Source organism: Myotis daubentonii, chromosome 7 (assembly GCF_963259705.1).
Source record: "Myotis daubentonii chromosome 7, mMyoDau2.1, whole genome shotgun sequence".
In the NCBI taxonomy this organism is placed as follows: domain Eukaryota; kingdom Metazoa; phylum Chordata; class Mammalia; order Chiroptera; family Vespertilionidae; genus Myotis; species Myotis daubentonii.
Window position 1 is genome coordinate 92915638 of NC_081846.1, and position 72089 is coordinate 92987726.

General features: G+C 42.1%; 2 protein-coding genes across 2 annotated transcripts; one reads left to right on the plus strand and one right to left on the minus strand.

Moving 5' to 3' along the window:
• Positions 1-14906: 14906 nt before the first annotated feature.
• On the minus strand, positions 14907-15287 carry LOC132238890 (endogenous retrovirus group K member 25 Pro protein-like). The gene has a single exon (XM_059704893.1). The coding sequence runs from the start codon at positions 15285-15287 to the stop codon at positions 14907-14909; it is 381 nt and encodes a 126-aa protein (XP_059560876.1).
• A 5016-nt stretch (positions 15288-20303) lies between these two features.
• On the plus strand, positions 20304-23007 carry LOC132238733 (ZZ-type zinc finger-containing protein 3-like). Its single transcript, XM_059704747.1, is given in 1 exon segment — positions 20304-23007. A coding segment is annotated over 1 exon segment (1509 nt). The 5' UTR covers positions 20304-20793; the 3' UTR covers positions 22303-23007.
• Positions 23008-72089: the final 49082 nt, after the last annotated feature.

Sequence of the window (72089 nt, forward strand, 5' to 3'; positions counted from 1 at the left end):
TCTGAGAAGCATGACCTGCCTGCTGTAGGCATGATGAAGAGCTCTATATTATAAGGTTATCAAGATTATAAAGAGATTGGTCCATACCTGGCTTCTGCCGCAACTAGCCCTGGATATGGGTGAGTGACATTACTCCTCTCAGTTTCCTCATCTGTGAAGTGGAGAACAAGAAGACTGGCTCAGGGTTCTTGTGAGGATTGAATGCAGTTAAGTATAAAACATCTACTCGATGAATAGCTTCCATTTTTATAATTACAGTGTTGTTTTAATTTGCTCTCTTGGAACCATTACCCTCTGGGGTATCAGTGGTAGGCCAAATTGAATTTAAATTCATAATTCTCTTTGGTAAACTAAGTGAAACCATTGGTCCATCAGAAGGATAGCTTAAAAGGCCCATTAGATCACCAGAGTTCTCCTTACTTACTTTTCTTGGACCACTGAGATTTCAATTTTCAATGAAACAGAACCTATGACAATGTCAACCTAGGCCTCAGCAACATGTAGACCAAACTCTGTAACTCCAGCTGAGATTTATATGATACAGAGAGGTGTGCTATATACTAACAAACACCTGGTGACCTAGCTAAGTTATTCATAATGTGGACTCCTGGATTGCAGGTTCGTAGAGGATAGAGCAGGACCAATTTAAATGAACCAGTTAAAAGCAACAGCAGAACCCAGCAGCATTCTAAGAGAACTAAGCCTGAACTCATGAAGGCATCCATTGTATGGAATTCATAAAATCATCTCCTTGCATTTAGATTGTTACTACTTATATACCATCGTTAGAAGAACCAAGAAATTAGCCATTCCCATCATTGTCTGTGGTCTGTGGTTCACATAAGAGCCCCGGTTGAGAGGCTAATGTTAAACTAATGCTTCACTAATATACATGCAAACTGAAGCTACAGAGTATAGAGGATCGGCCCATTCTGCAGCAGATGGAAAAACTAAAGGTAGGAAATTTATTTGCTGAATAACTTAGTGTGTTATATAAACTTATCTCTAGGAACCATCTTAAAATAAATCCTTTAAATCTTTCCCCCTCTTTCCCTTTCCCTTCCCCTGTTTCTTTTCTTCTTCCTGTCATCCCCCATTCTCCCCCTCCTCCCTTCTTCCTTATCTCTCTAGACCAGTGATGGCGAACCTATGACACGCGTGTCAGAGGTGACATGCGAACTCATTTTTTTGGTTGATTTTTCTTTGTTAAATGGAGTTTAAATATATAAAATAAATATCAAAAATATAAGTCTTTGTTTTACTGTGGTTGCAAATATCAAAAAATGTCTATATGTGACATGGCACCAGAGTTAAGTTAGGGTTTTTCAAAATGCTGACACGCCGAGCTCAAAGGTTCGCCATCACTGCTCTAGACACATCACACACAGTAGAAGTGCTAAGTAAGGTACAAGATATTCAAGAGATTGCTGGAGCTATTCGGGGCTATAAAATTTTTGGAACAAATAAATTAACAAAATTTATTTGTTCTATATCTGTGAAATATCCATTGGTAATTTAATAGGGATTGCATTGAATCTATAGATTGTTTTCAGTAGTATGGATATTTTAATCATGTTAATTCTACCATCTATAAAAATGGTATATTCTTCCACGAGTTTATATCTTCCTCTATCTCTTTTTTCAGTGTCTCATAGTTTTCTGATTTTAGGTCATTTACCTCCTTGGTTAAGTTTATTCCTAAGTATCTTAATTTTTTGTTGCAACAGTAAATGAATTTTTTTGTTTTTTTAGTTTCTCTTCTGAGAGTTCATTATTGGTGTATAAAAATGCCATAGATTTCTGGGTGCTGATTTCATTTCCTGCTACTTTGCCAAATTCATTTATTACATCTAACACTTTTTTGGTGGAGTCTTTAAGGGTTCTATATACAATATCATGTTATCTGCAAATAAAGAGTTTTTCTTACTCCTTTACAATCTGGATGCTTTATATTTTTTTCTTCTGGTCTGATCACTGTGGCTAGGACTTCCAGGACTATATTGAACAAGAGTGGTGAAAGTGGGCATCTCTGTCTTGTTCCTGTTCTTAGGGGAAATGCTTTTAGTTTTTGTCCACTGAGGATGATATTTGCTGTAGATTTGTCATATATGCTTTTGATTATTTTTAGGTATGATCTCTCTATTCTCACTTTGCTGAAAGTATTTTTCAAAGGTGGGTTTTGGATTTTGTTGAACGCTTTTTCTGAATCTATTGGTATGATCATGTTATCTTTATATTTTTATTTGTTTATGCGCTGTATCACATTTATTGATTTGGGAATATTATACCAGCCTTGAACCCCTGAAATAAATTCCACTTGGTCATGGTGTATTATCTTTTTAATATATTGCTGGATCCAAAAAGACACCGAATAGCCACAGCAATATTAGGAAAGAAGAACAAAGTTGAAGGGATCACAATGCCAAATATAAAGTTTTACTACAAAGCCATTGGTACTAGCACAAGAACAAGCATATATATCAACTAGAGGCCAGGTTCATGAAATTTTTGCATGGGGGTGGTGGGTTGTCCCTCAGCCCAGCCTGCACCCTCTCCAATCTGGGACCCCTTTGGGGCTGAGTCTAACCCGGCAGTCGGACATCCCTCTCACAATCCAGGACTGCTGGCTCCCAACTGCTCACCTGCCTACCTGCCTGATTGCCCCCTAGCTCAGTGATGGCGAACCTATGACACACGTGTCAGAGGTGACACACGAACTCATTTTTTTAGGTTGATTTTTCTTTGCTAAATGGCATTTAAATATATACAATAAATATAAAAAATATAAGTCTTTGTTTTACTAAAGTTGCAAATATCAAAAAATTTCTATATGTGACATGTCACCAGAGTTACGTTAGGATTTTTCAAAATGCTGACACGCTGAGCTCAAAAGGTTCGCCATCACTGCCCTAGCTACTCCCCTGACAGTCTGATTGCGCAAACTGCCCTCCCCTGCAGGCCTGGTCACCCCTAACTGCCCTCCTCTGCTGGCCTGGTCACCCATAACTGCCCTACCCTGCTGGTCTGATTGCCCACAACTGCCCTCCCCTGCTGGTCTGATTGCTCACAACTGCCCTCCCCTGCTGGCCATCTTGTTGATGTGGGCGCCGCCATATTTGAGGGCATGGCAGTCAATTAGCATATTCCCTCCTTATTGGCTGTGGGCACCACCATCTTTGTGATGGTGTGAGTGTCAATTAGCATATTCCCTCTTTATTAGATAGGATGGAACAGAATAAAGAATCCAGAAATTGAGTCAACCCATTATCCTCAATTAATATTTGAAAAAGGAGGCAAGAGCATACAATGGAGTCAAGACAGTCACTTCAAGATCTTGGTTATTATAAATAACACTACTATGAACATAGGGGTGCATATATTCTTTCTGATTGGTGCTTCAAGTTTCTTAGGATATATCCCTAGAAGTGGAATCAGAGGGTCAAATGGCAGTTCTTTTTTTTATTTTTTTGAGGAAACTCCATACTGTTTTCCATAGTGGTTGTACCAGTCTGTATTCCCACCAACAGTGTGCTAGGGTCACTTTTTCTCCACATCCTCGCAAGCAATTGTTTTTAGTTGATTTATTGATGATAGCCATCTGGCAGGTGTGATGTTGAGCATTTTTTCATATGTCTCTCATCCATTTGTATGTCTTTTCTGGAGAAGTGTCTATTCAGGTCTTCTGCCCATTTTTCAATTGGAGTGTTTGTCTTCATTTTGGGGGGCTGTATGATCAGGATTATTTACAATACCTCAGATCTGGAAACAGCCCAAGTGCCCATCAGTAGATTAATGGATTAAAATACTGTGTTTCATATACACAATGGCATACTATGCAGCTATAAAATAAGGAAGATTTCTTACCCTTTGAAACAGCATGGAGGGGCCTGGAGAGTATTATGCTAAGTGAAATAAGCCAGTCAGAGAAAGACAAGTATCATACGATCTTACTTATATGTGGAATCTAATTAACAAAATAAACTGACTAACAAAATAAATCCAGAGACAAAAGCATGCAACAGACTGACATATTTCAGAGGGAAGGGGAGGAGGTGGAAAGAGATGAACCAAAGAACTAATATGCATATATGCATAACCCATGGACATGGACAATAATGTGGTGAAGGTTTGGGGAGGGGGAGAAATAGGGATGGGGGGGAACAACAGGGGGGGGAAGAGGGGTGTTTGCAATATTTTCAACAATAAAGGTAAATTTCTTAAAAAGACAGTTGCTTCAATAAATGGTGTTGGGAAAATTGGACAGATACATGCAAAAAAATCAAACTAGACCACCAACTTATACTATATTAAGAATACATTCTAACTGGATACACTACTTAAATGTAAGTCAGGAAACCATAAAAATTCTAGAAGAATTACATAGGCCAGAAAATCTCAGACATCTCTCATAGCAACATTTTTGCCATTACATCTCCTAGGGCAGTGATGGCGAACCTTTTGAGCTCAGCGTGTCAGCATTTTGAAAAACCCTAACTTAACTATGGTGCCGTGTCACATATAGAAATTTTTTGATATTTGCAACCATAGTAAAACAAAGACTTATATTTTTGATATTTACTTTATATATTTAAATGCCATTTAACAAAGAAAAATCAACCAAAAAAAATGAGTTCGCGTGTCACCTCTCACACGCATGTCATAGGTTTGCCATCACTGTCCTAGGGCAAGAAAAACAAAGGAGACAATAAACAAATGGGACTGCATCAAAATAAAAACCTGCACAGCTAAAGAAACCACCAACAAAATGAAAAGGGATCCACTGAATGGGAGAACATATTTGCCAGTGATATATCTGATAAGGGATTAAGTTTAAAAATATATGAAGTACTCATACAACTAAAAAAAAGAATGACAAGCCAATTAAAAATGGGCAAAGGACCTAAAGAGACACTTCTCCAAAGAGGACATACAAATGGCCAAGAGACATATGAAAAAAATCCTCAACCTCACTAATCATCAGAGAGATGCAAATTAAAATGATAATGAGGTATCACCTCATACCTGCCAGAATGGCTACCACTAATAAATCAACAAACAAGTGCTGGTGAGGATGTGGACAAAAAGGAAATCTAGTACACTGCTGGAGGGAATGCAGACTGGTGTAGCCAGTATTAAAAACAGTGTGGTTTCCTCAAAAAATTAAAAATGGAACTGCCATTTGACCCAGTGATCCCACTTCTAGGAATATATCCTAAGAATCCTGAAACACCAACCAAAAAGAATATATGTACCCCTATGTTCATCGCAGCACAACTTACAATACCTAAGATCTGGAAACAGTCCAAGTGCCCATCAGTAGATGAGTGGTAAGAAAAAACTGTGGTACTTTTACACAATGGAATATTATGCAGCTGTAAAAAAAGGAAGGACCTCTTACCCCTCGATACAGCATGGATGGATCTAGAAAATATTATGTTAAGCAAAATAAACCAATCAGAAAAAGACAAATATCACATGAGCTCATTTATATTTAGAATCTAATGAACAAAATAAACTGACAAATAAAATAAAACCAGTGATATGAAAACATGGAACAGACTAATGAATCTCAGAGAAAAGGGTAGGAGAGTAGGAACAGATTAATCAAATAAATTATATGTATGTACGCATAGCCCATGGACACAGACAATAGGGTGGTGAAGGTGGCAATGGGGGAGAAAAGGGGACATCTGTAATACTGTCAGCATTAAAGATTTTAAAAAAGATATTCAACAGAGAACAAAGAAGCTTGGGAGTATCCACACTAAACTTCCTCATTTATTGATGTCAGTGGTACCTCTACTCTGAGATTCCATAATGCTCACACTCTCCCGGAATTTATCCCACTGAACCACAATTGTCTGCTTTTATATTTATCTTCCCACTGAATCACGATAGCAGGGAAAGAAGTTTAATCTTTTCTAATCTCAGTCTCCTAGCACTGTCTGGCTCATAAAATATATCCATACAGAGGAAGTGAGTAAACAAATAAACCAACTAATGAAGCAGTTTCAGAAATTATAGCACAATGGGCTCAGGTGGTTTATCCAACATGGGAGATACCTACTGCCAAAGTGAATCAACTTATCAGTTCTTTACAATACTTTGATATTAGAAAATATCATAATTCATGTTTATTTACTCAATCAGAACCATATACATTTTCTTTTGGCATATCAAAAAATAATTTAAGTAGAATTTTACACCATTCAAATTAGTATTCAAACAATGTAACACAAAAGAAAACAATTTTCTTATCTTGAGAAATGTTTGTAGCTGAGCTACATTGGGTTGTATTGGAAGAAACCTCAAGTTGCAATAATTTATATGCTAAATAAATCTTGTAGACCAATGATTGGAAACTCAATTGACTATAAGGCTTATCTGGGTAATTTAAATCAATAAACTAGGCTGAGGTAGACTTTGACAAGCTGAAGGCTGAATGCAGGCCCTGTCTACATGGGATAGCTGCAGCTAAGCTCCAGCCTATTATTGGGCCAGTTTTTCAAAAGAAACCAGAAATATGGATGTACATGTCCAGTCCCCAACACTGTGTACAGCAAACAAATATGCTTGTTGCCTGGATTTAGCCTGAGGGCTTAAGAGTCTAAATGACCATATGGTAAAAAAACAAAATTTGAGAAGTCTGCAGCATCTACACATTGATCAAAGTGAGTCAACTAGAAGATATATGCTTCTATTTTTTTTAGTTCTTTGTTATGCCCCAGGCAATTAGTCTACATTTCTGAAAACAATGGGTGTTCCAGGTGCTGATTTTACTTACTAGAAGATTAATTTTTTTTTTTTTTTAAAGAGAGATCAGAGAGGGGAGAGAACCAGATCATAACATCACCTCCACAAAGGAATGCTAAAGTTCCAACAGAGGGCCAGCCTATGGTATTCGCATTGGCTTTTAACTTCCTTTTCCTTACTTTTTTAAATATATTTTTTATTGATTTCAGAGAAGAAGGGAGAGGGGGAGAGTGATAGAAGCATCAATAGTGAGAGAGATCATTGATCAGTTGCCTCCTGCACACCTCCTATTGTTGTTTGAGCCCACAAGTCAGGCATGTGCCCTGACGAGGAATTGATACAGGGCTTACTGGTTCATAGATCAATGCTCAATCACTGAGCCATGACAGCTAAAGATTACAATTTAGAACAAGCAAGTTATCTATAATAATAAAAGTGTAATATGCTAATTCGATCGGACAACCAAACAACCTTCCGGACGTCCTTCTGGATGACCTTCTGGACGAAACTGTGGTTGTGAGGACCAAGGCAGCCACTGCAGCTGAGAGGGCCAACCCCCTTGCACAAATTTTGTGCATTGGGCCTCTAGTCAATAAATAAGCAACATAGGAAAATTGACTATTTCTATTTTTGTGCTCAAATTGTGCATGTTTTTCTATCACAAGTCCATACAACTCTTTGTTTTCAGCTCATGAAATTTATAACTTTAATTTCTGAATTTTCAATTAAATGTCATTAGACCCAAAGATGAATAATATGTAGAAAATTGCCTAGCTATTCAGAAAGTGGTCAGTTGGCAAAGAAAGATGCCTTTGTTGGTCCCAGGCTGGAAAAAGTTTGGCAGAAAAGGAACTCAGAGTCTCACAAATGGGCATTTTAAACATTAAAATTGTACCATTCATTAACATTCTTCTATTTTATAGGTAAGATACAATCTACTTTAAACATTTTGTAAAATACAGAAACTACTACAAAGAATATTTTTAAAAAGCACCCAGGGTCCCAACACGCAGCCCCTTCACTCACGGACGCACTGCCCACGCCTCTCCCAGCCCGGCTGTGTGCAGCCCGCCTGGCCCCGCAGGCAGCAGCAGGGAGGCAGGGAGTGTCTGCTGTCTCAGGCGGGTTCTGGGAGCAGAGAGGCCCCGCCTCTGTGTGCCTCCCTGCGGTGGTGCAGTGGGAGCACACATCAGGGAGCTCCAGGGCTGGTTTTACCTTGTTGGGCAGGCGTGCCAGGATTAAGCACCATTCTGAGTGCCTGTGAGCATGCTTCTGAATGAGACTGGACTAACCTTGGAGTCCACAGGCTGAGTAGAGTAGACCGCCCTCCCTGGTGTGAGGAGGTTGGAAGGCTTGAACCAGAGGCTGAGAGAGGGACCCACACCTTTGCATGTCCTCAGGCTGCGGCCTTGGACTCAGAGGACGACTCACTGTCTGCTCTCCAGGTCTCAGACCTCCTGGCTGCAGATCCTGGGGCTTCTCAGCCTCCATAATCCTGTGAGTGAATTCTTATAGGAAATCCTCCATCCATCCTCTACCTATCATCCATCCATTTACCTATCCATCTATCATTTTTTTTTTACTTTCCAACAAGTATTATTATTATTATTATTATTATTATTATTATTTTTAGTAAATCGTTATTGTTCAGATTATTACATTTGTTCCTCTTTCCCCCCCCCCCATAGCTCCCCTCCACCCAGTTCCCACCCCACCCTCTGCCCTTAACCCCCCACTGTCCTCATCCCTAGGTGCACAATTTTTGTCCAGTCTCTTCCCGCATCTCCCACACCCCTTTCCCCACCAAGAATAGTGAGTCCATTCCCTTTCTATGTCCCTGATTCTATTATAACCACCAGTTCATTCTGTTCATCAGATTATTTATTCACTTGATTCTTAGATTTACTTGTTGATAGATGCATATTTGTTGTTCATAATTGGTATCTTTACCTTTTCTTCTTCTTCCTCTTCTTAAAGGATACCTTTCAGCATTTTATATAATACTGGTTTGGTGGTGATGAACTCCTTTAGCTTTTCCTTATCTGTGAAGCTCTTTATCTGACCTTCAATTCTGAACGATAGCTTTGCTGGATAAAGTAATCTTGGTTGTAGGTTCTTGGCATTCATCACATTGAATATTTCTTGCCACTCCCTTCTGGCCTGCAAAGTTTCTGTTGAGAAATCAGCTGACAGTCGTATGGGTATTCCCTTGTAGGTAAGTGAGTTTCTTTCTCTTGCTGCTTTTAGGATTCTCTCTTTGTCTTTTGCTCTTGGCATTTTAATTATGATGTGTCTTGGTGTGGTCCTCTTTGGATTCCTTTTGTTTGGGGTTCTCTGTGCTTCCTGGACTTGTAAGTCTATTTCTTTCACCAGGTGGGGGAAGTTTTCTGTCATTATTTCTTCAAATAGGTTTTCAATATCTTGGTCTCTCTCATCTTCTGGCACCCCTATAATTCTGATGTTGGTACGCTTGAAGCTGTCCCAGAGGCTCCTTACACTATCTTTTTATTTTCGGATTCTTTTTTCATTTTGCTTTTCTGGTTGGGTGTTTTTTGCTTCTTCACATTTCAAATCTTTGCCTTGATTCTTGTGCTCCTCTGGTCCGCTGTTGGGAGTCTGCGTAATATTCGTTATTTCAGTCCGTGTATGCTTAATTTCTAGTTGGTTCTTTATCACAACATCGAGGGTCTCATTAGATTTCTTCAGGATCTCAATAACTTTATCGGCGGCTTCTAGACATTTCTTGAGAGACCTTAAAAGTGTGGTTCTGAACTCAGTATCCTCCATTGACAGTTTTGTCCTGTTTCTTTGTCTCCGCATTTTTTATGCTTTCTTGGTGCACCCCCTAGTGGTCTTTGTGTGCAATCTTGTGGTAGTTAAGCCTTGATTGTTGTAGTTAATAGTAGGGGGATTTGACCTCCCAGCCAACTGGCTGTGAGAATCAGCTGTGTCTGCAGTGGGAAAACTTCTGTCCTCTAGGGAGGTGCTAATCTAGCCTTTGCCTGAGGCTATCTGGCAAATGGCTCTGTGCAGGGCTTGGGCGGGGCGGGTTGCCCGGGATCAACAGAGCGGGTGGAGGGAGGAGTTATGGCTGCTCTCAGTCCTGTCCCCAGAGGTTCTGCCTCTCAGAGTCCCAGCAACTGCTGCAAACCTCGGAGAGAAAGCTGCCCTTGCGTTCTGACCAATGCCAGACAGTCCTGCTTCTCACGTTTGAGTCTGGGTCTCTAGAGACTCCCCCAGAACTGGAGCTCAGAATCTGAGACTCCCTCCCAATTGAAAACAACAACCGCTCCCTCAGCTACCAGCCCGCTCCGCACGTACCTCTGCACCTTTGTATTTTCCGCACTGCGCCTCCTCTGAGTCTCGTATGCTGTTCTCTTTCCTTCTAGTTGAAGAATTTCCCCTCAGCCAGTCTTCCTGTGGTTCTGGGTGATGTCCGTTCTGTATTTTAGTTGTATTTGTGAAGTGGTTGTTCGAGGCAGCTAACTCCGGTGTTTACCTATGCCGCCATCTTGGTTTTCTCCAGGATTCATTTTTTTACAGACAGGAAGGGAGAAGGATAGAGACTTAGAAACATCGATAAGAGAGAAACATCAGTCAGCTGCCTCCTGCACACCCCTTGTTGAGTGTGTTTCCTTCCAAGACCCGCGTGGAGTAGGGTTCGGTACCTGAAAGAGGAGCCGCACAACAAATGAGAGAAAAGACACGAGATAATTTTGCAATATCGGAGGTCCAGGCGGGCAAGTCCAACTCAAGGAGAGGGACTTCCACCCATGCTCAGGCTGCTCCAAGCTTTTATTGATCTGGAGTAGCCCTTAGGCAGGCGACCCCCCATTAACAGGCAGACTAGCCCATCAGCAAGGATTTACATAATAATAAATGGGGGAGTAGTTTCAGCTACCACTGTGTGGACAAACAGAGGTGGTACCTAGCTCCGAGCTTTGCTAGGGCTTCAAAGGCACCCAGCCTTCGGGGGGTTTCGGGGAGTGCTCTGTCTATGCTTATCAGATAGTGAAGGCAATAAACAGTTTCCCACATCTCCCCCTTATTTTTTTTGATTTAATTAGGAGGCTTCTTGGAAACTTTATAATACAGTCTAGATAGCTTCAAATATTAATTTTTTGCACAAAAATATTGAACCTGAACATGCTTTAGGTTCATAGCATGTTTACCATGAAATGAAAGTTTTTGTTAATACTTTTTGAATAATTACTTATTTCAAATTAATTTTAAAACTTGACTTTAATTAATTTGAAAACTACTTTGCTGTCAAATTTAATATGTTAACAATAATCTTAATTTACACTGTAAATATTAATTGAAAGGATCACTTTACATCCTTGTGAAGGCTCTGAGCATTCCTGTTGTTAGGCTAGATTTAGACATAGGGTCTGTTAGCCAAGCCTCCATTATTCTGGGTACTGATTTCAGCTGGACCAAATCTCTTCTATTTGGTTCCTGATCTGGGCTGGGCATGGGAAGCAAGAAGCAGCCATGGGGACAGGAGACCTTCCTCAGAAGGGCCGAGTGTTTAAGCCCTTGCACCGTTCAAGCCCGTGCATCATTCAAGCCCGTGCACCACTGGGGGGGGTGAGGATCTGTGCCCCACCTTTGTTGCACCCCAAGTTTTCTCCTACTGGCCCCCAGCTGTGCCTGTCTTAGGTCATCCCATCCTGTGGGATCTTACCCGTCGTTGACTACCAGCTATCTCTGGGCCAAGTAGGGTGATGTGAGGTTCAGTTCTGTCTCCTTGATAGCCTATGTCCCTCTGGCCTCCATGCCCAGCAACTGCCTTTGGATCCCCTCGCCTGCTGGCGGGGCCCCAGCATTGATCATAGGGAACCCAGGTTTCTTCTCCAGAGAGGGCCCAGCTTATGCCATTAGGCAAGAGACAGATCCATGATACCAGCTTTTCATGATCCCAGCTTGAACAGAGAGCTCAGATAACAGCTGTAGGCAATTGGTTTCCTCTTGGAAAAAACAGTCAAGAGAGGTCAATACAGAATGCTTAAGTGCCTTCCCCAGGAGGCCCTCCACACAGTGGAAAGGAATAAATCCCTTCATGTAAAGCATTCAAATTCATTTGTAAATTTGTTTGGGATAAATAAACAATATACTGTTATAAAGCATCAAAAATTACTAATAAAACTTTGTAGAATAATACCATGTAAGAATATTTTTTGCTCTACGTCATGACAACTTAATTTTAAACTCAAGGTTTGGAATGAGGAACCTAGTTTTCAAAAAAAGAGAGAAATTTACAGAAGCAGAGACAGTAGGCTATCTAAATTACAGTTCTGGGTCTCCAGAGCACTGAGTTGACACGCTAACTGGATCCTTATGACTCTGGAATAGCTGTGCTGTCCTTCCCAGGTAAAGGAAAAATGTGCCTTCTAAGACATATGAAACTTATAGTTTTTACCTGAATTAATTGTTACCATACTTCACTTTACCGTGCCCCAGGTGGTCTCTGGGCTGTTGGTTGTCTGGTTTGTCTTCCTCCTGTTCCTCATCTTCAGTGGACTGCTTGGAGTCGCTGCTCTCTGTGGCTGAGGTAGTTGATTGTTTACAGCTACATGTTATGGCTCCAGGCGCAAGATCTTCAGTCTGGCTAGATTCCTGATGCAGTTTAATATTTCTAGCAGGAATCCATACGGGTTTGGAAAAATTCTCTGGGAATATACAAGCGTACCCTCTGCCAAAGGTTAATAATGGGTCAGGTCCCTTCCATAAACCAGATTCGGGATCCTTCCATTTAACTAGACCATTTTCTTTTGTTTTATTCTGACACCAATGTAGCTCCATGGGTGTCTTTCCATCAGCATCACAAGTGAAAAAAATTAGAGTAATTAAGGCTTGATGCAGCCTACCCACAGGTTATTTCTCCATCATCCCCCCTTTTTGTTTTTCTAATTGAGATTTCAGTCTTTGGTGTTGGCGTTCAATAATGGCCTGTCCTTGGGAATTATATGGTATTCCCGTAATGTGCTGAATTTTCCACTTTTTACAAAATTCCTGGAATTGACAGCTTGTATAAGCAGGTCCATTATCAGTTTTAATAATCTTTGGAATTCCCATGACGGCAAAAGCAGCTAGACAATGATTAATAACCTCTTTTGCCGTCTCTCCTGAAGATACAGTGGCCCATAGGACCTTTGAAAAAGTATCTACAGAGACATGTAACGCCCCAAGAGGTCCAAAAGGAGTATAATGTGTTACATCCATTTGCCAGATATGGTCCCTTAGCAAACCTCTAGGGTTGACTCCTGTGTTAGGCCCTTGAGGTAGATGTAACATGCAACTGGGACATTCCTTGATAATCTGTTTTGCTTTCTGTCGAGAGATTGAGAATTGTTTGGACAACATTTTAGCAGGCTGATGTAAAAGCTGATGAGACTCTGAAGCCTCTTTTAATAAAGCAACCAATTGATCAGCATGTGCATTTCATTTAGCTAATGGGCCAGGTAATACACTGTGAGCCCTGATGTGAGTGATATAAAAAGGGTATTTTCTCTGCTGCACAATCTGCTGGACTTGTTGAAATAGTAAGAATAAACTTTGGTCACTAAGCCATTTCAACTGGGCAGTTTCAATTCTACTTACTAGGCCCAAAGCATAAGAGGAATCAGAAATTATGTTAACAGGCTGTTGGAAATCTTGCAATGCAGCCTTAAAGGCTTCTAATTCAATTCTTTGCACAGAAGTATGACTGGTCATTATGACTCAGTCAGAATTTATAGTATGATAGGCAGCTTTCCCATTTGATGACCCATCAGTAAAAACAGTTAAAGCTCCAGGAATTGGTTCCTGCCTAGTATTTTTTGGTATAATGATGGAGGTCTTATTTAAAAATTGTAAACGTTTATCTTTTAATAGGTGACAACTAAGTTCCCCTGAATATCCACTTAACCCAATTTGCCAATTTACGTCAGTTTGAAACAACATTTCTAATTGCTTTCCAGTGAGGGGAAGATAGATGCATTTAGGTTCTTCTCCTCTAAGCTGCCTGCAACGCTTCCTAAGCTGATATATTAATTGAGCCATCAGTTCTATATAAGTAATAGCAGTTTTAGAGGACTGATGGCCTAGGTGCACCCATTCAATAATAGCGGGAGAGTCTTTATTTTGGAAGATGACTCCAGTGGGACTATTTGCAGTATGGTTAATCTGTCCCAATAAAGGCAATTCAGGCTGTACCCGTGCTATTTGAGCTGAAGATATCGCCTGTTCAATTCTTAGCAACTCCTTTCTGCATCATCTGTTAGTGTTCTGGGTGAGGAAAGGTCAGAGTCACTCCTAAGTATATCAAATAAATTTGTCATTTCTCCCGTAGAGATTTTTAGGTAGGGTCTTAGCCAGTTAATGTCCCCTAATAATTTCTGAAAATCATTTAAAGTTTTAAGACAATCTTTTCTTAGTTCCACCTTTTGTGGCCTAATGCATTGGTTTTCAATAATGGTTCCCAGATATTTAAAAGGTGTTTGTTTTTGTACCTTTTCTGGAGCAATTTTTAAGCCCCATTTAGGGAGCTTCTTCTCTAATTGGAAAAATATTCCTAAAGTCTGCTCTTCCCGTGGACTTGCTAAGAGCAAGTCATCCATGTAATGGATAATGTAACATCGGGAATATCTGTCCCTTAAAGGTTGAACAGCTTGAGCCACATATTTTTGGCACAAGGTAGGGCTATTGGCCATTCCTTGAGGCAAAACTTTCCACTGATATCTTCTCATGGGTTCTATATTATTAATAGATGGCACTGAAAAGGCAAATCTTTCTTTATCTTGAGGTGCCAAGGGAATGGTGAAAAAACAATCCTTAAGATCTACTACTATGAGAGACCAATTTAAAGGGATTTGTGAAGGCGCTGGGAGTCCAGGTTGCAAAGCTCCCATGGTATGCATAGTAGCATTAATTGCTCTGAGATCATGTATCAAACACCATTTCCCTGCCACCTTCTTAGGTATAATAAATATAGGCGTATTCCAAGGGCTATTGGAAGGCTCTATATGACCAGCTTCTATTTGTTCCTGTATCAATCCATGAATATGACCTAATTTCTCCTTGGTTAATGGCCACTGATCCACCCATACAGGTTTATCATCTTTCCATTGTATAGGATCAGCATGGGGGCAAGGAGACTGAGCAGTGACCACTCAAAAAGGCTGATATCCTCGCCTTCCTGGGTTTTTTACACCTTGATCACTCTGATGTCCCATCTGAGTTACAAGCTGCCGACCTTTGCCGGTAATAATACAAGCTTGTAAACCTTCTAAGACATCCCGGCCCCATAAATTGACTGCAATTCCAGAGACAATGTAGGGCTGAAACCATCCTGTCTGTCCTTCCTCATCTTGCCATTTTAAGACTGCAGCACTACGTTGTGTGTTATCAGGAACTCCCACCCCTCTAATTGAGTCCATAGCTTCTACCATGGACCAACTAGGAGGCCAGAATTCTTTGCAGATAACGCTGACATCTGCCCCAGTGTCTACTAGGCCTTTAAACATTTTTCCTTCTATTCTCAAATTAATCATCCGACGAGTTTTGCAAATTTCCTGTATCCAATAGATGTCTGAGCTTTCAAGTCCTTGCATTCCTCTTTTCCTATTTATAGCCTTGCCTTGTTGAGCATAAGGTAGAAGTAGTAGTTGAGCAATTCTTTGTCCTGGAGTAATTTGCATAATATGATTGCATTCCAATATAACTTTAATCTCTCCCTCATAATTTGAATCTATGATTCCAGGCAAAACAGTTAATCCTTCCAGAGTGTTTCCACTTCTCCCTAAAATTAATCCTAAAGTTCCTGATGGCACAGGTCCCCAGATTCCTGTAGGAACAGCTTGCCGAGCCATATCAGGGGTCAAAGTGACTGCTATAGTACTGTTAAGATCTAGGCTTGCACTTCCTGGAGTGGCCCAAATCAGAGATTCCACTGTGGGCTTTGCAGGGCAGATCTCCCCTTTTATTGACGGGGCTGGGGGTTGCCCCATTGGCCGTTTCCCTGCGGTTGGCCATACCCTGTGTCTTGATTTAACGGCTGCCCATTTTTGTGGAATCTCGATTTACAATGGCCGGCCCAATGGTAGCCCTTCTGGCATCTAGGACACAGAGAGGTTGGATCTGTTTTGATCGGCTCACAAGGCGAAATGTTAGCACCTTTCCTTGGAGCACCTCCTTGTGTCTTTCTTGGTTGTCTACATTCTTTTCTAAAATGTCCTAAGTTTCCACAGTTATGACACCTTTTATTTAAAGTAGCAGCGGCAGTGAGTAAATTCATTTGAAAAGTGCCTGACCCCACATTCTGACATGCTCGAATCATTTCTGTAATGGCACTACCTTTTCTCAGAGGCATCAGGCATTTCTTACAATCATCATTGGCATTTTCATAAGCTAATTGTTGAATTAAAATGTCTCCCGCTGCCTCATGTTGAATCTGTCGTCTCACTGCTCGAGTGAGACGAGCCACAAAATCAGAAAATGATTCTAAAGGCCCCTGTAAACATTTACTAAAAGCTCCCTCAGAGTCCCCTTTTGCTGGTAAAGTCCACCACGCTTTCCTTCCACAAGCTCTAATTTGCTCATATGCCAGTTGCACATAATCTAACTGGGTTCGCACATCGTTGTATTGTCCCAGTCCTGCTAGCATTTCGTAAGTTATTTGAGCATTCAGCCCGCGGTTTATTTGGGCTTGCTCCTGGCATCTCTCCAAGAATTCTCCTTTCCATAGTAAATAATCTCCTCCATCCAGAGTTGCACGTGCTAGAGAATACCAATCATGAGGGATTAGGAAAGCTTCAGAAATACTATACATAATTTCTCCTGTAAAAGGAGCTGTTGGACCATTTTGGACTACACTTTCACGTAAGGCTTTTATCATTTTAAAGTCAATTTTTACATGCTGTCTGATTACCTGATTCGGTAACTGTGGATCAGGTACCTCTATGATAGGGAAAGCAAGCCTTTCTTCCGCCGGTATTTCCCTCAATCCTTCTCTGATGGCTTTTTGCACAGGTGATTCAAATGGCAGCGAATTAAGCATATCAGAATTAGGACGTGCATGCGGAGGTGGAGAGGACCGTGAAGGCCATTCCTCTGACGTGTCTTCCCACTCCTCACCAGGAGGAGCGGAGGGAACCAGTTGAGGAGACTCCTCCTCAGCCTCTGGAAAAGGCTTTGGCAAATGAGCCATTATGTTCCCCATGGAAAAAGTTTTTTGAAATGAGTTTTTTCTTGCCGCTAACCTTTTTTCAAGTTCTAACTAACTTTGTTGGCAACCTTTTAAGATCTAATGTACCTTCTTCAAGAAAAGCAAAGGTTATGTTCTATAATAACATGCAAAAACTTTAAAAGATTAACATGCAAATCAAAAGCACATAATACAGTTTCTTAGTTTTTAAAAGGCAAATATACCTTTTTTAAAGCCAAATCTACTTTTTTTTTTTTTTTAAAGCCAAATCCTGCCCCGTTTGTTAGCCTGGTTAAGAAAACGTTCCCAGTGTACTTACAGACCCGGGCTTCTGTAGTTGACCCTGGGCATTGCGTGCTGTAGACTTCCCCTCACCTTTTTTCGGTGAGTTTTCCACACCTTTTTCGGTGAAAACTTCCTTTTCTCCCTCCAGCGAGACCTGCACTTCCAGATTACCTGTCAGGCGCCAGATGTCGAGTGTGTTTCCTTCCAAGACCCGCGTGGAGTAGGGTTCGGTACCTGAAAGAGGAGCCGCACAACAAATGAGAGGAAAGACACGAGATAATTTTGCAATATCGGAGGTCCAGGCGGGCAAGTCCAACTCAAGGAGAGGGACTTCCACCCATGCTCAGGCTGCTCCAAGCTTTTATTGATCTGGAGTAGCCCTTAGGCAGGCGACCCCCCATTAACAGGCAGACTAGCCCATCAGCAAGGATTTACATAATAATAAATGGGGGAGTAGTTTCAGCTACCACTGTCTGGGCTTTGCTAGGGCTTCAAAGGCACCCAGCCTTGGGGGGGGGGGGGGTTTCGGGGAGTGCTCTGTCTATGCTTATCAGATAGTGAAGGCAATAAACAGTTTCCCACACCCCTCACTGGGGATATGCCTGCAACCAAGGTACATGCCCTTTAAGTCCGCAGGTCAATGCTCTATCCACTGAGCCAAACAGGTAAGGGCAATCCTATCTATTCTATTCCAAAGGTTAGGGAGTTTGTTATCTCCATTCCAAGGTCACTACTCTATTGTTTTGTTAAGCTACAAGGGAGTAACTGAAGGAGATTATCTTAAGTAAAGATTATGTAGCTTAAGCGTGATTGTTCCTAGTTAAAGTGATTAACTACCTGCCTGGCACTTAGTTAAGGGGTTTTACTGATTTATTCCCTTCCTTAGTCCTGTTAATCCCTAACTCCAGGGGAAAATCCCCACTTGGGAAAACAACCTTTCTCGGAGAGGTGATCTTGGTTAAAACACATAGCGCTAAGTAGGGGAACAAACATATTAAGAACAGTATGCCATATATGCCAGTTCCTTTGAAACATGCTTTGCAGATGTTTCTTCCCTGTAGTGACTGTGTCAAGCAGCAAGGATGGACTGGCTTCCAGCAGAGACCATCGTGGAAACTAAAACTGAATCCTTATATTTTTTGATAGAAATTTAACAGATTATAACTACAACTGAAAAATCAAGGTGGGACATTTAAGTCTGTTATTTGAAATATAAATGAAAATATTGAAGTAATTAACTGAAATCTATAGAAAATGATAGTCTGTGGGACCAAGAATTAGGGATAATAGGTGTGCTTTGCCCATGATTTTCAGCTGGCAAGAGCACTTGTGCGCAGGAGTAAATTTCCCTTGCTGATCCAGTTTCGAGTGTTTGTCTCATTCCTGTGATATTGTTGAGAGCATTTCTAACAATTGGGGGGTTCCTGTTAGGATTTAGCTGCTTGAGAGGGTCTTTTGGACCCCCTCCCTAGAAGAGGCACACCCCACCGTCTCATTACGGTGGCCTCTGGGAGAGGGAAACCTAGACACTCCAAGCTGGCAACAGACTCTGGATCTAAAGGTGATGGGCAATGCAGGGGAGAGGCCCATGAAACCGGGTGACCAGGCAACTCTATGCATAGACCAAGTTTCCAAAAACTTCGGAGGGACATTACAAGCCCTACTCACACTCTAGGAATACCACCCCAGCCAGACACCATCACCACCTCCTTCAGTGCCCATACAGAGAACAAGGATCTCTTGCCCCTGAGTGAAAATATAGACACTCTTCAGCAGGAAGCAGCTACAGAGAAGGCCTTGCCCCTTTCCCTGCAAGGATTCAGAGCCAAGACCCACAAGGGGGGAATACAGTAAGCAGTTAGACAGACCAGATCAGAGCCAGGATAGGGCAGGTACAGAAGGCTGCCAATGTGGAAAGCGTGGGTGTCTAGCAACAGGTCTGATGAAAAAGAAATGAACAGAAAGAGGCACATAGGCAGATGGGAAAATGAAGAACGATGGCTCTGATCATGAATGAAGAGGCCCAGGAGCTACTGATTTTTTAAGACCAATTATTATTTCCTCATAGGAGCCCCAGGTACAATGGACAGGCAACAATTTGATTGATTTTTCATTTGATGCTGGAGCCACTTATTTGGTTTTAAAGACAAGAATGACGAACAGAAGCCAGGAAACCAGTTCAGTAGTGGGACTTCGCAGACAGATGCAACAAAGGCCTTTCTCCAACCCCTGAGTATCAATTAGGAGATTTTAAATTATACATACCTAAACATGAACAATTACAGTCAATGAAACTGCTTCTTCACTTGCCAATCTGCAAAAACCATTAAGTTATCCAGCTAAAGTTCTCTTAGAAAACCAAACTTCCTTACTCTACCTGTTGGCAAAACAAGGAGATGTATAACATCAACACCGCAGAAAATAGAGACAAGCGCCCCTGAGATCAGAGAACAAGCTACCTGACTTCAGCAAACGTTAGACCATCACATGCCACTCTTTGGAGGAACCCGAGATTGGTGTGCGAGTCTGCTCTCACGGATAGCTCAAGGACTCAGGTCCATATTAGGAGGAATTTCAATTTAGGTTTAACCATTCTTTCTCTCTCTCTCTCTCTCTCTCTCTCTCTCTCTCTCTCTCTCTCTCTCCCCCTCTCTCTCTCTTAGAGGCCCAGTGCACAGATTTGTGCACATTGAAAGGAAATTAATTAGAAGGTGGCTGGCAGGGTGGGACTGGGGGAGATGGGGCAGACATGCCCTGGAGCCAACCTCCAGTAGTCCCTCCCAGGCGGGCCCCATCTGGGGCAATTCTGGGGCTCAAAGGGCATCTGTGGAGTGAGCAGGTTCCCTCTGGAAAGTGGGGTCCCTCAGCCTGGCCTGTAGGGATTGGGCCTAAACCAGCAGTCCAACATCCCCCGAGGGGTCCCAGAGTGCGAGAGGGCACTCCGAAAAGTTTCTGTCGCTCAGCAGTTCCTGCATTGAGTGCCTGCCCCCTAGTGGTCAGCACACACCATACCTACCAGCTGGTCAGCTGGTCAGCCGATCACTTACCCTTTTATATATAAATATATATTTTGAAGAGCGGGAGGTGGGGACCCACCTGGAAGCGCCGCGGCCCCGCCGTCCAGCTTCCTGCGGTGGCGGCCACCTGAGCAAGTGGTGTGGTGGGGGTGGAGAGCGGCCACGGCGGCGGCACCTCCCCGAGTGGCCCGCGGAGACCTGCTCCACGAGGAAGATATCAAGTTGTGCTAGTACAACCATATAAATAATTAATACCTGAAGTCTAAATGTAACATGGACATTAACAGTGATGACAGATAAATGCAGACGCTTGGGAATCATATACTAGGCGAAACACTTTCAAAAAGAAAGGAATTTAGGAGGTTCTAGTATTCTCCATGGCTGAAGCTGAGAGTCTGAAATCCTGATGCTTAAGCTCTATTCTAGATCATAGCTCCAACTCCTTCAGGATATAAGGAAAAGAGATAATATTTCCACAATGATAGATCTTTGGTTGTACAGGTTTCCCAATGAGTGGATCATGATGACCGTATTGTAGGGACTTGCCATAGTATGGCTGCTTCCCGATCTACTTGTGTTACAAGATCAACAGTGGGGTTAAACGGCTTGGATGAATCTTTTTGTGGTAGAACTTTAAGAAATCGTAGCATTGCTCACCCTGAAGAAATCTCTTCTCATTCTCAAGTATGATCAAGATCACCAAAGAAGAGACCAGAGCCTGTGCAAATTCAGAAGGGAAACAATAGTGGGAGAACTACTGATTTAAAACAGCAAAGTACTCGAGAGTCATGGGTAAGCCCTAGGAAAAGAAGACTTTCTTCAGAAAAAGATAATATAGAAAGGCAGTCTGTAGAAAATTGTGAGAAAAGGCAAACGGAACCTGTTTCACCAGTTTTAAAAAGAATTAAGCGTTGTCTTAGAGCTGAAGCACCAAACAGTTCAGAAGAAGATTCACCTATAAAATCAGACAAGGAGTCAGCAGAACAGAGAAGTACAGTAGTGGACAATGATGCAGATTTTCAAAGGACTAAACGAGCTTGTCGATGTCTTATACTGGATGATTGTGAGAAAAGGGAAATTAAAAAGGTGAATGTCAGTGAGGAGGGGCCACTTAATTCTGCAGTAGTTGAAGAAATCACAGGCTATTTGGCTGTCAATGGTGTTGATGACAGTGGTTCAGCTGGTGTAAACTCTGATGACTGTCAGCCTGATGGGAACACTAAACAAAACAGCACTGGTTCCTACCCATTGCAGGAAAAATCAGTAGCTGAAAATGGGGATTCAGACACCCACACTTCAGTGTTTCTTGATAGTAGGAAGGAGGACAGTTATATAGACCATAACGTGCCTTGCACGAATTCAGAAGTGCAGGTCAAGTTGGAGGACCACAAAAGAGTAACTGCCTGCCTACCCGTGGAGCATGTTAATCAGCTGACGACTGAGCCAGCTACAGGCCCATTTCCTGAAATTCAGTCTTTAAGGGATTCTGAGGAGGAAGTAGATGTGGTGGGAGATAGCAGTGCCTCAAAAGAGCAGTGTAATGAAAGTACCAACAACGCCCTGGACACAAGACTTGAGAGTATGCCAGACTCCGGAGAACTGGAACCATCTTCTATTCTAGACGGTGTGTCAGCTCAAACGATGTCTTTATCAGAACCTCAAGAACATCGATATACTCTGAGAACTTCACCACGAAGGGCAGCCCCTACCAGAAGTAGTCCCACGAAAAACAGTTCTCCTTGCAGAGAAAATGGACAATTGGAGGAGAATAATCTGAGTCCCAATGAAACAAATGTAACTGTTAGTGATAATATAAGTGAGTCTCCCACAAATCCTGATGAAGTTTCTCAGAATGATAAAAGGATATGTTGTGACTCTGAAAATTATGGGAGTGAAGGACAAAGTAAGCCACCCTCGGAGGCAAGACTCAATAGTGGAAATTTGCCATCTGCCAAAGAGAGTGCCAGTCCGCACATTACAGAAGAGGAAGATGATGATCCTGATGTTTATTACTTTGAATCAGATCATGTGGCACTGAAACACAACAAAGAGTATGTGTAAATATGGTAACCATGAATTCTGCTTTGTTTATTATTCCCCAAGTTTTCAGTATTCGTAAATGTCTATTCTTAGCATTTTTATTATAGCTAAAAACTAATGCTTTAGCTGAAGTTTTAAGTTTAACATAATTTTCTCATCTCATTAAAAAAAAAAATCTGCCAAAACAAGAAAGACTTTAAAACTCAACTTTTATTTTCTCAATGGCAATATGGTTTTCTAGTTTTGGTATTTCAACATGTCTCAATTAGAAGTGACATGTAGAAACTTGGTTGATGATGTTTTTGTTTTTAATAGTTTTATGTCATTTGACTTAATTTATAAAATGGGAAAAGAATCTGCTCAATAATTGACATAGAGCATTTGAGATTGCTTTTTCCTAATTCTAAGTTATAAGGGGAGACTGTATCTTAAAATAATATTAGTTCTTAACTTTTGTGATGAAGGTACTTTTTAAAATAAAGAATTCAGAGTCTAAATTTATCACAGTTGTCTTAAATTTCCTTTGAAGAATTGGAGCTAATAATCCTGAAAGGAACTATTAACAGTGTTTATCATAGATCAGCAATAGTAAAAGACATATATATGTTAATCATCTTTACTTTTACAGTGTAGGCTTTTGAATTAATATCACAATCAGATTATATAAGCTACGTAAAAATACTGATATGAGGAATCTTTGTAATGTTTTTTTGTTATGACAGTTGCCAGAGCATGGTATGTAACAGACCAAAGTATTAAATCTTGGTTGTGGAACATAAAAAAAATTATATATATATATAGTTGATTTCAGAGAAGAAGAGAGAGGGAGCGAGACATAGAAACATCAATGTGAGAATCATTGGTTGGCTGCCTCCTTCATGCCCCCTACTGGGAACTGAGACCTCAACCAGGCCATGTGCCCTTGACCCCAATCAAACCCAGGACCCTTTAGTCCACAGGCTGAGGCTCTACCCACTGAGCCAAACTGGCTAGGGTCCTTTCTCTTTTTAACGCTTGTCTATATTGTTCTAAACCTTCTTATGACTTGTTTTTTACCTGCAGGAAAAATTGCATCTGCCTGAAAGGCAAAGCTAAGAAATATATCTGCTTTTAACTCACAAGAGTTTACTTTACATCAGGCTCAAGTTTTTCATTCCCTTAGAAGATTCAGAAGACATCAAAAGCTCCATAGATATGAAGAAAGAATTGACAGTGGTGAATGTAACAGGGAATAAAAACTTTATACTACTTTATGAAAGGGAATTAGAATAAATGGTACTAATAAACTGATAAAAGGAACTCACATGCTGACAGTTTCCTTATAAGCATATTTCAGGCATTTAGCAGTTCCAGTTTCTGCTTGTACAAGATAGGGCCTTGACCATTACTTCAGTGGATGAGGATTGACCAACTGCAGGAATTTAGCTAGCAGTGAATGGTTCCAGTATGCCATTAAAGATCCATATCAGGACCAGCAAGGACACTGCCTGCATGTCCACAGCCTCTCCTCCTGATCTCTTTATTTTTCTTTCCCTCTCCCTCCATGTAAAAACCCCTGCCTGCACTGAGATGCTGAGATGGGCATTGCAACAAAAGTTCTCAGGTTACCATTACTTGAATAAACCTCTTTCCTTTTTCACCAGCATCTGTCCCACGAATTTGGCTTTCTTGGCACTAGGCAGCTGAACTTGGATTCTGGTTACATAACTTTGTAGTGTAATTTGAAGTCAAAGAGTGTGATGCCTCTGGCTCTGATCTTTTTTCTCAGGAATGCTTTGGCTTTTTTTTAAAAAAAAATATATTTTATTGATTTTTTACAGAGTGGAAGGGAGAGGGATAGAGAGTTAGAAACATCAATGAGAGAGAAACATCGATCGGCTGCCTCCTGCACACTCCCTACTGGGTGCGTGCCCACAACCAAGGTACATGCCCTTGACCAGAATCGAACCTGAACCTTGAGTCTGCAGGCCAATGCTCTATCCACTGAGCCAAAGGAATTGCTTTGGCTTTTCAGGATCTTTCATGGTTCCATACATATTTAATAATTTTTTGGTTCTATTTCTTTCAAAAATACCATTTGGATTTTGATATGGAATTCAATATATATATATATATATATATATATATATATATATATATATATATATATATATATATATTGCCTTGGGTAATTTAGCCATTTTAACTATGCTGATTCTCTCGATCCATATCATGGAATGTCCTTTTATTTCTTTTTGTCTTCTTAAATTTCTTTCAATAATGTCTTGTAGTTTTCAGTGTAAGTTTATTCCTCAGTATATATAACTTCTTTTCCATTCCTGACTTTGTTTATTTCAGTGTTTTATCTTTTTTTGAGTCAAGCCAAAGGATTGTCAATTTTATTTATCTTTTCAAAGTATCAGCTTTTTTGCATTATTTTTTTTCTATTGCCTATTTGTTCAATATTTTGTTTAATTCTTATTTTTTTAAACTTTCTTCTAATGATTTTGGGCTTCATTTCTTCTTCTTTTTCTAGTTTTTAAAATGTGAAATAGTAGATTATTTATATGAAAAATTTCTTATTTCTTTAGATAGGCCTGTAATGATAAAAACTTGCCTTTTAATACCACTTTTGCAGCATCCCTCAAATATTGGTATGGTGTATTATTAATCTCATTTGTCTCTATGTATCTTTTTTGCCAGTGTCCAGCCCTGGGGGTCCAAGGGTTCCCAAAGGTGTGGACGGAGTCGGCGAAGAATGTTTTACATGGAGACAGTGTTCAGAAGTCTTTAGCTTCTCTGGGTCCATTGTGGTGACGCTCATAATGCCCTGGTACCAAAATTGGCTGCACTGCTCCTTCTGGAAAGATACAAAACACAACCTCTTCCCCACATCATTACTAGATCTGGTAAAACTCTTGGCTGGTTTTTGTGTCCTGCGATCAGGCTAAACCAGCAGAGGCTATTATACAAGAGTCCTGATGCCTTTTGGCTGCTGTACAACCTTCTGCATTGTAATTTTAAAAAATTTAACATATAACATTCTTCTCCCCCTTTTTTGTTTTTATAGAAAAGGTTTATATTGATGGAATTCTGACCATATATAAACATACATACTCCTCTGTATTCATAACTTCCCACTTCAACCCAAAAAGCCGCAACTTCACATTTCTACCCTGAATTGGCTCCACCCCCGAGCCTCAGCACCTCAAAACAAAACCCCAATTTCGAGCCAAACTGTAAGTTTTTCCTTTTGTGTCAAGAGCTAACTTTGATATGTTAAAACTAAGTAAAATCCATTTACTCAATCCAAAACAAGCATTAAAAAGAAAAATCCCAAATGCTCTCTTGTATCCATTTGAAGAGTAGGATTGGCACTTTCCGCTATTACCTGAGTCCTGATCTATCACCCCAGAGAGAGCTTGCCAATCCTGCACTTTCCTGGAGTAGAAAGGCTGCAGTGAGTTAAGGATAAAGCTTCTCCCATGCCTCTACATTTACCTTTCCGGCACCTTTCCTTCCTCAGAAAAGCATGGACATACTTCTTATATAAAACATTCCATCTGACTGGGAGTAACCTTAACTCCTCTGCTAGCAAGCATGTGTTAAAAGATCAATACCGAGTCTTTTCCCTTTAAACTCAGTATGGCACATCTTCTCAATCTAAGTTCTGTACTATCTACCTTCTTACCCTACTTATCCTCTATAGGGGGGTCTGCAGTACCTTGGTGGAGTCCTATCTGTCCCGAGTGAGTGTGGGGGTTCTCAATGGGGGGGGCTTACCTAGGGGAATCCTGTTCAGGCACCAGATGCTGGGGTCCAGCACCGGCTGGCCAGGGGTTCCTAAAGGTGTGGACGGAGTCGGCGAAGAATGTTTTACACGGAGACAGCATTCAGACCTCTCTAGCTCTCTTTAGTCTCCATGGATCTTTCTGTGCCTGGCTGAGGCCACAGAGAAAGATCCGGAGGCAAACTGAGCCTTTATTTTATCGTCAGAGGTAAACAAGGTAGTGGTTGCCAAAGTTACACTGTTCTTGTGAGTTTCACTTGTTTTTGTTCTTGTGAGTTTCACTTGTTTTTGTTCTTGTTCTGCTGCACTTCCCTCAGCCCATTAGCTTCCCAGGTAAGATCTAGGGAGCATCATAAGGTCAAGCCTAATTATGCTTGAGAGGACTGTGCCCTCTAAGCTGGGACTTGTTTGTGACTTTGCCAACAGGTCAGTCTGAGATTTAACCCATAGCCGCTCCCCACACTTTTTATTACTGTTTTTGTTTCTTTTTTGACACAATCATTATTTAGTAGCATGTTTAATCTCCACATATTTGTGTTTTTTTCAGCTTTTTTAAAAAAATGTATATTTTTTTTTATTTTTTACAGAGAGGAAGGGAGAGGGATAGAGAGCCAAAAACATCGATGAGAGAGAAACATTGATCAGCTGCCTCCTGCACACCCCATACTGGGGATGTGCTCGCAACCAAGGTACATGCCCTTGACCAGAATCAAACCTGGAACCCTTCAGTCCCCAAGCTGACGCTCTATCCACTGAGCCAAACCGGTTAGGGCTCAGCTTTCTTTTTGTCATTGATTTCCAATTTCAAAGCATTGTTGTTGGATAATATGCTTGGGTATGATTTCAATTTTCTGAGGCTAGTTTGGTGTCCAACATATGGTCTATCCTTGAGAATCTTCTATGCACACCAGAGGAGAACATATATTCTGGTTTTTTAGCAAGAAAAGGTCTACAGATATCAATTATGTCTATTTTTTTCAAATGTGTCATTTAATGTCGGTATTTTCTTATGGACTTCCTATTTGAATGATCAACCCAATGCTGTAAATGGGGTATTTAGGTGCCCTAATATAATTGTGTCTTTGTCAGTTTCTCCCTTTGTTTTGATAGTAGTTTATATATTTTGGTGCTCCCCTGGTTTGGTGCATAGGTATTAATGTGTTATGTTTTCTTGATTTATTGGCCCCTTTGTCATTATAAAATATCCATCTTTGCTTTTGTTAAAAAAAATAGGGATGGTAATTGCAGTAAGAAAACTTTTAATTTCTGCCATAAATCTCATACTATTAACCTATTACTTAAAAAATAATACTACAAGGTTTTTTGTTTTTTTTTTAAATTGGGGCAAGGGCAGTGAGACCTTTAGTAGAGCTAGACAAAAGAGGGAGAAGCCGGAAGATCTGCAGGTGTTTTCCAAACACGAAAGAGAGAAGTGCCAGGATCATGATTGTATTTGACCGAGAGAGTTAAATTTTTGGCACAGGTTAAGCTGTGCATGCATCACTCTTAGATGCCTTGGAACTGGCTCCTGTAAGTAACCAGTACTCAGGGGCAAAGGAGCATATGACATAGACAGGATGCACTTTGGTGGAGGGTTGGGGGGGGGGGGGTCCAGTACAGAGTTGTTCCAGGTCAAAGGATGAGGTAATGAAAAGGAGACTTGAGTCTTCTTTCCCAGGACTTCCTGGGGCTGCAGACATTATACTTCCCACTAATTTCTACAAAGCCAATATATGTGATAAAGTAACTATGTTATGATTCCATACTGCTTCTATGTTGCTGTAGCTCTCATTCCCTTCCAGAAACCTTAGGGCAGTGGTAGGCAAACTCATTAGTCAACAGAGCCTAATATCAACAGTACAACAATTGAAATTTCTTTTGAGAGCCAACTTTTTTAAACTTAAATTATATAGGTAGGTACATTGTTATTAACTTAATTAGGGTACTCCAAAGGCTTAGGAGGAGCCACACTCAAGGGACCAAAGAGCCGTATGTGGCTCGCAAGCCACAGTTTGCCGACCACGGCCCTAGGGGAAATAGGGTAGGTAAATCTTAACTCATTCCCCACCTTCACACTTGTTTTTGCCAGATACTGGCATTTGTTAACTGATCAACAAGTATTTGTTGAATTAGTGGATGAATGGGTCAATAAATGAAGGTTTCTTTGAGAAATATGGCACAGCCAGGGGTTACCTCCTCAACTGCATTTAAATGCTATCAAAAAGGATTACTTCTCCCTAGCTTGGCTATGCTTACTAAGATATTGAGTCCATATTGAGGGTAAGGCTCATGCAGGCTTTCTGTCTTTTAAAATCAATATGGCCTGTCCACATTTGAAAACTAAATTCTCCCTGGGGAAAATGAAAACTTAAAGTAAGTAGGCTACCTCTTGAAATACATAAATATATAGGTATACACATACCTGTCAGGGCATGTACATTCTTAGATGCAAACAGCCCTGGTGCTGCCTGGGTGTAGGAGGTGATCACTATGGCATAATTAGAAGGCCCCGGCATGCGTCCAGCTCAAAAGCACTTGTCTCTCCAACCAGCTGCAAATCTGAAATGTCTCTATCATATCTGTCCTCTACAGTTAATAGCACTCCCAGAAAACCATGCTGAAATCTAAGCACATGTGTAAGATGGCAATATCAGTCCAACAAGGGGTGAGTGTGTTATGAGTGAAAGGGGGTCTCATTGGCATGAAAGCCTTGGATCCACCATTGACTGGCTGAGTGATCTCATAAAAGTGGCTTAATTTCATGAGGCTTCATTTTTGAAGTGTTCAATATAGAGTAAAATTCCAAGTTAATAGGATTATTATAAGCACAATAGAATACTGTAAACTGTAATCAACATGTAAAGATAGTCTTGTTAAATGTAGTTCCCATTAACCTTGTAGGCTAGTTGGGTTACACAATAAGCTAGCAGACAACAGAGTCATGAGATAAAAGAACAGAAACCAAGAAAATTTTATTGACAGAGATACTGGGAGAAAGAGCCCGGAAAATTAAATAATCAAGACACATTGCTCATTTTCCTCACTCACTGACCTTATACTCAAACAAAAACCTGCCTCACCCCTGCAATGATCGGGCTGTTGCTGGCTCTCCAGACTGTTATGTCTGTTTAACTCACTACAATCCACACTATTGCTTTCAAATTGTCAAAACACAATTAACATTTTAAAAAATGAAATATAATTGATGCCAGGAAAGAAAATATTGAAGCATGTTATAAGTAGGAAGGTAAATGCTATTTTATGAATATTTTGGCCTTTGTTCCAGTTGAATCTGTGTGTGTACAGTTAGGTAGTGGATCACAATGTAAAATATATTTCTTACTACTCACTGAATTTGACCTGCTTAAAAGCCACTGCCATATGCTGTAAACATGGCAAAAATACTTTTAGCTCTTAGATAAGCAATCCTGCTTCATATCTTGTGCCTGGAAAGATGCCTTTCCCTTCAGTGGAATATCCACCCTGGTCCATATGGGGTCTTTCCTCAAATACTCTGCCAAAGTTCAGTCACCTGATCTGGGATTCCAAGCCTCCACTCAAGCATTCCCTTTTTCTTCTCCTGGGACAAAAACTGTACTCTGTACATATCTTGATTTTATCTCATTGAATAGAGAGTCCATCAATTGTATAATATTTTATTTACAATTAATTGAACACTGCTTGTCTGCCTACTAAATTCTTTGTCTCTTAAAGGCAAAATTCTATATGCCTCTCATCTCTTTAATTTAAGAACATGTGTTGTAGGTACTTTTGAAATGTTTGCTGAACCAACATATAACAGATAAGCTAGAAAATAGCAAAATCACCTTTCCTGTTACAAAGTGCTTCCTAAACTATCAAGCAGCTCTTAGAAGTGGGATTTTTTTGTCATCAGACAAAATGGGACACAAAGAACCTGCTGAGATGAACACGCATGCCAGCAGTCACATGCCACTGATGAGACTCTGGGGTTGTTCATGAATGCTTATCTTCAGAAGTCAGACATCAGATTGAAATGGAAACACCTTTAAATCTCAAATAAAAACGCAGAGACTTAAAAAGATAGAAAGTCAACCAAGCCGATATCCTTGACTCACAATGGCAGTGAAGGCTGTCCTTCCAAAGGTAACAGCGTGTGTTCTATGAGACATGAAACACTTCAAATAAAATCATATTATAATAAAGTTCTTCCTTTGATTTTTTAAAATTTAACATCAAAAAAGTAAAGGGCTTGGTGGGTGGCAGGAGGCAGCAGATCGATGTTTTTCTCTCACTGCTGTTTCTATCTCTCTATCCCTCTCCTTCCTCTCTTTCTAAAGCAATACAAAACATGTTTGTTTGTTTTAAAGAAAGAGTAAAGGAATGTATTGTTCAGCACCCTGAGTCCCTGGGGAGACTCAGGCCCCTGCATTCTACCGACATGGCCACAGGGAACACCATACAGAGGAGTAAAGTCAGGCTGCCGTTTCCATATCTGAAGGGGCATGTGGGCTGGCTCCCCTGGGGAGAGTGTCTGCCACGCTGGGCACATCCTTGGAATAAGATGCAACAGGGTGACGGAATGAACCACAGCCATCACAGCCTGCCCTCGTTTCATCACAGGGACATTTCACTCAACTGGCCCGTATTCGCCCCAGACGTCCCCTGTTATTAGCACAAAAGTAGAATAATTAAAATCAGGGGTCAGCACCTGCTTGGCTCAGCTCTCCCCAAACTTGAATCAGCACTCAAATTTTCTGAAAGAACTTCTTAAAATGCACATTTCTAATTCAATACACTTGGGATTCTGCATTTCTCAGAAGCTTCCAAGTGGCTCTGGTACTTATGGTCCCTTGAGCCTGATTTAAATCTCCATGGGCTCATTGTTTCCTACACAGGAAATACAAAGAACCCAGGAGTAAGGGTTAAGCACATGACTGGACTCTGTTTAGATAGGCACTGTCATCAATAAGCCTCTTTGAAACTAAAAATAACACCAAAGCGTCACTTTTGGGAAGAGGGAAGGAGTTAGACACAAATCCAGATCCTGCTGTGTGACAGCCACTGTGCATGGTGCTGTCCATCTAACGGAACACCGAGACTCAGATATCAACCTTCCCAGCGTCGTCTGGGCAACAAATGGCCGTTGTATGTTTGGAGGATTTACAGTCAGTTCTCTCTGACCTGTATATTTTTAGGTTCTCCATGATTTCTGCTTCTCTGAATATTAGTTAATAATACTTTCAATTCAATTCAATTCAATTCAATTCAATTCAACAGGTATCTAGATAAGATCAGTTGTGTGTGTGTGTGGGGGGGGGATACAAAGGACACAGAGGAGGGACATTGATGAATAAAACAAGCACAAGCCTGCCACTAGTTCAAGCAGAAGGAAAGACACACGGAGAGATTGCCCTGGCGGCTGTGCGAGCGCTGAGATGGAGGCATTGGCTGAGAGAGGCTCTTAGCTCAGAAGGAAGTTCTTGGAAGAGCAGTTGCCTCAGCTACTTTGGAAGGGTAAGGAGGGGTTAGTTGCCTAAAGAAGGTCTATACTTTACATTGCCAGGTGGAGGAGGTAGCTGAAGAAAAGTCATAGAACTATATACATAGATAGTATGTCATTTAAAGATAATTTTTGGTTAATAATCAAGGCAGATTCCTTCTCTTACCAATTCCAAAGATAACTAACAGCTAATTTGTATAAGTTCTGAGTTTAAGAGATAGACATCAGTAGATGGGTTCATTGGCAAAATCCCCCCATTTGTTTATTTAGTATATATAATTAGAAAACAAAAAACATGTTTTACTCATAATGATTTCTTACGCTACAGCTGATAAAGCAAGCAACAAAGAAACTAATCCACACTTAAATTCCATGGACTTAACCTAGGCACTGCCTCCCGGCCTGCGCCTGAGATGATTGACAATGATGGCAGCCAATTATAGCTTTATTTTTCTTATTTCAGGCTCTGAGAGGTGGGCTTTATACTCTCTGTCAGAGAGCTATTACAAAGTTGCAGGCACATAGCATTCTAATGACATCCTACAAAATAAACAGTCTGGATAATATCAAGCTCATGGCAATCACTTAAGTAACATATACACATAAGCTGTTCCCAGGCACACATTATTGAATCATGCAAAATAAGTTGACCAAACAAAATATACTCAGTGACCACTGTCCTCTATACAATTCAAGTAAAGAACTAATGCCCTGTGCTGCCACTGGGCAGTGCTATGCTGAACACAAGTCTACTGACAGTCTTCCAGCTGTCACCTTCCAGCTACCAACTTCCATCTGTCACCTTCCAGCTGTCACCTTCTAGCTGCCACCTTCAGCTGCTACCCTCCATCTGTAACCTTCCAGCTGCCACCTTCCAGCTGCCACTATCCATCTGTCACCTTCCAGCTACCACCTTCCAGTTACCACCTTCCAGCTGCCACCTTCCAGCTACCACCTTCCAGCTGTCACCCTCCATTTGTCACCTTCCAGCTGTCACCTTCCAGCTGCCACCCTCCATCTGTCACCTTCCATCTACCACCTTCCAGCTGCCACCTTCCAGCTAGCACCTTCCAGCTGCCACCTTCCAGCTGCCACCTGCCAGCTACCTCCTTCCAGCTGCCACCCTCCATCTGTCACCTTCCAGCTACCACCTTCCAGCTGCCACCTTCCAGCTACCTCCTTCCAGCTGCCACCTTTCAGCTACCACCTTCCAGCTACCACCTTCCAGCTGCCATCTTCCAGCTACCACCTTCCAGCTGTCACCTTCCAGCTGCCACCCTCCCTCCATCTGTCACCTTCCAGCTACTACCTTCCAGCTGCCACCTTCCAGCTACCACCTTCCAGCTACCACCTTCCAGCTGTCACCCTCCATCTGTCACCTTCCAGCTGTCACCTTCCAGTTGCCACCCTCCAGCTGCCACCTTCCAGCTGCCACCTTCCAGCTGCCACCTTCCAGCTGCCACCTTCCAGCTACCACATTCTAGCTGTCACCCTCCATTTGTCACCTTCCAGCTGCCACCCTCCATCTGTCACCTTCCATCTACCACCTTCCAGCTGCCACCTTCCACCTGCCACCTTCCAGCTACCACCGTCCAGCTACCACCTTCCAGCTGCCACCTTCCAGCTACCACCTTCCAGCTGTCACCCTCCATTTGTCACCTTCCAGCTGCCACCCTCCATCTGTCACCTTCCATCTACCACCTTCCAGCTGCCACCTTCCACCTGCCACCTTCCAGCTACCACCGTCCAGCTACCACCTTCCAGCTGCCACCTTCCAGCTACCTCCTTCCAGCTGCCACCTTTCAGCTACCACCTTACAGCTACCACCTTCCAGCTACCACCTTACAGCTGCCATCTTCCAGCTACCACCTTCCAGCTGCCACCTTCCAGCTACCTCCTTCCAGCTGCCACCCTCCATCTGTCACCTTCCAGCTACCACCTTCCAGCTACCACCTTCCAGCTACCACCTTCCAGCTTCCACCTTCCAGCTGCCACCTTCCAGCTACCTCCTTCCAGCTGCCACCTTCCAGCTACCACCTTCCAGCTACCACCTTCCAGCTGCCACCTTCCAGCTGCCACCTTCCAGCTACCACCTTCTAGGCCAAGACAATAGGGACACAGTTTCATGGCTCACTCTGACACAAGTTAAATGCTATGAGGCCTGAATTTTCCAAAGTCTTAAAGAATTCAATCAAGTCTTAATTACTCATGGTCATAATGCAAATAATAAGCCCCACTAGCCATTATTCATCTTGCTTCACTTTTATTTACTTACTAGTGGCCCGGTACACAAAATTCGTCCATGGGCAGTGGGGCGGTATCCCTCAGCCAGGCTGCACCCTCTCCAATATGGGACCCCTAGGGGGATGTCTGACTGCCTGTTTAGGCCCACCCCCTGTAGTTCTGATCACCCCTAACTGCCCTCCCCTCCTGGACTGATCACCCCTAACCTCCTCTGCCTCGGCCCTGCCACCATGGCTTTGTCTGGAAGGACGTCTAGAAGGTCACTCAGAGGGTCTCCCATCTAATTAGCATATTACCCTTTAATTAGTATAGATAGAGGCCAGGTGTATGAGTGCGGGCCGACTGGTCTGACCTGAAGGAGGTCCCAGATTAGGGTGGGGGGTATCCTTAGGGGGTGTGGCCGGCCTGGAAAAGGGGCCTCAGGCAGTATGCAGGCCAGCCATGTCCCCATTGGGGTGGGGGTCCCAACTGGGGCTGTGGCCAGTCTGGGTGAGGGGCTGAGGGCCATTTTCAGGCTTGCCACACACCCTTCGGTGTGGCAGTCCCTGCTGGGGGGTGTCGCCAGCATGGGTGAGGGGCTTATGGCCGTTTGCAGGCTGGCCACACCATCGGGCTGGGGGTCCCTGAGGGGGGTGTGGCCGGCCTAGGTGAGAGGCTGAGGGCCTTTTGCAGTCTGGCCATGACCCCATTGTGGTGAGGGTCCCCACTGGGGGGCATGGCCAGCCTTGGTGAGGGGCTGAGGGCTGTTTGGGGGCAGTTTGCAGGCTCGCAAAAGTCCCAGCTTTGTCTGGAAGGATGTCTGGAAGGTCTCCTGGTCTAATTAGCATATTACTCTTTTATTAGTATAGACTAGAGGCCTGGTGCACCATCCGTGAGCCCACTGGAGAGCCTGGCTTCTGGCTGAGCAGTACTCCCCCTGTGGGAGCACACTGACCACCAGGGGACAGCTCATGCATTAAGCGTCTCTCCCTGGTGGTCAGTGCATGTCATAGTGAGCGGTCATTCCACCATTCAGTCGATTTGCTTATTAGCCTTTTATTATATAGGATTGCTCCAAATATTCTGGGATATTTGTGTTTTCTTATGGAAATGAAAATAAAACTGCTTACCTTAACTAATCTATAAGTAATAACCAATTTCAGTCAAATTAAATACTTAAAAAATACCTTGAAAACAGTAAAGATTGTTTTATGACCTCATATAGGGAATATCTTAATAGGACATGACAAAGTCAAAATTTAAAAAAATTAATTAATAAATTCAACCACATACTAATTTCAAAACTTCTCTTTATCCAAAGGAATATCAGACGTGCAAAAATAATTTCTTAGAAAACTAGACAATAATATTTGGACCCTCAAAATATTACGCTCTAAGATACATAAGGAAAAACAATTTACTAAGAAAGAGACATGGACAAGGAGGTCCTCAGCAGGCTTCTTCTAATTACCAGTAACTGGAAATAGTCTAAATGCACCTCAAGAGGAACATGGATGAGTAAACTGAGGTGTGTTCAGATATTCTAATACTAAACAATAGCCTGAAGGAATGACCTAGAACTATAGGTATAACATCACTGAATTTATAAACAATTCTGATTTTTTAAAAAAAAAAACAAGGATGCAAATTATGTATGAATTATAAAACTATATAATATTTAAAAAGAAAGTAATGCCATACATGTAGTAAATGTAGAGACATTCATAGGAATAATCAAACACCAACTGCAAAATTATGATACCCTCTGGTTAGAGAGAAGGGTTTTCCTGAGAAAGGGAACAGCAGATACTTCAAATATTTTGGTACTACTTTATTCCTTAATCAAAATTTTATGTACATAAATATTTATTTTATTATTTTGTGTACCCAATTATATGCTATAAAATTTCAAGATAATTATATTTTTTCTGGGTTCTCTATTCTATTCCATTGATCTATATGTCTGTTCTTGTGCCAGTACCAGGCTGTTTTGAGAACAGTGGCCTTGTAATACAGCTTGATATCTGGTATTGAGATACCTCCTCCTTTGTTCTTCTTTCTCAGGATCACTGCAGCTATTCAGTTTCTTTTTCTTATTTCAGATGAATTTTTGGAGGGTTTGTTCTAGGTCTGTGAAATATATTGTTGGTATTTTAATGTGGAGTGCATTGAATCTATAGATTGCTTTGGGCAGTATGGACATTTTAATGATGTTGATTCTACCAATCCATGAACACAGTATATTCTTCCATCTATTTATGTCTCCCTCTATCTCTTTCTTCAGTGTCCTGTAGTTTTCTAAGTACAAGTCTTTTACCTCCTTTTATTCCTAGGTATCTTAATTTTTTTGGTACGATTGTAAATGGGATTTTTTTTTTAGTCTCTCTTTCTGTAAGTTCACAATTGGTGTATAGAAATGCCATAGATTTCTTGGTGTTGATTTTGTATCCTGCCACATTGCCAAATTCATGTATTAAGTCTAATTATTTTGATGGAGTCTCTAGGGTTCTCTATGTACAGTATCCTGTCGCCTGTGAATAAGTTTTTCTTCTTCTTTTCCAATTTGGATGTCATTCACTTCTTCTTCTTGTCTGATCACTATGTTAAACAGGAGTGGTGAGAGTGGGCAGCCCTGGCTCATTCCTGTTCTTTGGTGAAATGGTTTTAGTTTTTGTCCATTGAGTATGATGTTGGCTGTAGGTTTATTATATATGGCTTTTATTATATTGAGGTATGATCCCCCTATTCCCATTTTGCTGAGGGGGTGCCAGAAGAAGAGAGAGAGCAAGATATTGAAAACCTATTTGAAGAAGTAGTGACAGAACACTTCCCCTTCCTGGTGAAAGAAATAGACCTCCAAGTTCAGGATGTGCAGAGTCCCAAACAAGAGGAATATAAAGAGGTACTAGACACATCACAATTAAAATGCCAAGGGCTACAGACAAATATAGAATCTCAAAAGCAGCAAGAGAAAAGCAGTTAGTTACCTACAAGGGAGCATCCATATGACTATCAGCTGATTTCTCAACAGAAACTTTGCAGGCCAGAAGGGAGTGGCAAGAAATATTCAAAGTGATGGATAGCAAGAACTACAACCAATATTATTCTACTCAGTAAAGCTCTCATCTAGAATTGGTGTCCAAACAAAGAACTTCGGAAACAAGAAAAAGCTAAAGGAGTTCATAACTATCAAACCAGTATTACATCAAATTTTGAAGGGTATTCTTTATATATATATTTTATTGCCGGGGTCCAGCCCCAGCGGTCCAGGGGTTCCCAAAGGTGTGGATGGCATGAGCAAAGAAGGAAGGACAAGGAGACAGTGTTCAGATCATCAGCATAGTTGGGTTCTTTTTATTGTCCTGTTACAGCTGTATTTATACTCCTTGATTCTATAAGCATGTCTCTATATCAGTGATGGCGAACCTATGACACGCGTGTCAGAGGTGACACGCACTCATTTTTTGGTTGATTTTTTTTTGTTAAATGGCATTTAAATATATAAAATAAATATCAAAAATATAAGTCTTTGTTTTACTATGGTTGCAAAGATCAAAAATTTCTATATGTGACACGGCAGGAGAGCTAAGTTAGGGTTTTTCAAAATGCTGACAGGCCGAGCTAAAAAGGTTCGCCATAACTAGTCTATATCATGGTATGTTTTGGGTCCTCCCTTGACCTTGTACAATTCCTTGTTCTATGTTTATAGTTTCTTATCTGACCTTTGCTAAAAATCTTATCTCTATTTAGTTCTGTTGATTTTAATCCTATCCATTCTACTCCCAAGGTTAGGGCTAGTTTGTTATCTCCATTCCAAGGTCACTACTCTACTGCTTTACTGTTAAGCTACAAGGAAGTAACTGAAGATTATCCTATTCTATGGCCCAAGTAAAGGTTATGTCCTTTTAGCCTTGCTGGTGGTCTTCCTTGGGACTGCCCTTCGTCGGTGGGTTTTCAGGGGCATAGGCTTTGGTACTTTCTCTTGTGGGCAGACCCCTGGGGATGTGGATTTAGCAAGTCCCAAATTTATTGCCAACAGTCTTAGTCTAAGTTCTTCATAAGTAGTAAATGATATTCCTGTAACAGTAGGGGGTTTTACTGATTTATTCCCTTCCTTAGTCCCATGAATCCCTAACTCCAGGGAAACATTCCCACCTGGGGAAACAACCTTTCTTTGGGAGGTTAGAACACATAGCGCTAAGAAGGAGAGCAAACATATTAAGAACAGTATGCCATATATGCCAGGTGCCTTGGAACATATTCTGTGCAGATGTTTCTTCCCTGCAGTGACTGTGTCAAGCAGCAAGGATGTACCAGCTTCTGGCATTTTATTAATTTTAGAGAGGAAGGTAGATGGAGAGAGAGATAGAAATATCAATGATGAGAGAGACTCACTGATCAACTCTCTCTTGCACACCCATACTGTGGATGAGCCTTTAATCCAGGCACATGTCCCCAACCCAGGACCCTTCAGTCCACAGGCCAACACTCTATCCACTGAGCAAAACCAGCTAAGGCCAAAGGGTGTTCTTTAAGAAGAGGCAGGAGAAGAAGAAGAAGAAGAAGAAGAAGAAGAAGAAGAAGAAGAAGAAGAAGAAGAAGAAGAAGGAGGAGGAGGAGGAGGAGGAGGAGGAGGAGGAGGAGGAGGAGGAGGAGGAGGAGGAGGGTAGGGGGATTAGGGGGAGAAGAAATAAAAAATATGAATAATAAAATGGCAACAAATAGATATCTACCAACAATTGAATCTAAAAATCAAAATAAATGAATAAGAAACCTAATAAACAAAATGAATTGGCGAATAAAATAGAATCAGAGGCATGGAAGCATGGAACACACTGATGAATCTCAGGGAAGGGGTGGGGATGAGAAGAGATTAACCAACGGTCTTACCTATGGACACAAACAGTAGGGTGGTAAAGGCCTGAGGTGGGAACTAGGTGGAGGAGGGCAATGGGGGAAAACAGGGACATATGTATTATTCTCAACAATAAAGATTTCCTAAAATATTAAAAAAACTAGTAGCCCGGTGCATGAAATTCATGCACTGGGGTAGGGGGAGGAAGGGGCCCCTCAGTCTGGCCTTCAGCCTCTCCAATCTGAGACCCCTCAGGGAATGTCCAACTACCTGTTTATGCCCACACTTTTAACAGATAACAGCTCCATTGTTTTTCTTTCTTATGCTTAAAACCATTGGAATTAGTAGGTATTCAAAGTGTGTATATTTTGGGGGGACACCCTGTATATCTATAGTCAGTGGTGAAAGGAACCAACAGCAGATTTGGAACCCCCAGACAGGGAACCTCACTCACTCCCCACATGTCTCCCCACTTCACTTTCCACCTTCGTGGGCAGCAGGAGAATCAACGTTTTCTCTCATTAATTCAGAAAAGCACGTCCTGTCACCAGCTGCCCGGCAGTAGTGCGCTAGACCCCAAGCAAGCGAGGCTCAGTCAGGGCAGCCTCGCTCATGGGTGCTGGCACCCAAAGTGCACATTCCTCCTCTACAGTCACCCCGACTATTCCACTGATTCACTCAGAGGACGGAATTCCTCTCAGCCTATGGGTTCTTGATCTTGAACCCTGACCTAGGCTCCTCAGCAAGGGCCACCTGTGCCCACCAGGTGTGTCTGTCTGCACCTGCTCCTGCCTCAGCACCTGCATTAACCCCCGAGAGGTGATCTCGTAGCTACACAGGCCTCCGAGGGAACAGGGCATCACCACTCCGCCCTCTCACTGTCATCTCACAGGCTCCCACCCTCAGGACCCAGAACACCCAGACACTCTCCAAAGGACGTGAGCGCATCAGAGGGGATGTGTGCCCATCCTGTTGGGGGTGTTAGGCATGCTGGGTTGATGGAAGTGCAGTGGAGAGGCAGGGGGAACTTGTGCACGCCTTGGTTTGCAATTGTTGTAGGTGTGGGAGGGTGACAGTGTGCTGGGGGATGTTCACACGCCAGGGGGGATGTGCACACTGGAGGCCTTTGGCTTTGCAGATCCACAAACCCCCATGGTGTGGCCAGGAGGGCGTCAGTCTGGCTCACCACGGTGGCTGTCCCTGCGATCCTGCACCTTCTGGGCCAGGAGGTGGGACTTGTGCAGCCACTTTTGGGCCCTGATGGCCTGCAGGCGCTACTTCAGCTCAGCCTGCAGGCTCCGCTTGGCGTGCTCACAGCTGTCACCATCGCCATGTGGGGAGTACAGACCACCCTCTGCCAGCCTGCCTCCCCTGTCCAGAGGCTCTCTGCGCTGCTCACCTGCCCAGAGTGACTGGGGCTGGGCGGAAGCCAGGCGTCATGCCCTGCCCAATCCCAGCCTATCTGCCCCTGTGCGAGCTGTCGCCCCACCAGGCAGGGTCACAGATCCGGGTCCCGGGACCGCGGACAGCCTCCTGCGGTGCCCCCTGCCTGCCAGGTCACAGATTCGGGTCCGGACTGCGGACAGCCTCAAGCACTGCCCCCTGCCTGCCAGGTCACGGATCCGGGTCCCAGACAACGGACAGACTTGCCTGCTGCGCCCGCCTTCAGTATGCAAATTAGTCATCATCTTGTTGCTTCAGGGTGAGGGTCCCCACTGGGGTGCCTGGCCAGCGTGGATGAGGGGATGATGGCTGTTTGCAGCTGCTCACACCCCCTTCAGGGTGGGGGTCCTCACTGGGGTGCCTGGCCAGTCTGGGTGACGGGCTGAGGGCTGTTTTCAGACTGGCGGGTGACTGAAGCTCCCAACCTCTACTTTTTTTCTTTTTTTTTTTTCTGGGATTTATTTACCTTCTATGGCTATCACTGGAGCTGAGAGCTGGCTTTAGTTCTGAGGCTCGGCTCTAGCTTGAGGCCTCCGCTGCTGAAAGCAGGAATCTAGGGTTTGTTTGGGTGATATAATTGCAACATTGTTTCGGTCCTGCTCGCTCCAGCTCTGACGGCTGAAAGCCAGTTTCTGGGGTTTGTTTAGGTTCTATAATTGCAACATTGTTTCTTAGAGTGCAAGCTCAGAGCCTAGCAGCGGCAGGCGGGGAACCTTGGCTTCCTCCTTCACTCCTGTTCACTTCAGCTGCCTGGCTGCCGACCGCCATCTTGGTTGGCAGTTAATTTGCATATCTCACTGATTAGTCAATGGGAAGTGTAGCAAAGTTACGGTTAATTACCATGTTTGTCTATTATTGTATAGGATTAGAGGCCCGGTGCACAAAAATTTGTGCACTTGTGGGGGAGGGGTGTTCCTCAGCCCAGCCTGTGCCCTCTCGCAGTCTGGGACCCCTCAGGGGATGACCACCTGCTGGCTTAGGCCCGCTCCCCAGGGGATTGGGCCTAAGATGACAATCATACATCCCTCTGGCAGCCCGGCAGCCCTCGGGGGATGTCCACTTGCCAGCGGGGAGCAGGCCTAAACTGCAGTCGGACATCCTTAGTGCTGCTAAGGAGGCAGGAGAGGCTCCCACCACTACCGCTGTCCTGGCAGCTATCTGCCTGCCTTGTGGCTGAACAGAGCTCCTCCCATGTGAGAGCACCCTGACCACCAGAGGGCAGCTTCTGCATTAAGAGTCTGCCCCCTGCTGGTCAGTGTGTGTCATAGTGACCAGTCATTCCCAGCCCTTCTGCTGTTAGGGTCAGTTTGCATATTACCCTTTTACTATATAGGATAGAGGCCTGGTGCACGGGTGAGGGCCAGCTGGTTTGCCCTGAAGGGTGTCCGGATCAGGTTGGGTGTCCCGCTTGGGTGCCTGGCCAGCCTGGATAAGGGGATGATGGCTGGTTGCAGCTGGTCACACCCTCTTCAGTGTGGGGGTCCCCACTGGGGTGCCTGGCCAGTCTGGGTGAGGGGCTGAGGGCCGTTTTCAGGCTGGCGGGTGACTGAAGCTCCCAACCTCTCCTTTTTATCTTTTTTTTTTTATTCTGGGATTTATTTACCTTCTATGTCTGTCACTGGAGCTGAGAGCCAGCTTTAGCTCTGAGACTTTGCTCCAGCTCTGGGACCTCGGCTGCTGAAAGCAGGTATCTGTGTTTGTTTGGGTTCTATAATTGTCACACTGTTGAGGTCCTGCTCACTCTAGCTCTGAGGGCTGAAAGCAGGTTTCTGGGGTTTATTTACCTTCTGTAATTGCAACATTGTTTCTTAGACTGCAGCCCAGAGTCCAGCAACAGCAGGCAGGGAACTTTGGCTTCCTCCATCACTGGAGCAAGCAAGCCTCCTGTTCGCTTCAGCTGCCTGGCTGCCGGCCACCATCTTGGTTGGCAGTTAATTTGCATTTCTTGTTGATTAGCCAATGGGAAGGGTAGCGAAGTTACAGTTAATTACCATGTTTCTCTATTATTAGGTAGGATTATTATTATTATTATTGTTAGAGGCCCAATGCACAAAATTCATGCAAGAGTAGGCCTTCCTCCCCCTGGCTGCTGGCACTGGCTTCCCTCTGGCACCCAGGACCTGGGCTTCACTTCAGCTGCCGGCAGGCACACCTCGGGAAATCTCTGAGCTCCTCAGGGCACCCTGGACACCTGGCACCACGTTATCCCCACCTCCCCCCTAAACTGGCACCACTTTATCCCCACCTCCCACTCTGGTCGGGCACCATGTTATCCCCACCTCCCACCCTGGATGAGCACCAGCTGCCAGTGAGCTGTCTCCTCCATATGAGGACGTGGTGATTAAGAGACCTTGGAAGGCAGAGGCTGGGTAGATTCTATCCTTAATCCTCATCACCCCTGATTGACAAGAAATACTCAGTGGTGATTTGAGAGAGAGAGAGAGAGAGAGAGAGAGAGAGAGAGAGAGAGAGAGAGGCTATGCATAAACAACAATCCATGGATCTGGGTAGAGGGTATATGGGCATTCTTCGCACTATTCATATTCTTGTCACTTTTCTAAAGTTTAACATTTTTGTCCTCACCCGAGGATATGTTTTCACTATTTTATATATAGAGAGAAACATCAATGTGAGAAAGAAACATTTATCGGTTGGTTGCCCCTGTACTCACCCTGACCTGATCAAACCTGCAACCTGAGTATGTGCCCTGACGTAGAATCAGACCCACAACCATTGGTCTATAGGATACTCCAACCAACTGATCCACATGACCAGGGCTAACTTATTTTTAAATAAGTTAAAAGCAGAGAAATCTGTGAGGAGATTTTTTTGGGTCAGAGATCCTATTCACAAATAAATACTTTTAAAGAATAATAATAGGTACCACTTGCTGTGGAACTGCTAGCAATTTTACACGCATTTCCTTTTATATTCATAACAACCATGGAACACAGGCTCGTATTTTCTGCATTCTTTTTATTACTTTTGTATGATGTTTCCAATGTCTATAATAATTACAGTTATTTGTAGCTTTGTGTTAAAACTTGATTCTAATTACAGATATGTAAATATGCCCCCGACCTATTAATAAATACAAGTATTGCAACTCATTAGCTGAGCCTCTATAAGCCCCAATAACAATATAGTGAGGCAGTTTCTCCTCTCTGCTACCCCCAACTTCTAAGCCTGTATCAAGCCTGTATTCCCTAAAGCTTCTGTTTTAACTGTACACATCGGAAACTCAGAGATAATTATGTTTTCTGTTCCTGGCTTTCTCTCTAATCTCCAAGAATTTCTTAGAACATGTACCCTTCATTCAATCATTCTATTACATGCAAATATTTTCTTTCAAAAAATCAGAAGTTGCACTCCACCTCCTTCTAGCCAATTGCAAAGGAAGCTGGTCATTTAAAAATCTCAGCACAAAAGACACATGAATAAATGTGCCCTCGAGAGAAAGCAGGACCCAGGAAAAACCAAGTTAACATTGTACCATCTAGTTTCTTGCTTCTCCACAGACTGCAGCTTAATATTGCTTTTAAAAAACCTCTAAGACAGGTCATTTTCTTCTTGCATAGCTTTTCTTCTAGCTAGGCTTTAATTGTTATCAGTTAAAAAATTAATTTAGCTCTAAGAAGACCTCCTTGGTTTAGGATGGTAAGTCAATTCCTCCACTTTAAAATAGCTTTTAATAACTGATTATGTGATTTATTATTTATGTAGCTGATAACATCATGCATTATTCAACCACATAATTATCACTCAATGATCAGTGATGACTATAGGAATGAAATATCTGGTTTCAAAAACATTTCATTATATAAGCAATAAGGATAATGAGTTTAATTATCTGACCCCAGGAGACAGGAACTTCAGACAAAATAAGTTGTGAAACAATAAACATTAGCATTCTGTCTACTCTGTGCTTTGCAACCATCTTCCTAGAGGAGAATCAGAGAATTTAGAGCTGAGGACAGCAAGCAGGTCACCCAGACCTTTGCTCTGTAGATGAGGATGTGAGGCCCAGAGAAGGACCGTGGTGCCCGAGTCCCTCGAAGCATGTGCCAGTTTCCCCGCTAGAGCTGACCACCATCTCCTCTTCTTCCTAATGCCAAGAGAGTGAACCATCCATGGAGCGCACCAGCTGTCCATCATGGGAATTATATTTTCCCTTGCTGCATTATTCTTGTTATTCTAGTATATTCTATGCTTTCAAAAAATGTTACGGCAGACCCACCACGTTCACGTTAACGCAAATGCAGTCATGGATTTCAGCCTGCAGGTGTTTGGGCGGTGGCAAATCCTGCTCAGGTCTACTTCTTCCAACGGGACTTTCCTGACCACCGAGAATCCCTCCTTTCCTTGGTAGTTGTCACTGGTTGCATGCTGTTGAACAAATGAATGACACAGGACTAAATGGTGAGAAAACTACTGAAGAGAGTCCAGCCATTCAGCAAAATGTTCTTTCTAGACCAGAATTCACGACTTGCCCTTTCTTCGCTCGTCACTGTCACTTGCTAGGGACACAGCCGTGGACAAGGGGCCACGGTCACCTTCCACGGGAGGTGGCAGACTCCTCTGAGGAAAGCTAAGCGCGTAAGCTATGTCCACCCGCCTGCGAACGTGAGAGAAGATGAATGAACCTTCCCCAGGAAAAGGCACCGAAGCCCTTGGAACAGAGTGCTAGTCTACACCCACCTCTTCACAGGCCCGGCAGCCCCCCATCCCCCACCTGCTGACTCAAGGCTCAGTCCTCTTGGCCGGCTCTCCACGCTGCCTGGACCAGTTTGCTTCCCCAACATTGAGGTATCCGCTCCTGTTTTCTCCCACAGTGGCCAGCACTTGAAGGCTGTGTTGTGATTTTCTGTGGTCTTTCCCTTGACCAGACTTCTACGTCTTTAGGTAGAAGACTGAAATGGTAATTTATCTCCTGCCCGCCCCCTTTCTGAAGACATCAGACAGGACACCACAGCGCTCCCTGACTGGGTGCTCCACACTGTTCAGGGGATTCCTCATGAAGGACAATTGACCTTCTGCCTAGAGAGCCCATGCTGAAGGCCATGATGCAACCCTCTTCCTTCACCTCATCACCACAGAAAGCCAAGACTCGTCCCCAGCCTCACTCCCTCCAAGCCCAACACATCTCCTAAGCTGAACCACTCTCCCATCTGTCCTTGAACCTCCAACCCTACAACAGACCATGGGTTCAGAAGACAGAGTCCTCTCCACGGTCACGCTGTCTGACTGTCCTCACACCCCCTCTAACTGGAAGCTATGTCCCTGGTGGCGCTGTTTCTCTTGCACCTCCCATTGACTGCGTGTTTCTCTCACACGCTTGGGAAAGGCAGCCTCTTTCCTCTCATAGCTGCCTCCACACCATGGTCTTCCCTTCCCTCCAAGACTCCTGGCCCCTCTAACACCTTCTACCATACGGTCAGCAGCCGTTCCTCTTGTTGCAGTTGTCTATTTTCCTTCTGGCCACGTCCCCTCATTTCCTGAAGATTCTATCCCCTGGACTACCATCCTTCTCTTCAGCATCAGTCCCATCACGATGCTTGGTGATTCAAAACCCTGAATAACCTATCCAATACTCTGGCTTCTCAATTCCTTTACCTTCTCACTGCCAATGAGTTGGTCATCTACCCCTTATCAGTCACCCATCCCCAGTCATTTTCAAGCAGAGTAACAATTTATTAGTGAGAATGAAATCATTTTTAGATTACATAAAATAGAACAGGAGATATCAGAGTACATTATCCTATAGGAAGGCTACAAATTGTTTCATAAAACTTTGTTTCAATTATATACAGGCGCATTGGATAGGATTATAAAATATATCTTTATAACATTGAGTCATCGTCCAGAAATGTTGAAAAACTCTTCTAATATTACCAATTATTGCAGCCTATCCTACATTTCTATATCAAGCACCTCACCGTCAACTGTCACCTCTATCTTCTTGCTCACTCTCTGTCATATTCCAGCTCTGACTACCCTTCAACCACAACAAGTCTTCCAATCCAGTCACTCTGCCCCTTCCCTCACCCTGGTCAGCTCACTACACACTCCCCTCCTTGCCAGCCTGGTGGTCTGCAGTCAGCCAGCCAGGCGCTCTCCAGATGCTGACATTCTCAAGGACAGAGACCAAATCTTGATCAGCTAGCATTCCTGGCACCAGCATGGTGCTGGCACAAAATAGGTGTACAGAGCATCTTTGTTAAATTACCAAGGCTGTTAAGTTAGTGAGTCAGAGTTCTGCTGAGCAGGCTGATAAAAGCCTCTATCATTTCTGTTTAATTTTGTTTATCTCTGGACCCACATGACAGTTAATCTTCTCCACCATTACTCCTTTAATTTCTGCTTTACAGAGTTTTATTGCCACAGTTTAGTTCAATAATGTCAAAATGGCAGGGAGAAATATCCTCAACATTCTACTATGCCATGATAAAAATTTCAGTGAGTAATATCAGCCATAACTCTTTGATCATATACCTACTGAGAGAAAGAAAACCCTCAATGACTGTGAAAAGATTAATAGATTTTTATATACAGTTCAAAGCTGTCAGGTATAGTTCATTAGAATAATATATCTATTAAATTTTGCAAGGATTAACATCTCATTATCCCATCCTTGCTATAAAAATTAAGGTTTTATTGTTGCAATAACTTAAATAATTCTTACTGTGTAATGCATTCTCTCCAGCCCATCTCCCATTCACCACAGTTCAAGCTTTGACTTTTTTTTTTTATAAGTTTAACATTATTTTTAAGGAGAGCATCAGAATGTCAATCCTGGCTATGCAAGACTGATGGAAGCTTCCATTTTTAAAGATTCTTATTTAATTCATTTGTGATTTTATCTATTTTTCCTTTTTTAAAATATATATTTTTATTGATTTCAGAGAGGAAGGGAGCGGGACGGAGAGAAACATCAATGATGAGAGAGAATCATTGATCAGCTGCCTCCTGTACACCCCCTAGTGGGGATTGATCCTAACACCCAGCATGTGCCCTTGACCAGAATCAAATCTGGGACCCTTCAGTCTGCAAGCCATCTAGGGCTACATGTTAGAGAGAGTGAAAGAGAAGCCATTGAGCAAAACCGTCTAGGGCTACATGTTTTTCCTTAATACCTGTACTATCAGATTTAGCATTTAATCTTTTCAAGCTCAAACCAAGATGCAGAACACAGCACGGGGAAAGAAAACCAAATCAGGAGTCCAGAGGCCTGAGCTGAGGTCTGGGTCTCTCTCCAGCACTGGCTCAGGAAGGAAGCCTGGCTACTTCCTCGCTTGGAACACTTCTCTGCCACGTTCCAGGCTCAGTGCCCACAGCTCCCCTCCCAGGTCTCCGCTGATTGCACGGTGACGTGAACTCTGCTATTCGCTCTCACCACCCCTTAGAATCATCTCTTTCCTTGTATTTATCTGATTTTCCTGCAATCATTTGTTAACATTTATTTTAGTTCCTAGCACATAATAGACTCTCAATAAGTATTTGTTGAATGAATAAAAATAAATGTGTCCCACACTGACTCTAGTACACAGTAGGTAGTCAATATATGTTTTGGAATATAATTTTTATTTCTATCCTAAATGAGAAATCTGGATAAGTCAGAATGGTTCCAAACTCATTCCAGACCATAGAAATAATAACTTCTGAAGTTCTTGATTTAAAGTGCGTCTGCCCTGGCCCATGGTGTTCAGTGGTAAGAGTTCCCACCTGCACACTAAAGGGTCCTGGGTTTAGGGGTTCAATCCCTGTCAAGGGCATGTATCTGGGTTGCAGGTTCCATCCACACATGCGGGAGTCAAACAATCGATATGTCTATCTCACATTGACGTTTCTCTCTCTCCTCTCTCTCTCTTTCACTCTCTCTAAAAACCAATGGAAAAAATACCCTTGGGTGAGGATTAACAAAATAAATAAAGTGGGCCTGCCGGTTCTGAGCTTCACCACATTTCATAGGCCAGCTCCTCCTGGTGGCATCAGACGGGGCAAATGCATGGCCCTCCAGGATGCTGCCAGGAGCAATTATTTTGCAGGTAAGTTGCTAGAGCTACTCCTGACTATGGAGTGCAAGCTCTTTCCCCAAACATCTCGGAATGTCCTCAGAAAGAGAAGGGCACCTCTCTTTTCTTAGGAAATGCTCACAGCATCAGTACGGAGCCAGTGAAAGAAAGACATAGAATGCACACTGCCGGTGACACCCCCATCGTCCCCTCCCAAAGCTCCAAGAGGAGAACTAACAGCATTTCTGATTCTTTTTCTGGATCACGGGGATGAGCCGAGACCTGCAGGCCATCCCACATTTATTAAAGAGATAACATCATTTTATTTTACCTCCACGAAGGTGTCTCAGCAGTAACGGACAGCAGGAGAGGAGAAAAGGGGTCATGCCACGTCACTGGTTCTACCTCATGATGCAGTGAATCTCCACACAGATTGCAGACCCAGCTCCAAAAGCTGCCGGTTTGCCCAGTTGAAGGATTTGCTTGGTTTGTCTCATTTCCTTCCAACTTGATGCTGAGCGCCTCATCAATTCTCCCAAACTGCCCTTCCAGATGGCGCGGCAGCCCCGCAGGGGCCTGGGTGGGTCTGGTCCCAGAGGCAGTGCCCGTGCCTGAAGCTGCCATTTTGAAGCCAAGGTGTTTATTCTCCTCGGACTGTGCCTAGGGAAGCGCTGGCCACCCCTGCGTGCGTGTTCTGAGCATCTGTGCTGAGTTCCCTCTTCTTCACAGCGAATCCCCTGGCCCGGCGCCCTCACCCCTGGCTTAGCACCAGCAGGCCCGGTCCCCTTCAGCCACGCTGGGCCGCTTCCTGGGCCCAGTTGCTCGCTCCTACTTTGCAGATGATGCGCGGGGAGCCACTTTCTCTGCAGCTAACCGTCTGGGCTCATAAATTCTGTCTGCTGGCGAACTTTAGGAAAGTCAAATAAGACCTTTAGGCAACCCAAGAACCTGACCTTAGCGAGCGTCTTCTTTCTTTATGTTTACCAGGAAGGTTTTACATCTATGAGTTCATTTTAAATCTGAGTGTATTTAAAATAGTCAGGGTGGAGCTTCCTGTTAAGGGCGCTGGCATAAAACATGTTTATGCCAATTTCCTCCCTGAAAGCAACAACAAATAAATGAAATTAAAGAAAAAGTATATCTCTGTCAATACATGTAGAAAGAGGTGAACTGTAAGTATGCACACCCAGCTGTTACAAAATTATTACTTTATAAATTTTTTCTAACAATCAAAAGCCCACTCAACGAAGTGGTAGAAATTAATCTTAGTTTATTTTGTTTTCTTTCAGACTTCCCCCAAGGTCAGATCCAAGTTCCAGAGGTTTGTATAGTCCCGGGGAGACGTGTTAGTCTTGTGCTGTCTGTGGGGAAGCAGGGGAAGCCACGGAGAATCGAGCTGGCGCAGGCACAGAGGAAGTCACTCTGTCCAGGCCTCAAGGACCCCAGGCGACAGCACACACAGGCTGCTGCTGCAGGGGGGCCTGAACCCATTCGCACCCACCGCTCTCTCTGAGGCCCTCAGGTGATTCCTAAGGGGTGACCAGGTGCTGCTCTTTGTGGGCCCTCCAGGCCCTGAGGGTTGTTGTGAGACCAGCCCCTGCAGAGGTGAACCATGCGGCAGGCCCTCCTGGCACCGGGACACTGCCCACAGCGCTCTGTGGGAAACGCGTGCATGTCCCCTGCTTACTGCCTCCAGAGCTCCTGGGTCTTGCTGTGCCCGGGACCAGGAGCAAGATAGGAGAGCAGGGCACAGAGCCCATCCTCTGGGCTGCACAGACTCCACTCAACTCCTCTCAGCCTCAGCCACCCCGAATGCCGGGAAATGCTTTCTTGCCTGGAGATAGGTGGTCGAGTGAGGGACATATTTTCTGCCTTTCTTAATAATTTCCTTTAATGCTTTAGGTTTTGGAACAACTGAAAGCATTTTTTTTTCCAGATAGATATATACGACTTCTATTAATATATAAACAATTTGTAATATCACAATAAATAATGTTTTTCAAAGTTCATCCATGTTATAACATGATACTTTATTTCCTGTGTGCCTGAATAATATTTCATTGTGTGGATATATCACATTCATTTTCCTATGTCTCCGTTATGGGAATTTGTGTTGTTTTCATCTTTTGGTTATTGCCTGACCCCTGTCTTCACTTATTTTGTGAATATACGAGGAATGGAAGTGCTGGATCATATGTTAAGAGAAAAAAAGCCAAATACAAAAGGCCACATATTGTATGATTCCACTTATGTGCAATATCCAGAACAGGCAAATCAAAAGAGACAAAAATCAGGTGAGGGTGCCTGGGGCTGGAGCAATTACAATGAGGGGTGACTGCTTAATAGGCAGAAAATTTAGAGTGATGGCATGTTTCAGATCAGGATGCACAACATTGAGTCTATTAAATGCCAGTACTCTAAATGGTAGGTTTTATGTTATGTGTAGTTTACTCTAAAAATCTAAATAATATCTTATATAACATATACTTTTATATAAAATAAAATAGTTTCTATATAATATAAAATGTATAACATTTATATAAAATAAAACAATGTAAAGCTTTATCCTCATATAAATTTATAATTTGATACTAATATAAGCACAAACATGCATAATGCACTTATGCACAAAAATAGCGTCCCTACAACAAAAAGCTATAACCCCATCCCTGCAGTATATTGAAAGTAGGTGTGACAATTTGGTGAAAGTTGGCTGAAATTACCAAAGGACACTAAAAGTACATATACTGAGGTGACTTTCAGAAAAAGTAAGAGGATGGTTAGTTGTTAATTAGCTAATTTCTCATACCAGACACTCAGTGGATACTGTAAAATATTGCAAATCAAGAAATAAAAGTTTAAGTCCATTTTTTAACCTATAAAGTTAATCTTGGCTTCAGAGTAGGTCACGGTACTTGGAGTACATGCGCAGAAGCAGAGGCGAGAAGGTGAGAGGTTGGAAGACTCCCCTCAAAAGTAGAAAAGAAACAAGTCAAAAATGAGCATTCAAAGAAGTGAAGGGCAGTAAATGGAATCATATCTGCACGAATTGTCTCAACTTTTATAGTATGACACCAATAAATGCTGTCAGTCTCATAAATCAAGGAATGTAAGGTTAAACATATCATTAAAGGTGATCAGAAAAACAATAACAACAATACAAAAAAAAACACACACACACACACTGTTAACAATAAAACTGAAAACAAAGCATCAACTTTCCAGGCTCTCAAAAGAATATCCACATAAAGCAAAGAAATGAAAAAGCAAAATATGAACCAAACTGTAAAAAACAAACAAAATATATAGGTTAAACTAAAATATGCACATCAAATATAACTCTCATATTTAAAAAATGGTAATAAGATGATTTCATCTTTTACTTTTCTAAAGTTATTTGAAAGAAAGAGAGAGAGAGAAACATGGATTTGTTGTTCTGCTCCTAATGCATTCACTGGTTGATTCTTGTATGTGCCCTGACCAGGGATGGGACCCACAAGCTTGGCCTATGGGCTGACACTCCAACTAGCTGACCTAAAATATTTCTCAAATTGCTTAAAACATAAAATACATCCACATGATTTAAAGAAGAAACCTGATAAGATTTAGAAATTTTAAAAGAAAAGTGATGGGTAACAACATACAAGCAAACATAAAAAAAAAAGAATTTAGGAATCCAATATTAATATTAGTCCTAGTTGAATTCAAAGTGGAAAGCAGTGCGTGAAACCAGGAAATGAACTTAATAATGAAAGAAGGCACAACCCTGGCAGGACAGTCATAAATCTTCACACCAGGACACAAGCATTCATGAAGCATTAACTATGAGAAACACCTGGAAATATAGGACCAGTACACGGTTTCACCAGATGTTCTCTAGGCCACCAAATACAACGTGGAAAAATATAGACTAATACAATCCTAAAGTGCTGACTAATACAGTGTAGCTGCTGGATATGTCAAGTGTGCAACCTTTAAACTAGAGCGTATGCCCTTCCTCAGGTGCCAGGAACAGTTCTTCTCTTTGACCACATGCTTTGCCACAAAGACTTCAATATTCCCTACAAATTAGCCTGTGGTCTGAGCTGTCTACAGCAATAGGAAAACTTAGAAGTAACGGTGCAAACAGACAGCACAATTATCCTTGGTTCAAAGGGAAAATAAAAAGTCAAATTCCATACTATCTGAAAAGTATTAATATTGATAATGCCAAGTATCAGAATTTAATGCTATTAATATATACAATGAATGTAAATAATATATAATTGTGAAGAAAAACCCCTATTCTGTAAAAATACTCTTTGGAATTCTCTGCTATTCTTTGGACTGCCTCTTATTCTGAAAAAGTAACTTTGCTTTCTAGCCTGCTTGAATAGTGGGGGAGATAAACTTAGCTATCTGACCTTGTAGGCCAGAGACTAGATACATCCAATGCCATGCCAGGTGCATTTTTTAATTGGATAGAACTTTATAGTTTTCAAGGCCACTTCCAGCAAGCACAAAAAGGGCTGGCTCTTCTATAAAAAGGGAAGTTCTGCTTGTAGCTTTGCTTAGATTTGGATTCATTTCCCTTAGCCTGCCGCGGTGAATAAAGTGTAACTCCAAACTCTCAGAGCGCTGTTTGGTTCTGGTCCGTTTTTTCTGTAACATAATAACACAATAAATAACAATGTTTTCGAGGTTTATCCATGTTGTACCATGTATCTATATTTTACTTTAATTTAGAGACTCCAAAAGATAGCTTTATGAAAATGGCATTATTCCTATAAACAATGCATGCACTATTAGATAAACGTTAATCTAAGATACTATAAATAGCCAACACCCACTGGGAAAAAAAAATCTAACAGATCAATTGTTACAGAAAATTTTGAAGAAGTTGTCATAAAATTATAGCTTCACCAAAAGAAATAAAACTTTTAATGACAAATGAAAGTATATACAATTACACTCCAAGTTAAAAGAATAAAAATTAAGTTCAAAATGAAATGCAATTTCCAAATGTCAGAGGCAAAATTAAGCCATTTGTTAATTCACAGGATGGAAGGCATTCTACTGCCCTGTGCAGAGCAGGTACATGGTCAACCCCCGTGGATGTAAATGACAACACTGTCCAAAAACGCTCATGTCTTTGGCACCAGAAATTTGGTTCTCATGAATTATCCTACACGTGTAACTTTCAGGGAGCAAGAAAATGTACACAAAGATTTAAAATAAAGTATTGTTTGTAACAAGAAGACAAACATGTTTAACAAATGAATAAAAAAAAATGTTTAACAAGGTAAGGTCATCCAAACAATGGACTATTGCAAGCCAATGGGAAAAATCCCATCAGCATTGACAAGAAGTGTGTATGGGGGTTGTAGCACGTTTCTGTTCCTCAATCTCGATGGTGGTGTCATGGGTGTGCTCACTTTGTTAGAGTTTATCAAGCTGTATACTTATGTGCCCGTTTCTATATGTTTTCATGTCATGTCATACCATATCATACCATATCATATCATATCATATCATATTCCATGGATTAAAAAACAGTTTCTGAGCCCTGACCGGTTTGGCTCAATGGATAGAGCATCAATCTGCGGTCTGAAGGGTCCTGGGTTCGATTACAGCCAAGGGCAGGTACCTTGGTTGTGGGCACATCCCCAGTCGGGGGTATTAAAGAGGCAGCTGACCGATGTTTCTCTCTCATCAATGTTTCTAACTCTCTATCCCTCTCCCTTCCTCTCTTTGAAAAATCAATAAAATAAATTTTAAAAAAATAAAAAAAAATAAAAAGCAGTTTCTGAAAGGACCAGAGGGCAAATATTTAAGGCTTGAAGACCATACAGTATCTGCCATAACTACTCTACCTGCCTTGTAGTGGGAAGGCAGCCCTAGAGGCTGTGGTCCAAAAAGAGATTTTTATAAAAACAGGCAGTGAGACTGGCACCATGTTTTGCTATTTTCTGTTGTATAGTACATAGAATAAATATGTATATACTATATTACTCTATAATATTTTTTCAAAAGTATGAAGTGCATCTATATTTGCTATTAGGTTAAAATAATGTAGATCAGAACAATTAATCTAGAAAAAAGTATATATCCTCAAAAAGAAGATATATAAAACATATACGTGCATTTTTGTGGGTGCTCATTCAAGAAACATTCTGGAAGTGTTCACAAGACCTCATTCCAAGGGCTTGAAGAGAGAGAAAATTTTCATTGTCAATATGCAGGAATTATTTTCATATATAATTATTCTAAGCCCTAAAGGGAGGTTTGACCAATTTGATCATATATATTAGATTCATCTACTTAGTATTATATTTCCTAAAAATAATCATTTTCCTGCCGGGGTTCTTGTTCCAGCATCAAGAAGGGTTCAGAGTCCACCTGTGGCGGTTTCAGATTAAAGGTTTCTACTCAGATGGTTGAGGCAAGAAGAGAAATCTAATTCCTGATATTCCGTCTTGTCTTCATATGTTACTGATTATGTTCCCTGAAGGAAGAGGCATAGTAAGAAAAGTTTTCTTTCTCAACTTGTGTTAAAATATCCATCACAAAATAAAGATCCACGGCATCCAGAGATCGGCTACTAACTCGGAAGCAACGGATCTCAAGCAGCGTGACTAAGTGGACTCAGAAGAGCCCTGCTTCTCCTCATGGAAAGGTCAGATTTTGCCTAAAGCAGAGAGAACTACATAACCAAACACCTGGAGAAGAGAGATCATGGTAAGACAAAGAACCAGCCTGCATATGAAAGAAAAACAGGCATCACCAAAAAAGGAAGTAAACGAAATGGAGGCAGTGGAGGCAAGCAACCCGTCAGAGAAAGAATTCAGAGAAATGGCCATAAGGCGGATGAAAAGAATGGAAGACAAATTCAACAATATGCGTGAGAACCAAGAAGAAATGAAGAAAAACCAAGAAGAAATGAAAAATTACATAACCGCTATAAAGAAGTCAGTAGAAAGCATCAACAGAAGACTAGAAGAAGCAGAGGATTGCATCAGTGAGCTAGAAGACAAGGTAGGGGAAAATACCCAAGCAGAGTAGCTTCTAGAAAAAAAATAATTAAAAAGCAGGAGGAGAGCCTAAGAGAACTCTGGGACAACACGAAACGAAACAACATTCGAATAATAGGGGTGCCAGAAGGAGAGGAAACTGAGCAAGGAATAGAAAACCTGTTTGAAAAAATAATGACAGAAAACTTCCCTGATATAGGGAAGAAAAAAACTCACACAAATCCAAGAAGCTCACAGCGTCACAAACAAAATGAACCTCAAAAGACTGACGCCGGAGAACCAAGATGGTGGTGTAAGGTACAGACCTGTTCATGCTGTCTCCCACAACAACATCGAGACTACCAACTATAAAAGAAACAGCTGTCATTCAGAACCATGGAAAAGCTGGCCCAGTGGAAGCTCTACAACTGGAAGGAAAGAAAGAAGAGCATTGAGACTGAGTAGGTTGTGCAGAGGCTCCAAGAACGGAGGTATGGAATTGCGCGTCAGGCTGGCTGCAACTGGATGCTCGTTGTTGTTTTTTTCAACCAGAAGGGGAGGCGGACTATCAAATCCACTGAGTGTGGTTGGGGCAGGATATTAAGCTCCCAGACCCCTAAGTGGAGAAGCAGGATGGCCTTGCAACGACCCAGAGAGCGAGAGTGGCTGTCTCGTGGAACTGCCTGCCAGCACTCAGGGATGCGAGTTGCTGAGTTGCGGAGATGCTAGTAGAAGCGGAAACGTCATTGCCCTTGGCCCCACCCTGGTGATTCCCAGGGACCCCACCCTACTCAAATTACATCCTCAACCAAGCTGTGCTAGTGACACAAAGAGAACCACTGATGCTTTTGCAGCCCAGCCAAGCAGAATGCAGATTTCAACTCCGCATTCATAAGAGACACAATAAAGAAGCAGAATCAGGTTCGGAGGAAGCCGGAGCCGGACATGGCTGGGCCGGTGACGTGGAACCACTGTACCAGCAAATGCACAGGCAGGCCCACCAGATCCAGTATCACATGGGACACTGGGTGACGGAAGACAGGCAGTCTATGCACTTGGTAGAAAATGAAATCCAAGCAAGCATACCACATATTCAGCCACCAGGAATGCCTGGAGATTTTGTCCAGCAAGGAGCCACCCAACAAAGGACAAAATGCCAAACTTCGTGTTACTGAGGTGGCCCCTGTGAGGCCGAGGCAGCCCCGGCGAGGCTGGGATGGCCCCAGTGAGGCTGGGACAGCCCCGGTGGGGGTGGGATGCCCCAGAGATGTTGAAACAGTCCTAGTGAGGTTGAAACGTGCCCAGTGAGATTGAAAGGGGCCTGGTGAGGCTGAGACGGCCCCAATGAGGTTGAGACGGCCCCATTGAGGTTGAATTGGCCCAAGTGTGGTTGAAACAGGCCCAAGGAGGCTGAAACAGCACTGGTGAGGATGAAACGGACCCGGTGAGGTTGAAACGGCCCAGGTGAGTTTGAATCGGCCCCCGTGAGGTTGCAGCAGCCCTGGTGAGGTTGCAACTGCCCCAGTGAGGTTGCAAAGGCCCCTGTGAGGTTGAAATGGCCCCTGTGAGGTTGGGACAGCATCAGTGAGGTTGAGACAACAACGGTGAGGTCGAGACGACCCTGGTGAGGTCAAAACGGCCCTGGTGAGGGTGAATCAGCCCTGGTGAGGTTGCAGCTGCCCTGATAAGATTGAAATGGCCCCGGTGAGGTTGCAACAGCACCAGTGAGGTCGAGATAATCCTGGTGAGGCTGAAACAGCCCCAGTGAGGTCAAAGCAGCCCCAGTGAGGTTGAAACAGCCCAGGTGAGGTTGAAACGGCCCCGGTGAGGTTGAAACAGCCCCTGTGATCGTGAGACGGCCCTAGTGAGGCAAGGACGGCCCCAGTGAGGTTAAATCAGCCCCGGGGAGGTCAAGACAGCCCCAGTGAGGTGAAGACGGCCCCAATGAGGCTGAAATGGTCCTGGTGAGGTTGAAACACCCCGTGAGTTCAAAATGGCCCCAGTGAGGCTGAAACGGCCCTGGTGAGGTTGAAACGGCCGTGGTGAGGTTGAGACACCCCTGGTGAGGTTGCAATGGCCCTGGCGAGGTTGAAACTTCCCTGGAAAGGTTGCAACGGCTGCTGTGAGGTTGAGATAGCCCCTGTGAGGTTAAGACAGTCCTGGTGAGATGGCACCGGTGAGGTCTAGAAAGCCCCAGTGAGGCCGAGACAGCCCCAGTGAGGTTGAAGCAGCCCTGGTGAGGTTCAGACAGCCCCAGTGAGGCTGGAACAACCCCGCTGAGGCTGAGACGGCCCCGTTGAGGTTGAGACGGCCGCGGTGAGGTCAAGACGGCCATGGTGGGGTCAAGACGACCATGGTAGTGTCGAAACAGCCCCAGTGAGGTTGAAATGGCCCCCATGAGGCTGGGACGACCCTTGTGAGGTGGGGACAGCCCCTATGAGGCTGAGATGGCCCCTGTGAGACTGAGACAGCCCCTGGGAAGCTGAGAAAAATACTATATGAACTCACTCATTTATGGATAATAAGAGACATTATAGACTGATGAACAAAAATGGATACAGAGGCGGAGAAGCATTGAGCAGAATGTCAAACCACAGTGGGAACCCTGGGGAGGGTTGGGGGGAGTAGGAGATCAACTGAAGGACTTATATGCATGCATATGAGAATAACTAATGGACATAAGACACTGGGGGGTGGGGGAAGCCAGGGGAATGTCAAGGAGGAGAAAAAGGGAGACATTTGTAATACTATTTGTAATACTTTAAGAAAAAAAAAAGACCGACGCCAACGCACATTATATTTTAATTGGCAAACACCAACGACAAAGCAAGAATCTTAAAAGCAGCCAGAGACAGACAGAAAGTTACCTACAAAGGATCCCCCATCAGACTAGCGACTGATTTCTCAACAGAAACACATCAGGGAAGAAGGAAATGGAATGAAATATACAAAGTCATGCAAAGGAAGGGTCTGAATCCAAGAATACTGTACCCAGCAAGGCTATCAATCAAAATTGAGAGTGAAACCAGGAGCTTCACAGACAAAAAAAGACTATGGGAGTTTATTACCACCAAACCAGCAATGCAAGAAATGCTAAAGGGTCTGCTGTAAAAAGGAAAAAAAAATAGGAAATGAAGAAGGAACACAGGGGTAAAGAATAAAAATGGCGACAAACAATTATCTATCAATAATAACTTTAAATGTAAATGGATTAAATGCCCCAATCAAAACACATAGGGTAACTGAGTGGATAAGAAAACATTATCCATATATCTGCTGTCTACAGGAAACCCACCTCCAAAAAAAAACACACACACAGACTGATGGTAAAGGGATGGAAAAAGGTTTTTCAGGTGAATGAAAGCAGAAAAAAAGGTGGGGTAGCAATACTTATATCTGACAAATTAGATCTCAAAGTGAAGGACATAAAAAGAGATAAGGAAGGCCACTTCATAATACTAAAGGGAGCAATCCAACAAGAAGAAATAACTCTGGTAAACATATACGCACCCAATATAGGAGCACCCAAATACATAATAAATCTTCTGGAGGAGATCAAGGGAGAGATTGACAACAATAAAATCATAGTAGGGGACTTTAACACCCCACTATCACCATTGGATAAATCCTCTAAACAAAAAATCAGCAAAGAAACATCAATCCTAAATGACTCACTAGACCAGATGGAATCAATTGACATCTTCAGAACATTTCATCCCAAAGCCACAGAATATAACTTCTTCTCAAGTGCACATGGGTCATTTTCAAAGATAGACCATATATTGGGTCACAGGCAAAGTCTCTACAAATTCAAGAAATTGAAATCTTATCAAGCATCTTCTCAGATCACAATGGCATAAAACTGGAAATCAACTACAATAAAAAAAATCCAAAAAAAAAATCAAAAACATGGAGACTAAATAGCACACTATTAAACAATGACTGGGTTACCGGAGAGATAAAGGAGAATTAAAAAACATCATGGCAACAAATGACAATGAAAACACAACAATCCAAAACCTATGGGACACAATGAAAGCAGTCTTGAGAGGGAAGATCGTAGCTATACAAGCCTACTGCAAGAAACAAGAAACAATGAGAATAAATTAACTAACCCTACAACTCAAAGAGTTAGAAAGAGAGCAACAAGAAAATCCCAGTGTAAGCAGAAAGAAGGAAATAATAAAGATCAGAGCGGAGATAAATGACATAGAGACCCCCCCAAAAAACAATACAAAAGATCAACAAAACCAAGAGCTGGTTCTTTGAAAGGATAAACAAGATTGATGGACATCTAACCAGGCTCACCAAGAGACAAAGAGAGAGGACCCAAATAAACAAAATAAGAAATGAAAGAGGAGAAATAACAACAGACCCCACAGAAATACAAAGGATTGTTAGAAAATACTATGAACAACTCTATTCCAACAAACTAGACAACCTGGAGGAAATGGACATATTCCTAGAAAAATACAATCTTCCAGAACTTACTCAGGAAGAATCTAAAAATATCAATAGGCCTATAACTATGAAGGAAATTGAAACAGTAATCAAAAAAGCTTCCAACAAACAAAAGCCCGGGGCCAGATGGCTTCACAGGGGAGTTTTACCAAACATTCAAGGAAGAACTAAAACCTATCCTCCTCAGACTACTACAAAAAATTCAAGAGGAAGGAACACTTCCAAGCTCATTCTATGAAGCCAGCATCACTCTAAAACCAAAACCAGATAAAGACAACACAATGAAAGAGAATTACAGGCCAATATCCCTCATGAACATAGATGCCGAAATCCTCAACAAAATCCTAGCAAATCGGATCCAGCAGTACATCAAAAAGATCATACACCATGGCCCAGTATGATTTATCCCAGGGATGCAAGGATTGTACAATATCCGCAAATCAATAAACATGATACATCACATAAACAAATTGAAAGAAAAATAAAAACACATAGTCATATCAATTGATGCGGAAAAAGCATTTGACAAAATCCAACACCATTACTTTATAAAAACTCTCAGCAACAGAGGGATCATACCTCAACATGATAAAAGTCATATATGACAAACCCACAGCCAACATCATAATCAATGGGAAAAACTAAAACCATTCCCCCCAAAACAGGAACAAGACAGGGATGCCCCCTCTCACCACTCCTGTTCAACATAGTACTGGAAGTACTAACCATTGCAATCAGACAATAAGAAGAAATAAAAGGCATCCAAATTGGAAAAGAAGAATTAAAACTGTCCTTATTTGCAGATGACAGGACACTGTACATAGAGAACCCTAAAGACTCCATCAAAAAATTATTAGACTTAATAAATGAATTCAGCAAAGTAGGCAAAGTAGCAGGATACAATATCAATGCAAAGAAATCCATGGCATTTCTTTATACCAATAGTGAACTTACAGAAAGTGAGACTAAAAAAGCAATCCCATTTACCATTGCACCAAAATAATTAAGATACCTAGGAATAAACTTAAATAAGGAGGTAAAAGATTTATATGCAAAAAACTACAGGACACTGAAAAAAGAGATAGAGGAAGACAAAAACAGATGGAAGAACATACCGTGTTCATGGATTGGTAGAATCAACATCATCAAAATGTCCATACTACCCAAAGCAATCTATAGATTCAATGAAATCCCCATTAAATTACCAACGGCATATTTCAGAGATCTAGAACAAACGTTCCAAAAATTCATCTGGAATAAAAAAAGACCTCGAATAGCTGCAGCAATCCTGAGAAAGGAGAACAAAGCATGTGGGATCTCAATACCAGATATCAAACTGTATTACAAAGCCACTGTTCTTAAAACGGCTTGGTACTGGCACGAGAACAGATGTATAGATCAATGGAATAGAATAGAGAACCCAGAAATTGACCCAAACCACTATGCCCGATTAATATTCTACAAAGGAGGCAAGAGCATACAATGGAGTCAAGACAGTCTCTTCAATAAACGGTGTTGGGAAAATTGGACAGATACATGCAAAAAGATGAAACTAGACCACCAACTCACACCATACAGAAAGATAAACTCAAAATGGATAGAAGACTTAAACATGAGATGGGAAACCATAAAAATAGTAGAGGAATCCACAGGCAGCAGAATCACAAACATATGCCAAAAGTATTTCTTCTCTGATAATGCTCCTAAGGCAATGGAAACTAAAGAGAAAATAAACAAATGGGACTACATCAAAATAAAAAGCTTTTGCACAGCAAAGGAAACCATCAACAAAACAACAAGAAGACCCACTACATGGGAGAACATATTTGCCAATGATATCACCGATAAGGGTTTAATCTCCAACATTTACAGGGAACTCATGAAACTTAACAATAGGAAGATATACAATCCAATCAAAAAATGGGCAATGGACCTAGATAGACACTTTCCAAAAGAGGACATACAGAAGGCCGAAAGACATATGAAAACATGTTCAAAGTCACTAATGATACAAGAGATGCAAATCAAAATGACAATGCGGTATCATCTCACACCTGTCAGAATGGCTATCATCAACAAACAAGTGTTGGAGAGGATGTGGAGAAAAAGGAACCCTTCTGCACTGCTGGTGGGAATGCAGACTGGTGCAGCCACTGTGGAGAACAGTATGGAGTTTCCTCAAAAAACTAAAACTGTAACTCCCATTCGACCCTGTGATCCCACTTCTAGGAATATATCCGAAGAAACCAGAAACACCAATCAGAAAGGATATATGCACCCCTATGTTCATAGCAGCACAATTCACCATAGCTAAGATTTGGAAACAGCCTAAGTGCCCATCAGCAGATGAGTGGATTAAAAAATGGTGGTACATCTACACAATGGAATACTATGCTGTGGTAAAAAAGAAGGAACTCTTGCCTTTTGCAACAGCATGGATGGAACTGGAGATCATTATGCTAAGCAAAATAAGCCAGTCAGAGAAAGATAAATACCACATGATCTCACTCATTTGTGGATTATAGAGAACAACATAGAATGATGAACAGGGACAGATCCAAAGACAGTGAAACAGATCAGACTATCAATCCCCAGAAGGAAAGTAGGGGAGGGAGGAGGTAAGGGAAAGAGATCAACCAAAGGACTTGTATGCATGCATATAAGCCAAACAAATGGACATAAACAACAGAGGGATGAGAGCATGAGTGGGTTGGGGGGGGGGGAGGATGGGAGTTAATGCAGGGGATGAGGATACATTTGTAATACCTAAACTAATAAAGATTTTTTTAATAAATAAATAAATAAAATGGAGCCAAGAGGCCATTAAAGAAAAAAGAAAAAAAGAAGAAGGGTTCAGGAATCTGGACAAGCCGCTGTGTATAGATGAGATTGGAATCCAGAGACTAATAAAGAGTCCGGAGATGAGATATAATTTTAAAAGGCATTGGGGGCAGAGGACCTTCAGCTAAAGGAACTGAAGACTCCCTCCTTGTCTTGGACCCTTGCTTTTATTAACACAATTTGCCCTAAGGCAAGGTGGAGATAATACACTTCAAATGGTAAGGTTTCAAAGGGTACAGAAGCATTGTCAGTTTGGGGAAATTAGCCTACAGCTGTTCAGGTGTTTGGCCAGTAAGAGGCATAACATGTAGATTAGGATGTCTTTTAGCTGTCTGGCAGCCACAATCAGTTTCCTATTCAGGTTTGGGGAAATGCCTTTAGCCATTCCCAACAGGTGTGACTCAATCCTTTTGAGTCCCCAAGTCTCAACAACCTTTTGATGAAACTCTTGAAATTATGACATGCTGGAATTGGTTCCCAGCATTTTCCTCTGATAAAAATGGTAACAAAATGAAAATAATAGCATTTTCTGTTTATGTGTGCAAAAATTTGCCCATGGTGTAACAGGAAACAAAACACTTAAAATGAGTTACTAACAGATCTTTGGTTCATAAACTTATTATCTCCCTTATTTATAACAACAAATTAAAATGTCATTATCTCTAAAAAATACATTTTTCAAATTTAGCAATTTGTATTTACAAAGAAGGTATGAAAATAAAAAGAGAGAAGAATAAAGTATAAAAGAATATTAATAGCTATCTTTTAGTAAGTCACAAATATGCATTATATATTTTATGGGTATTGTTTTCAATTTCAAAGTTATCAAGATAAATGTCATAACACAAAAAACACACACCAAGATATCTCTTTCTATATCTATCTATATCTATATCTATATCTATATCTATATCTATACCTATATCGATAGATAAATAGATATAAAAAAGCCTAATCAACCAGCCAAATCGTCAAATAGCCAGATCGTCAAGTAGCTATGATGCGCACTGACCACCAGGGGCAGATGCTCAATGCAGGAGTGGAAACCACAGGGACAGACTGATGAATCTCAGGAAAGAGGGGAGGGGAAAGCGTGGGAAGATATTAACCAAGGATCTTCTATGCATACCAGAGGCCTGGTGCGTGGATTTGTGCACCAGTGGGGCCCCTTGGCCTGGCCTGTGGGGATCAGGCCAAAACCAGCTCTCTGACATCCCCTGAGGGGTTCAGGATTGCAAGAAGGTGCAGGTTAGGCCGAAGGACCCGACCGGTGCATGAATCTGTTCACCGGGCCTCTAGTTGACATATAATAAACTTCAATTATATATTTTTATAATCACTACAGAATGGAAAATCTTTTCAAAGTAGGCAGGCTCCTTCAGTATCAGCTGCACTTGAGGAAGGGGTCTGGGCAGAGGGCATGTGCAGAAAACAGACTGAAATGTAAGGTGTATAAGTCTAAGATGTGAAAAATGAGAGAATTAAAACGTAAAACTATCTTGGGAGCCAGTATCTTCCTGGCTTGTGGAAGGCCTGATGGGAGATACAGGCTGTAGAATATACCTGCACTGGGATAAAGGAATAAAGACAAAGGGTGGCAGTTGCAGGTAGAACCAAGATTCTCATAACAAGCAAGGCCTTAGGTGCACCTTTACCATGATGGGAAGTGTCTCTTCTTCAATATATTTGCTTTCCTAGCATTCTCAAGTTCCTCAGAGATTCAGGGAAAATCCTAAAAAGCATACATTATTAAAGCATAGGAACAGAGCCAATTTAAAAAAAAATGTTAGTGAAGTCACTCTCTATTCTATAGGCTTTTCTACTTTTTTAAAAAAATATATAGGAAGGGACAGGGATAGAAAGCTAGAAACATCGATCAGCTGCCTCCTGAACACTCCCCACTGGGGATGTGCCTGCAACCAAGGTACATGCCCTTGACCGGATTTGAACCTGGGACCCTTGAGTCCACAGGCTGATGCTCTATCCACTGAGTCAAACCAGTTCGGGCGGCTTTTGTACTTTTTAATCTACTTCATGGGGCCTTTTGTCATAAAATGCTTGTGGTACTTGATGATATTCTTAGGCTCTGTAGCAGAAAATTAAATACAGAGTTATTAACTACTGACAGAGGTTGAATTGAAGTTATCCATAAATTGGTGAGCACTAATCTTTTATCTTTAACTTTCATGAGAGCACATCCTGTCTTACTGTCAAGGGGGCATAGACTCACAGGCATGTGTAGCCAAGGGTGCTGGCAGACTGGAGAAGCAGGAGTCCCAGACAGTCATTGGCCATCTCTGGCCTGATTGTTTCCCATCAGTTCCCTGCATCGAGAGCCCATCTTGGACCTCAGCCTTTGCTCACTGAGGTCCCTTTGGTATGAAATCAATTTGAATATTTAGGTAACAAAAATGTCGTTCTTCTACACAATAAGTTCATATAGTCCTGTCATTGCCAAACCAATCTTTATATCTGTGACCTGAAAAATCTTCAAAATATCTTTTCTAATGTTGAAGACACTGGATTTGGGGGTAAAAACTCAATTACCTTTGATATTTAAAGGGTTAAATGTAATAGTTGTCCATGTCTTTCATTGACTAGTTATCTCCTAAAATACCCTCAAAGGTGGTCCTACATTGTCAGGTAGACTCTTCTTACATTCTATAACTGCCAGAGACTCTCTAGCTCAAGCTGAGACACTTGAAATAATAGGCATGTGTTAAGCACTTCCTACCTCTACGTTCTCTGCACAGGTTGCATGTAAACCTAATTGTGGTCTTGGAAATAGTGCAGTGTCTCTGCATCTCTCCAAGGGAGAACTGCCGTGTTGGAGGGAGCTCCGTTCACATGGACAGGAAGCACCAGGTGGGAAGTGAAGCCGGCCGCTGGGCTGCAGCCTCCACCACCTCTGCCCTGACCAGGTGTAAGAGTGGTCAGAACGGCCAGGTAGTTTCCAATGCACACAGTGGGATCTGAGTGAGCTCTGCCTGATGAAGTCATTTGTTGTGAGAAAAGGCTCTGCTATTTATTGGTATTAGGTAAATAATCCAATCAATTTCACGTAAATGGTGTCACTAGGTATCTTATGCAGTTTTAACTTGCCCCTGCAATTTAGTTGACACACTGCACTTACCAGATAAATGCTTCCTTAGTAATAACTGGAATTTATGGATCATCTACTGTGCACCCCCCATGCTTTGCTACATTATCTCTAATCATGGGGACCATCATGCTCCTGGAAAAGATGGGGAATCGAGAGCTCTGAGAGGTAAATGCCTGGCTCCCTCCCAGAGGCAGCAGGCTCTCAGCCACCCCGCCAGCTTCTAAGCCTGTCCTCACTGACTGCCCCTGCGGCCCCCTCTTCGAAAACAAAATATCTCCCTTTCCTGACCATTTGTCGTTCTCTGTTACAGAAGTCTAACACCACGAGAGGATAGCATGTTCCTTTAAGTCAGTGGTTCTCAAAACCTCTGGCTCTTTAAATACAGTTCCTCATGTTGTGACCTAACCATAAAATTATTTTTGTTGCTACTTCATAACTGTAATGTTGCTATTGTGATGAATCATCATGTAAATATCTGATATGCAGGATGGTCTTAGGCGACCCCGGTGAAAGGGTCGTTCCACCGCCAAAGGGGTCATCACCCACAGGTTGAGAACCGCTGCTTTAAGTGATAAAACAGAATTGTAGCCACTGTCATCTTTAAAGAAAGACAATTATGTGGATGTTGCTCCTCAGCCACACATTTTAAAACAGAGGTCAGTGTGGATTTCCAGACCGACTTTGCTACTCTACTCTCTCTGGTGCCAATGAGTTCGTCCAAGGTCAAGGTCTCTGGCACTGACGGGTCTCAGGCCAACCTGGACTGGGTCACTGGGAATATCCCCTGCAGCAATCTTCGCAGAAACTATACTCTGGTACTTTCTTAGGTTGGAATAACTATCAGTCTTCACACAACATCTTCGTACAACAGCCTTCTATCCTAATGGAGTCATCAGTGTGTTTCCCAGACTTGCAGATTGTTTTGCTAGTGCATGGAAAAACGAATTCCTGTTTGTGATACTTAAAAACACAACTAAATATTCACAATTATTATATCATTTGGCTGATTTAAATGACCCATTGCTACTCGCCAGGTTGCACTTGGGCTCATTTTAATCAAAACCTACAAGAGCTCACAGGCCAAAAGGATACTTTCGGCTCCTTATTTTGAGTCTTACTCATAGCCTCAGCCATGCTCTCTGTAAATTCTTGTTCATTACTCACAACAGAAGTTCTCATTTGGCACACGCTGTTTAATAAGCTGTAGGGCAGGCTTCATTTTTACATGGAAATTACTCAGTTTGAACCATTGCTACATTGCATTGCTTTGCCTGACTATGCCCAAATAGGATCAAACATTAAACTTTCCCCATCAATCATATCCATGCAGTGGAGAAGTACTGGCAGAAGGTAAGTTATGGTTTATAATGAAGTAAATCGCTCATATTTTTTGTTACACCTGAAGCTGTGAGACTGACATATGTGCTGATATATAGGCATGGACAGTTGGTGTAAATCCCATGTAATTCCAGGGATGGACCCAATCATGTAACCTAAAGCAAGGTAATTCTCATAGGCATTCTCCCTTTCCTCATCACCGCTTATTCTGATAACGAGGCACTAAGGTTCAAGAACCAGATCAACAATCATCTTAATTTTCTTAAAGAAGATTTAAGAGCCAGGCCATTTATTCAATCCCCAGAGGAGTGCACTGTTTCAGCTCCCGTTAGACATAACTGTGTACAGGCGATGGAATCTGAGTCTATGGGCTGGGACCTGGGGACACCTGACACTCCTTCCCGCAGCGTGCGGTTGTACTTTATGATGCTGCTCTCCACTTGACAAGGAGAAAGCAGATCTCACACATGGAGAAAGGAAAAGAGAAAGACAAAGGGGAGAGAGGGAGGAAGGCTAAACCCAGGGAATAGCAGGAGGACATGAGACATAGACAGATGTGGGAGTGGTGGGGAGAAAGCCAGTGACAATCACATAAATGTAATTATACATTGTTCATTCAGGATCAATATTGAAAGCATTTTAACATTTTTTATCTATTTCTTTTCAGTATAGTAATGCTTCTTTTCTAGGGCTAACTGAAAAATAAGTTTGATTCGTGATCCAGTTAAAGCAAAACAAAGTAAAGCCTAATAAGGAAGTTAAATTCAGATTTTGTCAGTTTGCGTACCTAGTCCCAACTTTACTTTTTGCCTGACTGGTTAAATGAAAGCACTTGGTGTAATAGTGTCTGCTCATATACACATTCCATGACACATGACATGGACAAAGCCTTGTAAACTGTACACAAGCAACCAGTATTTTTTTGTTTGTTTTTTTATTATCTGTTTTGAAAAAGAAATTTCCCGAGGCCTTTGGTTATACTTCTGATTATTTTCTTAAAGAAGATTTAAGAACCAGACCACGTATCTGGTATATAACCACCAGAAGATTGCACTGTTATAAATACAGTTAAACAGTACTGTGTAAAGCTTTTATGGCCTATAACCATTAGCAGGCCCGTGGAGATTTTGTCTAACATAAAAAGGCTGAGGACGCTACATAATAGATGGCATAACATTGCTACTTTCTTCAGTGTTTACTGTAATGGGGTAAACCACGATGGATCCTTTAACTCCTCGTGCACAAATCCACAGCATTGCATTGCAATTTACCAGGAAATAATGCAAATCTTTACAACCCTGCCACTTTTCAGAGAAGAGCCAGAGGAGAAGCGTTTTAATTGGATCATAGTTTTCAGTCTACCTTGAGAGCACAGCCATCACTGGGTTTCACCCTTCAGTGAGGTCTCCTGTCTTTTCTGCATTTCCATGGCATTTCCATTTTATTGGTTTGATACTCCTTCTAATTCCCCATACCTAAAGAAAGCATTCTTCAGTTCTGTGTTCCTTCTAGATACTGAGCCAGCTTTGACTCCAACCACCCGCCAATATCAAGCTCCTACTTAGGAAACTGCTGATTATAGGGAATGTAGCCTTTACAAAGAAACAGAATTTTTTGATTCAAGGACTTACTAATCACAGTAGAAGGAGAAGGGCTTGTGTTGACTGAACACCCACGATGCATGACCATGCCAGGAACATGTTGCAAACCCACTCATGGCCACTCCCTCTGCTCTGTCTCATTGTATGTCACCCTTACAAGAACTGGGATATAATGTAGATACCATCATCATCATCATCCTTTATTGGAGAAAGAAAGGGATCAGAACCATTAAATAAGCTGTCATGACTTAAAAGCTAGTGAGTTCCAGAGCTCGGATTTTAACCCAGTAGTGTCTGGCACACAAGCCCACACACTACGCCATGTCTTCCTAATTAATGGCTTAGAGAAAAGAATTAATAATATACACTACTAGGATTTAACTTTTGACATGGGCTGTGAAGGAATTCATAACTGAGAGAAGAGATGCAGAGAGGAAATTTATTTTACTTTACAAGGGAGGGAAGGACCAGTCAATGCAGGGCTGGGAAGAAAGGGTGGCTTGCACTTTTAAAGAGCAAACAGTTGCTGTTGCTAAGCAACAAAGAAGGGAGGGGAATTGTGTTGAAGTTGCCCAGATGCCAGGAGGTTGCCTTGAAAAGTTACAGTTTGTTTATTTTCCAGGAGACAGTGGGTCTGGCAGATGTCCTAAGGAGGTGTTTTTATCAGCATCTTCTTCCAAGCCTGTGAAACATGTTTAGAGCAAAGATACAAAGAGTTCAAAGGGGAAGGCTTGGATGTGATGGGGAGAAGGAAGGGCACTTTCTGCTAGTGACAGACTCTTTGGTGGAATTATCCCTAAATCATTAAAACAGCAGGGAGGAGGGAGTTGCGGGGGGGGGGGGGGGGGGGGCAGAATGGGAGCCTTGGGTGCAGCAGCCCTTATCTATCCCACTGTTTAAATAGAGGAGATTTTTAAGTCAGAAGAGTCAACAATCTTGGGGTTTAAATACCAGGTGCTTCTCATAAATTGAGGAAGGCCACAGCAAAAGAAGGGTGAGGCCTATTTTCTATCCTTACCTACACATATAACATAAATAATTGGAGAACAAAGGTAGAGTACAATACATTGACAATACGTTCATGAGGGGTAAGACATTATTGTGATGAGGTGGCCTGGGAAGTCCAGGTGAGTATGCAATATAAAGATAATTTCATTGCATTTAAGTTCAGTTGGCCATATTTTAAATCAATATGATTCTGTCTTTTAAATACTCTTCCAGAAGTGCCTAACATTTTCAGAACGTGAAACAAAACTTGCAGGAATGTAAGACTGAAATGAGTAAAATAAATTGGTAAAAGTTATGACTTCATCTTAAAAATCCCCATGGAGACAGTTCATCTGGGGGGACTCACTGTTCCTCTGAGACACAGCTTCAGGTGACGGGCACAGAGTCACCTGGACTTTGTCTAATCTTTCCTCCCCCATGATGTTTTCCTCTAACCATTCTTCCCCTCATTTATCTTTGTGATAACTTTTCTCATCAACTTTAAATTTTTAGTTTATGGTATCATGTGCGCCTGCACACAAACATTTTTTCTAAAAGGGAGGACACCTTCCTCAACTTCCAAGCCTTTGGCAGACTGCCTTCATGGCTTACTTGTGTGACACTGGGTACCATAGGGGTTTTACTATTACTTAATTTATTAAAACTTACTTTAACTCCTCATAAGCATTTGCTATAGGAAGAAATCATGTATCTTGTAAAACCACAATACTAGGACTTCAATTTGAAAATAACTTTTGCATAATTTCCTTGGAATAAAATACTCTAAATTGTTTCTTCCCTCACAAACATACAAGGTATATCAAGTCAAAGTATTCTAATATTAGAGAGTAACTTCTTTGAATTTAGGAATCTTAGAATGATAGAACCTAGCTTTAGCACCAACAGAAAAGTTAGGACAAGTATTAAACCGCTTCCACTAAGCACAGTTCTGCCCCAGGGCCAGCTGTCCAGCTCAATAATATCCTGAATACAACAGAAGCTGTGAGGATATCGCTGTGAGGGGCTGATGATGGATGGCATATCCAGCTGTCAGGAAGACTGAGAGCAATGGCTACTATTTGGAATAACCTTAGGGTGGTGTTAGAATGAGCAGGTTTGAACCTAACAGTTATAATTAAGAAAAAACAAAAGAGGAAAAAGGGCCAATATGAGCTGATAACAGGTAGAGGTTATTAGAGAAAATAAGAGAAATAATGATTATAAGAAAGCAGACGAAAAACAAAATATGAATTAGACAAAGGTCTTGGTCCAAACTCTTGGATGAAGCTTTTCACTATCTGAAGTCATACTTGTTCTAAAGGCCTTGGGTCAGCTGTCTGCTCCCAAAGAACAGCTCCTTCTAGAGCAAGCATGTCAAACTCAAAGGCTAACACGGGCCAAATAAACAAGGTTTAAGTTTATGTGGGCCACAAAAAAACAAATCTTCAATTTTTATAGAAATGTAGATTTATTTCGATGGAGACCTGATGAATACAAAGGGCTGAAATAAATGAGTAGTCATTAACATAAAATAATAGAACATTTTAATAAAAATTAATTTTTTCTTGAACATTAATTTACCAGACACTGAATAACTACACAAATTAATAAGTGTAACAGAAATAAACCTATTTTTTTGTGCTCCAAAAGCAAAATATTCCTGTTGTGCACACCAAACAAGTCAGTACAAGACAAATGACATGACAAGTGGCTGCTAAAATATTCGCTACTAGTATTAGTGGAGAAAAATGGTGCACCTGTATGTAAGGCGCGTAAGGCAAATGAATGCGACACGATTATAGTAATCAGTCATTTGCGAATGTCCTAGTTCATTATTAATAACTAGAGGCCCGGTGCATGAATTTGTGCACATTGAAAGAAATTAATTAGAAAAATATTTTAATATCATTATTCGCTCTTTATAATAGAAGTGTCAACCAAATTTCACGATCGACAATGACAGATGGAAACATACGCGTGCTATTGGCACCAGCGAGAGCTTTATATATATATAGATAAACTTGCTTAATTAGACCTGCTTTCTGATGTAGCTAAACTTTTTTCAGCCCAGTGAAGCACCCTAACTTCTCTTTCAGGTAATTGTCAGCAACCCAGCAGTAAATATCAACACGAAGCAGATTATTATTGTAAAACACACAGGGAGAACGAAGCATGAAATATTTAACTGTCGCAGTGTTTGACTATATTCTGCGCAGTGAGAAAACCTGAAGTCATTTTCAAGTTCCACCATTTCTTACTTCTGTTAGGTCAGGTCAAGAATCTAAACTTTATAAATCTCCATTTTCTGGCTAATGAAAAGAAAATAGGATTCTACTGAGTCTCCTATTTACCTACCCCAGGACTTCTGTGAGGATCAAATGAATTGAGGCACATGAAAACACTTCACAGACATTTGGTGAAAGTGTAAAATGTTTGCACCTGGCTATAAAGCAAGCCATGTTCCTGGGCTGAAGAAACTCCAAGGAGGCTAGCTGCTAGGGAGAGGACGCCAAGTGTTGTTATGTGACATCATTACCCAGATGGCCACAGCCACCATTTCCAGGCTGGGCAGGGCTGTGGGCCACATTTTGTGCCATGGGGTCTTGGCAGTATTGGCTGCAATTTGGTGGGGTGTTGCTCCAGGTTGGTGACAGGGGAGAATATTTTAATAACCCACTGGGGGAAGCCGAGTGTTGCTTTGTGG

Bases quoted from the DNA above. Each gene is read 5' to 3' on its own strand.
- LOC132238890 (XM_059704893.1), bottom strand. From the start codon at position 15,287: ATGATTAATTTGAGAATAGAAGGAAAAATGTTTAAAGGCCTAGTAGAC.